We start from the raw sequence: 72,089 nt of genomic DNA, 5'->3' as shown, positions 1-72,089 counted from the left end.
GACACCATGCAGCTAACTTGCAATCTCTGGCAACTCTGGATAAGCTGAAGACCCTCACTCTGCTGCTCGGGCACTTGGATCTGCATACAACGTGCATGGAGTAACGTGAGTACACCAACTCAGTAAGTAACTAAAGTAAATAAGGTTTGAAAGCAGTGACGAGCAGTTAAACTCATATAAAGGAATAAAAAACAGAATAACATATCAAACTCCACAGTTTAAAACCAGTTTTGTCATAAAATCTCCAGGTTCAGTTGGAATACTTGAAATCATATACTTAGCAATTTTTCAACAGAGGCTTATTTTAAAAGAAGAGTGAAATCAGTGAAAATATCATGAATGGGCCCTTCGGGCAAGGTATCACTCAGAATATGGCCTCTCGGACAGCCTCTCAGTCACTCGTGACTCAACTCTTGTCACTCAGTACTCACTCTCAGCACTCAGGCTCATTAATATCTCATAATAATAACAATCATAGTAACCGTTGTGGTGTGCATCCCAGTCCATAATTTATAGTCGACTATGCTCACTGGGGGTGTATAGACTCCGGAGGGGCTCCTACAGCCCAAGCGTCATATCGTTGCGGCGTGCAGCCCCATCCAATGCACACATCGATGCGGCGTACAGTCAGATCTATATAAGTATTGTAAGCACGTGATTTTTGCTTCACGGACAATCGCTCCAAAAGAAAATAAAAATAGTGGCAAAAGGCTTCGCTGTACAATTTTTTGGTCTTTCCGTGACATGTTTTGTTAGTCGTTTGTGAGTCTGTCCATTTTGCATCTAGTCATTATCAAACAAAAATACAAAAAATATATGTGGCGTTAAAAGAAAATTCAAAAATATAAATATATGTGCATCGTCCGTTTTAGGTTGTGATTTAACTTACTTGGTATGATAATTATGTTGAAATGCCATATTGTTATTTGTTTTAATTTCATTTGGTTTTATTAGTTATTTTTATTTTTATTTTTTATTTTTCTTTAAATTGGAAAACAAAAGAAAGTTGAAATCAATTTGGGCCAAAAAATAAGACAAAAAACAAGCCCAAACCAACGATCTGACCCAGTCCAGACCAGGCCTGCCCAGGCACTTCCTGAAACGACGTCGTTTCAGGCAAATCAATCTGAGCCGTCCGTCCCAGCCGATCCAACGGTTCAGGACCTCTTTCAGCGACCCATGTTCAAACCCGACCCAAATAACCAGCCTGACCCAACCCCTCACTTAAACCAAACGACCCCGTTTAACTGCCAAACGACCCCGTCTCATTTCTCAGCATCAGATCCAAGCCGTTGAGATCATCTGATCTAACGGCTCAGATCCAATCCCATAGACCATATATAAACCTTCCCTTATACCCACGCCCCCTATACCAACACCCCACCCCTTCGTCCCCAAGTCGAACCCGGACCTCCCATTAGAAACCCTAGCCGCCCTCGTCTCCCTCGCCATTAAAGCCGGCGGCACGAACGCCGGTGACCACCTCCTGAACACCCTAAGACCCCCTCACTCTCCTGAACATGGATCTGTTACCCTCTTGCCTCGAATCACCTTCCCTCGTCTCGAATCTTCGTTTGAAGATTTGAGTCGAACCCGGACCTATGCCAAAACCACCCCATCTTCATACCAGACACTCCCCTGACTTTCCTCGTGACCAAACCAAGCTTGGTTTGGTCCGAATCTACCCACAACTCCCTAAAAATCAGATCTGGAAATCCAGACTTTAGAACACATGCACCTGGGGAATCCGGCCGGTTTGGACATGGGTTTGAGGTCTAATAGACCTTAATCAAGGTGTTCTCATGTGAGAACACCCTGATTAAAGTTTGTTCGGCCTCAAAAGTTCGAAGATGAATCAGATTTGGGTCTATTTGATTTAAACATTTTCGGTAAGTTTTCCTTTCTTTTGTGTTAGTTTTGATTAAGTGGTCAGCATGCTTCATTGTGTTTGTTTGTTGTTTTTTTTTTTTTTTTCATTCGGATTTCTTTTATCTCTGTAAAGACCTTTTATTTGGTCGATTGTGTTCTGTGTATGATTCTGAATGTACTCTGTGATAAACATGATAACTCATATAGGCCCCAGTAATTGAACAAAAATTGTTTGATGCCCTTTAGATCCCTAAATGTATTGTTTATGTGAGCGACTGATTATTACCTGTTATAATTAGTATAGTCGACTCGATAAATGTCGTCGATTAGTTTGCTATAACTAATGAATCGAATGAGCTAGTATTTTCACGTAACTAATTGAACTCGGACACTGACTGAATGTCCCAGTAATGTTTGAAATGGTTTGTTGGCATTATAAAAATGACTAAAAGGGTTCAGTCTAGGCAGTCCTGAATTTGAACTCTCATCAGTTCAAAAATGCCCTGATGCTGCAAAAAGGTCAAGACAGTGATAACCAGGGTTTAACAGGGGTATTCTGGGGTGTCAAAAAGAACAGAAGTAATTAGTTTAAGTGAGCTGACAAATGGGGTACGAAATTAGGATTAAACTAATGCTAATGGGGGGACAAGACACAAGAGTATGGGTTTAAAATGAATAAAATAAAACGAGCCCATAACTCTTGATTAAACAAAGACCAGGCGTGGGGAGCAAAGGGGCTGGCACCAAAGATGCTTAGGCATGGGCTTAAAGGGTATGGGCATTCTGCCAATTGGCAGGGCAGGCAGCTCAGCTGTACTGGTTCATTTGGCCTATAAATAGGCCATTTGATAACTTAAACGGTGGTGGACTTTTGGTCTTCAGAAAAAAAGGAGAAAACAAAAGGGGAAATTTTCGGAACACTTTAACCAATCACTGCCCAAAACTGCAGGAGAAGCTAAATTGGTTGGGCTATTCTAGCCAAGCCAGTTATTCTAATAAGGATCGTTACTGTTCCATTAAGAGAAAGGCTGTGTATTTCTGCTGCGATTGTTACTATACTGAGTTTTCTGTGTGCTGTGGTTCGAGTCTTAGTCTTCCTGATTGCTGAAACTGTATCGGGTATTAGCTGAGCTTTGTGGTTATTGGGTTTTTTCGGTTGCTGTCACATTTGGTATCTTGGATTTTCTACTGGTTCATTACTCTTTTTCTGGGATTGTTTGTTTGGGCCTCGACCATCTGTGGTTTCTGTTGTTCTGGAAACTGTTGCTATTTGTCTGTTGGACTGTGGAGAGCATTTGTGGCTGTTGGTTTGTTGTTGAGTTGTTACTGTTTGGTTGTTGTTGCTGTGTTTGTTGCATACCACTCAGCTGATCATTTTCTCCCTCCTGTTGTCCTCTATACCAGGTACACAAATATATTACCAATGTAACTTGAAAAGTTTGAGCATGAATGGAGAAGATCTGCAGATGTCTATATATACATAGAATATTATGTTAGACCTCATATAATGTATAATAGTTTACCTTCTTGTTTTGGATACTAAAGTTAGCTTACAGTCCTAGTAAACTGTCAATGAATGGTAGTTGAATGTTAGATTGTGTATATAGGATGGTGATAAGAGTATGCCCAAGGCAGTGGGTTGTATCTCAGATTTAATGCAATAGTGTAGTATAAACAAGTAATGTATGCGAAGCATGAAAATCGTACACTATAAATTAATTTCTTTCCTTTCCAATACATGTGCCGTATATAACTGCTAAAACTTTTTTTAGATAAAGAACACGGTTTACAATCTCAACCCCACGAGAAGTCGAGCCCGGGTCAAAACAGACCCGGCAGGCTCGCATCGAACAAGCAGTGGCCCGGGTCTGGCCAATCATGCTTGGGCTGGATTTGGGCCCGTGGTTACTGGATCGGCTGACTGTGTATGCAGCCCCGTTTCGGATTTTTTTAAGCCTTTCTGAATGTTGTTACAACATCTTCAAACATGTAATTAATTAGGACTTTCTACTATTTTCAATTGATAGAGACAAACACGACAAGAAACGTAGTTGCTATAAGATATCCCTTTAAAATAAGAACGAGATGAGCCTCGATGAAAATAAACAAAACGCGCAGACGCGGGGCCCTTGTTTAAATGTGCATTATCAAAGCATCTAGGTTCCAGGACGGGTTGTTTAGCAAATCTCACAACTCTCCTAAAAATAACAATACGTTAGACTCTTTAGGACGCGCCTTAATAAATCTTACCTTCTTAAACTCGGGTGCGCATTTATGTGACCCAAATCCAATTCTCAACGGAGTCGAAATGTGTTTCTAATCACGGGTACATTGATTGTGACGTGGTTCGAGATATGTTTTCACGACGTTGCAAGTCCTATAAAAATAACAGTGAATGATAAAAGCGGTTAAAAGATAAAATTGGCACATAAGTTCATACTTGTATAAAATCAGATAATCAAGCCGAATATAACAATTGAGCGACCGTGCTAGAACCACGGAACTCGGGAATGCCTAACACCTTCTCCCGGGTTAACAGAATTCCTTATCCGGATTTCTGGTACGCAGACTGTAATATAGAGTCATTATTTTCCTCGATTCGGGATTAAAATTGGTGACTTGGGACACCCTAAACCTCCCAAGTGGCGACTCTGAAATAAACAAATAAATCCCCTTTCGATTGTCCTTTAATTGGAAAAAACTCCCTTGTCCCCTCGCGGGTACGGAAAAAGGAGGTGTGACAGCTCTGGCGACTCTGCTGGGGAGTTGACCCAGAACCACTGGTTCAGGGTTAAGAATTCGAGCTTAAAATAATTGTTATTATTTGGCTTTATTTATTATCTGATTTTTACATGTTTGAGCCTAATGTGCTAAATGCTGCTGTTACCGCTTTGATATTATTTGGACTGTATATAAACTGTGCCGAAACCCTTCTCTTCTTACCTACGGGGAGAAGCTCGCTGGTCGAGACTCCCTATTCTGTTAGTGTCAATACCCGAAATAAGAAAGAGGACGGATAAGTTACGAAGCCGGACGGCCTTTTGGTTCCCGGTAAGTTGCCCCTCCTCGGCTCGAGTTGTCCGCTCGGGTACACTGTCTAGAACACTGACCCAGGTTTTGAACATAGAATAACGTGACTTCATGCCGGATCCCTAGTAGGAACGCTTATTTGCATCATGTTGCATATGACTTAGGGGACTCAACACAGGGGTTGGGTCCGTCTAGGACTAGCGACCTGATATGAAAAGACCATTCTGATGCATCCTATTGTTTTTCGTGCATTTATTTGTCTCATGCCCGCATGCTGACCGGTGTTTGAATATTTGGAAAATTATGAAAAAAAAGGGAAGGAATAGCAGTTAAGGAGTTAATTGTTTATTTTTGAAAAAAGGCCAATGCCAAAATACCGTCAAAACTCTGCCGAAATTTTGAGAAAATGAAAAGAAAATGTCTTATTAGTTTTGTTTTATTGAATGCAAAGGGGAAATAGAAAAGAAGAGAAAAAAAGGGGTCGTCGTTCTGCTTTTATATACTTTTTATATATATAAAAAAAAAAAAAAAAAGGGGTTTTCATAAGGTTTTATAAAAAGTATACGTCTAAATAAAGTTTTATTTTTTTTCACTTGGCATAATCACCCTAATAAATGTGCAGGATGAGCACGGTACAAAACGAACCTTTTTCAGTAATGACCAAGATCCCGTTTGAGTTGCGGTTATGGTGGAACGACTTAGGCAAAGAAGGGCAAGACAAAGTAAGGAAATATCTGAAAGGTCTCCCGGACCTACTAAACGTTCAGCCTCGGGGTGATATCATCAGATCATTGGTCACTTGTTGGGATTCCGCACACAACGTGTTCCATTTTTCGGACTTCGAGCTCACCCCGACGTTGGAAGAAATAGCAGGGTACATCGGGATTGATGAAGCCCCTTTTAGGTTCAAATACTTGATTGCACCTAGAGCTATCACGGTACACAGGTTTTTGGATTTCCTAAAAATACCTCGGACGTTCCACCATCCAGATCTTGCCAAAGGATTCTGCAGTCTCCACCTCATATATGCTAGATACGGCCACGTGGGCGGGTTCAATAAGCCGGATTTCAAACTATGCAGTAGAGGCAACCGACAAAAGTGGGACGAACACAGGCTAGTGGCTTTTATGACAGCCTTTCTGGGTCTTATAGTGTTCCCTAGGAAAGATGGAAACATTGATCTAAGGATAACCGGGGTCGTCAATACTTTGCTTACCCAAGATAAAAGTACTCTGGCGCCTATGATTATGGCTGACATTTTCCGGGCTCTCACTGCTTGTCGAGCCAGGGGCGACTTTTTCGAAGGATGTAACCTACTGTTGCAAATGTGGATGACCGATCATTTATGCCATCGCTCCTCACTTTTGGGTTATGGTTCGCCAGAGAAAACTTGTATTGGAGAATTCTACACGAGAATCAAAGGGCTCAATTTACCTGAGGGAGTCACATCATGGACCTCATTTCTCCGAACTCTCACTGACAGCCAAATCCAATGGACACTCGGATGGTCACCTATCGAGGAAATCATATACATGCCGGCAACCCGGCCTCACTTTCTGTTGATGGGACTGAAAAGTATCCAACCCTATGCACCGTATCGGGTTTTGAGGCAACTTGGGAGGTACCAAGTGGTACCGAAAGATGAAGATTTGAGTACCCAAGTGATTGAAATCAGTCCGAACGGTCGTTTCCCTGAAGAAGAAGTTCGCCAAATCTGGAGTGAATGCCAACATCTGACAGCAGACACTTGTGTGATTGATACGGCAAAAGGGGAAGTCGCCCCGGGATATCACGCTTGGTTTAGAGGTAGCCTGTCCTACGAAAGACCGGCTAAGAGGCCGCATCTCAAAGATTTCGTAGAATCATCCCAAGGACAATGGAACTGGTTAGCAAAAGAGAAGGGTTATCGGGCAGAGATTGGCGATTTGAAGCTACAAATGGACAGTCTGAAATTCGATAACGGCGTACAAATCGCGGCAGATCGAAGCGAAAAGAATAGATTGATCCAAGAGAATGAAGAGCTTAAGGCCCAAGTCCAAAAATTGAGATTGTCTCTTGATGAGCATCCCAGAAGTCGATCAGACCAGCGGTTGATAAAGGGTTTGAAAAGAGAGATCACGGAATGGCGAGACAGGTTAGAAGAATCCGAAAAGGTCATGACAGAGTTCAAGGCACGGTGGGGAACAAGAGTAGATAAGCATCGCCGATGTTTGAACCAATTGAAACGTGACCACGAGAAGACTGTGGCCAAAATAAAGAGGGAGATGGCTACACTTGAGTTTAAAGCAGTAAAGCAGGCCGGGGATTTCCAATCGGAGAGTAGATACTGTTACGACTTGTTGGCCCAAATGAAGGAAGAAGTGCGGCAGCTAAGGGATCAGCATATACAGGACTCACAGGTATTCAAGACGTGCAGTGATCAGATAAGACACCTACTCATAGAGAGGAAACAAACCAGAGACAAGATCAGGGCCATTGCCCATGCCATCATCATAAGGTGTCGGCGGTGTGAAAACATGACATGCGTTACCGTTCTCCCAGCAGTGATGGGTTATGTCAAACAGACCATGCACGAGTTGGAGCAGCTCGAAAGGGATCTCGCACCTAGAACCGCGAAAAGGCCGAACGACGCCTCGCGGGTCCCTAAGTTGGAAAATTAACCTCTGGTCGAGTCTTGTTTTAGTTGAGCTTTGATGTTTTCCCATATGTTGTTTTCCACTTTGCCTTCAATCAAATAGGGTCAAAGAACCGTGGAGTCTGTACTGTTGCTATTTTGTTTGAAGCAATGTGTAATAGCAAATTTTGATAATGAAATTAAGTGACTCCGGAAGAATTTTTATGTGTCTTTACTTTAAGGCAGAACTACGCCTGGTCTGATTCACGCGGGGACGTGATACGTAGGCAATCCCCATAAGATTCGACCGCTTTTAATAAATAAAGAAAAGAAAATGTAAATAAAATAAAACGCGGGGTTTCGCAGAATACTCTAAAAAGAGACGAATGAACAAACCGGGATGACGCATGTGGTTTGAAGCAAAGCATGTAGAAACGGTTAACTGCCTAGGTGCATTGCATCCTCTATGTGTTATGATCAAATCTGTTAAGCTCTAACACTAACAAAGTTTGTTGTTGTCTGATACCAGACAGTTAGTTGTTAAAGAATTCTGGCAACACATTCATACCAAACCAGATCCAAAGGACCGGTAGCGACAAGCATGACTACTTCAGAGAATAGTAATGAGGAAGAAAGGCCGATGAGCCAGTTGCTAAAAGAGGCAATGGAAAAGATTGAAAGGATGGGACTAGAGATGCATGCAATGCAGCTAGCCCTGGCCAAAACACAAAAGAGCCCTGAGACACTGGGACACATGCCGGAATACCCTCACTCTGGCCCCTCCACAAGCCGCCCAAATCCCCTCTATCATCAAGAAAGAAGCCCTCATGATTCCCAAGCTCCACCACCCCATCAACCTCTCCCAACACCCAATATTCCCATTTTTGTGGGACCTGCATCAGCCCCTTTGCAGCGAACGACCAGTGAGCCATTGTTTCAGGCTCACGATACACAATACTATCCCCCTGAGCCTACATTCCATGCACCCGAACCACAGGCTTACAATCCCCATTTGGAAGTTCCGGCAGAGGTTGAGAAGCCGGTTAAGGCCCCTGAACAGGATGAAGTGTTGAGAAAGTTCAAAAGCCTGGAGCAATCCTTCAGGAACTTACACGGGCTGGGCAACCAAGTCAGCGTGGCATACAAAGATCTGTGCCCTTTCCCAGATGTCCAACTCCCGGCAGGGTTCAAGATGCCCAAGTTTGATTTATATGAAGGGCACGGTGATCCCATGGCACATTTGCGGGGATTCTGTAGCAAAATGAGAGGGGCAGGAGGCAAGGATGAGCTTTTGATAGCTTACTTCGGCCAAAGTCTGAGCGGATCTGCACTGGAATGGTATACCAGGCAGGATTTCAGCAGGTGGTACACGTGGGATGATCTGGCACAGGCTTTTGCAGGTCATTTCCAGTACAATCTAGAGATAGTCCCTGACCGTCTCACGTTATTGAGAACTGGGAAGAAACCCGGGGAAAGTTTTCGCGAGTTCGGATTCCGCTGGAGAGAACAAGCAGCTAGAGTCGATCCTCCCATGAGAGAGGGAGAAATGGTAGACTACTTTTTGCAGACATTGGATCCAACCTACTTTGGTCACTTGGTGACAACGGTTGGAAAATCTTTCAACGAGGTGGTCAAAATAGGGGTCATGATAGAAGAAGGTTTGAGGTCGGACAAGATCTTAAACTATTCGGCACTTAAGGCCACAACCCAGGCTATTCAAAGCGGCACGGGAGGTGCGCTAAGAAGAAAGAAAGAAGAGGTTGCCACGATCGAGGCAGGCAGTTGGTCCAGGGCTGGCAGGCCGCACTACAACCAACCCAGGCCTCACAGGTCAAACTACCCATACAACCCACCACAAAATTTCTATCCACCTCGAGAACCACATTGTTCCGTACACCAAGCCCAGGTATACACTCAGCCTCCGGTTCGCCCACAATGGCGCGCACCGGCTCCCCAGAACATATATGCACCACCACAAAACACTTACCCTCCACCAAGGGCATATAGAAATCCTTCGGGGGCAGGTTTCCGGGGAAATCCAGATGCCAGAAATGACAGGTTGCGGAAACAAAGAACCTTCACCGAACTGGGAGAAACCTACACCGCTGTGTTCCACAAGCTGCGGCAATTAGGTTTGGTTAGTCCTGTCCATACTCGGGAACCAAATCCCCCGCCTCAGAATTTGGATCGTTCAATCAGTTGTGAATACTGTTCAGGGATGCTCGGGCACGATACCGAGAAGTGTTGGAAGTTAAGGCATGCCATACAGGATCTTATTGACACCAATAAGATCGAGGTCCAGACACCGGAGGCCCCTAACATCAACCAAAACCCGCTGTCAGCGCACCACGAAGCTCACATGATTGAGTTGGTGTGTGAGGGAGGTGAATTAAGAAAACCCTCACAAACAGTGATGATGATCCAAGCTGCCCCAAAAGAAGTCTTAACCAGTGGAGGAACAAATGTACAGTCGCAGGGAGAAGGTGTCAAGCCGGTAGTATTATGGGGGAAGAACCCGTCCGTCATAGCAAGCAAACCCGAGCCAAGCAAGTTGGTAATACCAGGGATCCTGCCCACACCGGCGGTCGTGTTGAAAGGGGTATGTAGAGAACGGGTAACCATAAAGCCGGTGGTCCAACTGCCTATGCTTGACAGCAGGGCTGTGCCCTGGAAATATGAAAAAGCAGTGGTGACGTACCAAGGAAAACAGGTGGAAGAAGTCAGTTGTGAAGCGCAAGGGCTGACTCGATCAGGTCGATGTTTTGCTCCGGTGGAGTTAAGAAAAACCAACCCAGTGGCAACCAAGAAGCCAGTGTCAGAAGAAGAGGCTGAAGACTTCCTGAGGAAGATGAAAGTACAAGACTATTCTGTGGTTGAGCAGCTGAGAAAAACGCCTGCCCAGATCTCACTATTGTCATTACTCCTCCATTCCGAGGAACATCGCAGGGCCCTGTTAAAGATACTGAACGAGGCCCATGTACCCAGTGAGATTTCCGTAAACCACCTGGAAACCATTGCCAGCAAGATTTTCGAGGTGAACAGAGTGACATTCTCAGATGATGACCTGCCGGTGGAAGGAACGGAGCACAATAAAGCTCTATACCTAGCTGTCAAATGTGAAGACTCGGTGGTAACCCGAGTATTGGTGGATAACGGCTCAAGCGCCAATATTTGTCCATTATCCACCCTGGACCAGTTAAAGATTGACCGTGGAAGAATCCGGGAGAATAGCATCTGTGTCCGAGGGTTTGACGGAAACGGAACAGCCACTGTGGGGGATGTTGTACTTGAACTAACCATTGGCCCGGTCCTGTTTACCATGGAATTCCAGGTATTGGACGCCACAGTATCTTACAACTTGCTGTTAGGACGACCCTGGATTCACGCAGCTAAAGCGGTGCCTTCCACCCTACATCAGACAGTGAAGTTCGAGTGGGAAAGACAAGAGGTCGTGTTGCACGACGAGGATACAACATGCACCATGGGCGGAACCATTGTGCCTTTCATAGAGACCACTGATGACAAGGGTCCCTGGGCCTACCAGATTCTCGATACAGGGTCGGCCAACAAAATTTCTGAAGGAGAAATCATCCCGCACCCTAGGGTAGCTGCCGCAACAGTCATGATGATATCAGAAATGCTGGGTAATGGGTTTGTGCCGGGCAAAGGCCTGGGAGTTGAACTTCAAGGGATAGTCCAACCTGTCTCCCTTCCTAAGAATCTGGAAACTTTCGGGTTGGGGTTCAAACCAACCGCAGCAGACAGGAAGCAAGCGCGAAAAATGAAGAAGAGAGTTTGGTTTCTGCCTAAACCAGTGCCACGCCTCTCAAGGTCTTTTGTTAAAGCTAGTGCCAAGGGGTCAGCGATCCCAAAGATTCGAGGACCTTTGATCGGCATAAGTGAAGACCTGAATCAAAGTTTTGAGAGACTATTCGCGGATGTCAGTATGGTGGAAGCTGGAGAGGGTTCCAGCAGAGCAGAGATACAATTCGTGGGGCCTGAGGCCAAGACCAACAATTGGACGGTTACTCCTCTTCCTGTCCGAGGGGAGTCTTGGTAGTAGGCTTTGATTAATGTTTTGTTTGTTTATTTGTTTGATCGGATTATTCAAGGGTGTAATCCAAATTTTACTCCCGTTTTGTAAAAGTGTGAACCCTTTTTATCCTGCAAATTTAATAAAGTTCTTTTCTTTTGTCCCATTTTAATTTCTTGTTTTGTTCTTTTTCTTTCTGAACAGTTCTCTTTTTACTGGTCCTAATGACATGGCATGCACAGCGGATCTTCGACCTAGTCTAAATAATCAATCTAAATCTGACTCAATGATGCAAGAGGTCGTTTGTGATAATGAATCCGAAGGTGACGAAGGGGAAGCCTTCGAAGAAATAAACCGAGAACTGTGCCAATTTGAAGAGAAACCCAAGCCTAACCTAAATGACACTGAGGCTGTGAACCTAGGAGACGCTGATAACATCCAAGAGACCAAAATTAGCATCCACATTGAGCCGAATGTCAAAGCAGAATTGATCGAAACTCTCAGGGAATTCAAAGATGTTTTTGCATGGTCATATGATGATATGCCTGGATTGAGCACCGATTTAGTGGTTCACAAATTGCCCACTGACCCGGCATACCCTCCGGTCAAGCAAAAACTAAGGAAATTTAAAACAGAAATGAGTGTAAAGATCAAAGAAGAAGTGATTAAGCAGTTGCAATCGAAGGTCATTCGGGTCACTCGATATCCCGAGTGGTTGGCCAATGTGGTACCAGTCCCAAAGAAGGATGGAAAAATCAGGGTGTGCGTCGACTACCGCAACCTCAACAAAGCAAGTCCCAAGGACAATTTCCCGTTACCCAACATTCATATCCTGATCGATAATTGCGCTGGGCGCGAGATCGGATCCTTTGTGGATTGCTATGCGGGTTATCATCAGATCCTAATGGACGAAGAGGATGCTGAGAAGACAGCGTTTATTACGCCATGGGGAACCTACTGCTATCGGGTAATGCCGTTCGGGTTAAAGAACGCCGGGGCAACGTACATGCGAGCAATGACTGCGGTGTTTCATGACATGATACACAAGGAAATTGAGGTGTACGTCGATGATGTGATCATCAAATCTTGGCGTCAGGAGGACCATGTAGCAGACCTAAGGAGATTTTTCCAAAGACTCCGGAGGTATGATATCAAGCTTAACCCGGCCAAATGCGCATTCGGGGTTCCATCAGGAAAGTTGCTAGGCTTCATCGTCAGTCGACGGGGGATTGAGTTAGACCCATCCAAAATTGAATCCATCCGAGACTTGCCACCGCCAAGGAACAAAACAGAGGTAATGAGTTTGCTGGGTAGACTCAATTACATCAGCAGGTTCATCGCTCAACTCACAGCAACTTGTGAGCCCATATTTCGGCTACTGAGAAAGGATGCTGCAGAAGGTTGGACGACAGAGTGTCAAGAGGCTTTCGACCAAATCAAAGGGTATCTGTCTAATCCACCCGTGTTGGTCCCGCCTAAGCCCGGGAAACCCCTAATCCTTTACCTGACAGTCTTGGAAAATTCATTTGGTTGTGTACTGGGGCAACATGATGACACAGGAAGGAAGGAGCAGGCCATCTACTATCTTAGCAAGAAATTCACAGTGCATGAGGTCAAGTACACTCAACTCGAGAAAACATGCTGCGCCCTAACTTGGGTAGCTCAGAAGTTGAAGCACTACCTGTCTTCATATACTACTTATCTCATATCCCGCTTGGACCCATTGAAGTATATCTTTCAGAAACCTATGCCCACGGGAAGGTTGGCAAAGTGGCAAATTCTGCTCACAGAGTTTGATATCATCTACGTAACGAGGACGGCCATGAAAGCCCAGGCACTGGCAGACCATTTGGCAGAGAATCCCGTTGACGAAAAATACGAGCCCTTAAGAACGTATTTTCCTGACGAAGAGGTGATGCACACGACTGATTTGGAATTACCTGAGGAACCGGGTTGGAAGCTTTTCTTCGATGGAGCTGCAAACGCAAAAGGGGTTGGAATAGGAGCAGTACTCATTTCTGAAACAGGACGGCATTATCCTGTTACGGCTCAACTGCGCTTCTATTGCACCAACAATATGGCCGAATATGAGGCTTGCATTCTGGGTCTGCGCCTGGCTGCCGACATGGATGTCCAAGACGTCTTGGTCTTGGGAGACTCGGACCTCTTGATACATCAAATTCAGGGAGAATGGGAAACACGAGATCTAAAACTCGTACCATACCGACAATGCTTGCATGATCTGAGCAAGCAATTTCGATCGGTAAAGTTCAAACACATCCCGAGAGTTCACAATGAGGTTGCGGATGCCTTAGCCACCTTAGCATCAATGCTGCACCACCCTGACAAAATGTATGTTGATCCTCTACACATCCAGGTCCGTGATCAGCACGCCTACTGCAATGCCATAGAAGAAGAAGCGGATGGCGAACCCTGGTTTCATGATATCAAAGAATACCTCAGGATGGGGATATATCCAGAACATGCCTCTGGAGACCAAAAAAGAGCCCTTCGGCGGTTGTCGAATGGTTTCTTCCTCAGTGGAGGGGTATTGTACAAAAGAACCCCGGATTTGGGATTGTTGAGATGCATAGATGCCGGGCAGGCAACGACGGTTATGGCAGAAGTACATGCTGGAGTTTGTGGGCCCCACATGAGTGGATATGTATTGGCAAGAAAAATCCTTCGAACAGGGTGTTATTGGCTCACCATGGAACACGACTGTATCACTTTCGTGAGGAAATGCCATCAGTGCCAAATACATGGAGACTTGATTCACTCTCCGCCAACAGAGTTGCATACGATGTCAGCACCCTGGCCGTTTGTAGCATGGGGCATGGATGTCATTGGGCCCATCGAGCCAGCAGCGTCCAACGGTCATAGGTTCATTCTAGTGACCATCGATTACTTCACCAAATGGGTTGAGGCTAAAACCTTCAAATCAGTAACTAAGAAGGCAGTGGTGGACTTTGTTCACTCCCATATCATCTGTAGATTTGGGATCCCAAAAGTGATCATCACGGATAACGGTGCGAATCTTAATAGCAGCTTGATGAGAGAGGTATGCCAACAATTTAAGATTACACACCGCAATTCCACCCCATATCGTCCCAAGGCGAATGGAGCAGTCGAAGCAGCCAATAAGAATATCAAGAAGATACTGCGAAAAATGGTGGAAGGGTCCAGACAGTGGCACGAGAAATTACCCTTTGCTTTGTTGGGTTACCGCACTACCGTCCGGACTTCCATAGGCACAACTCCTTATTTGTTGGTGTATGGAACTGAGGCCGTGATACCAGCGGAGGTCGAAATTCCGTCCCTCCGAATTGTCGCTGAAGCCGGAATTGATGATGATGAATGGATCAAAGCTCGCTTGGAACAGTTGAGCCTGATAGATGAGAAAAGATTGGCAGCAGTGTGCCATGGTCAGCTGTACCAGAAGAGAATGGCAAGAGCGTATAATAAAAAGGTGCGCCCCAGGAAGTTTGAAGTAGGGCAGTTGGTATTAAAGAAGATCCTCCCACATCAGGTCGAGGCAAAAGGCAAATTCGCCCCAAATTGGCAAGGGCCTTATATCGTGACCCGAATATTGTCCAACGGTGCTTTGTGTTTGACAGATGTCGAAGGTAGATGTGTCGACATGGCTATCAATTCAGATGCAGTCAAGAGATATTATGCGTAATTTCTTTAATTATGGCAATTTTTGGTTTATTTGTTTGTATTTGGCATTTATTGAATAATGAGATGACGGAGGCAATTCTTTCTTCTATCCAAACACTTTTAACCCTCGCTTCCCCCTTTGAGCCTTAAGCAAATTCTTTCAATACCCCTCTTTTGGAATCACTAATGGGAAAGATACGAAAAAAAAGAGAAAAGAAAAGAAAGGAAAAGAAAAGAAAAAGAAAAAGAAAAGGAAAAGAAAATGAAAAGAAAGAAAAGAAAAATCAAGGAATATAAAACCGTGGGAACTACGTTTGACCTGATTCCTCAAAGAGGATACGTAGGCGCCTCACGGCTCGGTCATAGTATGCATCATAGCAAATATAGGATGCATAATGTACATAGTGTGCATAATAGGCACAATGTGCGTAACGCACATAGCTCAACATAAGCAAATATAGGATGCATAATGTACATAGTGTGCACAATGTAGCACAATGTGCGTAACGCACATAACTCAACATAAGCGTAAAAAATAAATCCCCCAAGCAAGAAAACTGGGGCAGAGGTTATGTTTTAAGTTCCAACAAAGGTTTGATTCCAAAAGTTGTAGCACATCACCCTTCAAGTTGTTTTCATTTTATAGCCTTTCTTCAAACCCACACCAAAACCAACATCGACATCCAAAAGACCTCCCGATCAATGTTCGAGAGATGCCAAATCCGGCAAATAAGGCCGAGAATAATACACTGATCCCCAGCAAAGAAAAGGATTGTAAGACTGGGAATGAGTTGATAGTCAAAAGAATCCCCGGAAGAGAGGGTCGTATCTACAAACACACTGGATTCTCGAAAGAAATAAAATGAGAGAGTCTTATCGGTGAAAACCTTCACAGGCACCGAAAGGCGATGTAAGATGAGGGATATGAAATGAGAGAGTCTTATTGGTGAAAACCTTCGCGGGCACCATAAGGCGCCGGGAGATGAGAGAAAAGAGAGAGTCTCATTAGTGAAAACCCCTCGAAGGGCACTATGAGGCGACAAGACGAATCAACAAAAGCTACCACATTTGCAACAGCATGGACGGTCACTTATCATCCCCAGCAAGTCAGACCATTCGGCAAATCGATTGATACAAATAGACTGGGTAGGGAATCTATGGTGCACGTCATGATCATGAGGACCAGTTGTGTCCTCCAGATAAGTTCTTTGGATTGTCTCCTCCTACAAAATATTGGTTCAGAAAGATTTTCTCTTTTCCATATCTTTATTTCTTTTCCTAAAAAATGTGTCTTTGAAGGATTTGTCAGAGCTTACTACCAGAAACCGAAGGGGAATTCATCCAATGCAGGATAATACAAACAGTCTTAAAGGCTGGCCCCAGGCAATGCAGGGATTGTGCTCGGAAATGTTGGAAGAAGTAAGCTCCAAAAGGGATTGGTTTCGGGAGTTAGAAGCAGACTCCCACATCATGTGTTTTAAAAGAAAGCAGAAAAGGGGATAAATTGAAAACCAATCCCCAGCAGGCTAGAGACCCCCAACAGGCAACTTTGCCCGCCAACCAATTATGGGGACAAAGAGCAAGAAAAGGGGAAGAGAGAAAAATTGCTCGCCAGAAAGGCACCCTCTACCACCACGATTAAAACTGATTAAATCCTTTTGTCTGCTGCAGGAAAACAAAGGATTGATGATGGAAGCAAGATGCACCGCCATGGAATTCACCAAAAACCGGGGCAGAAAATTTTCTGCCGATTGTCGAAAATTTTCTCGGAAGAACGGGGAAACAATTTCAATACATTTTAAGTTCTAGGTCGCCCACCAGTATAATGCGGGAATACTTTTAAGTTCTAGGTCGCCCACCAGTATAATGCGGGAATACTTTTAAGTTCTAGGTCACCCACCAGTATAATGCGGGAATACTTTTAAGTTCTAGGTCGCCCACCAGTATAATGCGGGAATACTTTTAAGTTCTAGGTCGCCCACCAGTATAATGCGGGAATACTTTTAAGTTCTAGGTCGCCCACCAGTATAATGCGGGAATACATTTAGGTTCTAGGTCGCCCACCAGTATAATGCGGGAATACTTTTAAGTTCTAGGTCACCCACCAGTATAATGCGGGAATACTTTTAAGTTCTAGGTCGCCCACCAGTATAATGCGGGAATATTTTTAAGTTCTAGGTCGCCCACCAGTATAATGCGGGAATACTTTTAAGTTCTAGGTCGCCCACCAGTATAATGCGGGAATACATTTAAGTTCTAGGTCGCCCACCAGTATAATACGGGAATACTTTTAAGTTCTAGGTCGCCCACCAGTATAATGCGGGAATACTTTTAAGTTCTAGGTCGCCCACCAGTATAATGCGGGAATACTTTTAAGTTCTAGGTCGCCCACCAGTATAATGCGGGAATACATTTAAGTTCTAGGTCGCCCACCAGTATAATGCGGGAATACTTTTAAGTTCTAGGTCGCCCACCAGTATAATGCGGGAATACATTTAAGTTCTAGGTCGCCCACCAGTATAATGCGGGAATACATTTAGGTTCTAGGTCGCCCACCAGTATAATGCGGGAATACATTTAAGTTCTAGGTCGCCCACCAGTATAATGCGGGAATACTTTTAAGTTCTAGGTCGCCCACCAGTATAATGCGGGAATACATTTAAGTTCTAGGTCGCCCACCAGTATAATGCGGGAGTACTTTTAAGTTCTAGGTCGCCCACCAGTATAATGCGGGAATACTTTTAAGTTCTAGGTCGCCCACCAGTATAATGCGGGAATACATTTAAGTTCTAGGTCGCCCACCAGTATAATGCGGGAATACTTTTAAGTTCTAGGTCGCCCACCAGTATAATGCGGGAATACATTTAAGTTCTAGGTCACCCACCAGTATAATGCGGGAATACTTTTAAGTTCTAGGTCGCCCACCAGTATAATGCGGGAATACATTTAAGTTCTAGGTCGCCCACCAGTATAATGCGGGAATACATTTAAGTTCTAGGTCGCCCACCAGTATAATGCGGGAATACTTTTAAGTTCTAGGTCGCCCACCAGTATAATGAGGGAATACTTTTAAGTTCTAGGTCGCCCACCAGTATAATGCGGGAATACATTCAGCTCTAGATTTTGGAATCAGTCGCCCCACCTGAAGACGGAAGGGTACAACAGAGATCCCCAAACGGGAAACAATGAAATCCCCAGCACCAAGAAGCAGACAACTGCAGAGGCAAGCGCGCAATTCAAAAGGAAAAAGGGACGCGTCTCAAAGGAAGTAGTTTGGGAACGGTGTAGCATGCCCAGTATAACAATTCCGATGAAAAGCCATACCACTGAAGAAACCATTGGAAGATTTAAAGAAGAAAGCCGTGTCCCCAGCAAATCAAGCAAAGTGATGAGAACTGACATTCAAAAAGGTGAAGGACCAGCATCATCTCCAAGTTCACAAAATAAAGGCGTCAGAGGAAAGCGTTAGCCGACAAGAAAGCAAGGCAGCAAGAACAAGTTGAAGATGGATGAGATTTCAGGATCCTCAGTTTAGCTTAGCTTCTTGTTTTCCTTTTAGAGCAATGTAATAGGGAGATCGGTTGAGCAGTAGCATCCTACAGCAGCATACAACAGCGCACAACAACAGCAAACACTACAGTCACACGGTAGTCCCAGCTACCAAAATTTCCCGAACTACATTGACCTGATTCCTGTTTCAGCCCAGGATATGTAGGAAACCTCTGAAGCAAAGGTTCGGTCAAATCTTTTTCAAAAATGCTTCACACGGAGTATTCGGACGGGCAAAAATCGCTCGCTTTATCTTTGCGCGAAAACCCTTCGTGTCTTCGTGCAAAGAGGGGCAGCTGTAAGCACGTGATTTTTGCTTCACGGACAATCGCTCCAAAAGAAAATAAAAATAGTGGCAAAAGGCTTCGCTGTACAATTTTTCGGTCTTTCCGTGACATGTTTTGTTAGTCGTTTGTGAGTCTGTCCATTTTGCATCTAGTCATTATCAAACAAAAATACAAAAAATATATGTGGCGTTAAAAGAAAATTCAAAAATATAAATATATGTGCATCGTCCGTTTTAGGTTGTGATTTAACTTACTTGGTATGATAATTATGTTGAAATGCCATATTGTTATTTGTTTTAATTTCATTTGGTTTTATTAGTTATTTTTATTTTTATTTTTTATTTTTCTTTAAATTGGAAAACAAAAGAAAGTTGAAATCAATTTGGGCCAAAAAATAAGACAAAAAACAAGCCCAAACCAACGATCTGACCCGGTCCAGACCAGGCCTGCCCAGGCACTTCCTGAAACGACGTCGTTTCAGGCAAATCAATCTGAGCCGTCCGTCCCAGCCGATCCAACGGTTCAGGACCTCTTTCAGCGACCCATGTTCAAACCCGACCCAAATAACCAGCCTGACCCAACCCCTCACTTAAACCAAACGACCCCGTTTAACTGCCAAACGACCCCGTCTCATTTCTCAGCATCAGATCCAAGCCGTTGAGATCATCTGATCTAACGGCTCAGATCCAATCCCATAGACCATATATAAACCTTCCCTTATACCCACGCCCCCTATACCAACACCCCACCCCTTCGTCCCCAAGTCGAACCCGGACCTCCCATTAGAAACCCTAGCCGCCCTCGTCTCCCTCGCCATTAAAGCCGGCGGCACGAACGCCGGTGACCACCTCCTGAACACCCTAAGACCCCCTCACTCTCCTGAACATGGATCTGTTACCCTCTTGCCTCGAATCACCTTCCCTCGTCTCGAATCTTCGTTTGAAGATTTGAGTCGAACCCGGACCTATGCCAAAACCACCCCATCTTCATACCAGACACTCCCCTGACTTTCCTCGTGACCAAACCAAGCTTGGTTTGGTCCGAATCTACCCACAACTCCCTAAAAATCAGATCTGGAAATCCAGACTTTAGAACACATGCACCTGGGGAATCCGGCCGGTTTGGACATGGGTTTGAGGTCTAATAGACCTTAATCAAGGTGTTCTCATGTGAGAACACCCTGATTAAAGTTTGTTCGGCCTCAAAAGTTCGAAGATGAATCAGATTTGGGTCTGTTTGATTTAAACATTTTCGGTAAGTTTTCCTTTCTTTTGTGTTAGTTTTGATTAAGTGGTCAGCATGCTTCATTGTGTTTGTTTGTTGTTTTTTGTTTTTTTTTTTTTTCATTCGGATTTCTTTCATCTCTGTAAAGACCTTTTATTTGGTCGATTGTGTTCTGTGTATGATTCTGAATGTACTCTGTGATAAACATGATAACTCATATAGGCCCCAGTAATTGAACAAAAATTGTCTGATGCCCTTTAGATCCCTAAATGTATTGTTTATGTGAGCGACTGATTATTACCTGTTATAATTAGTATAGTCGACTCGATAAATGTCGTCGATTAGTTTGCTATAACTAATGAATCGAATGAGCTAGTATTTTCACGTAACTAATTGAACTCGGACACTGACTGAATGTCCCAGTAATGTTTGAAATGGTTTGTTGGCATTATAAAAATGACTAAAAGGGTTCAGTCTAGGCAGTCCTGAATTTGAACTCTCATCAGTTCAAAAATGCCCTGATGCTGCAAAAAGGTCAAGACAGTGATAACCAGGGTTTAACAGGGGTATTCTGGGGTGTCAAAAAGAACAGAAGTAATTAGTTTAAGTGAGCTGACAAATGGGGTACGAAATTAGGATTAAACTAATGCTAATGGGGGGACAAGACACAAGAGTATGGGTTTAAAATGAATAAAATAAAACGAGCCCATAACTCTTGATTAAACAAAGACCAGGCGTGGGGAGCAAAGGGGCTGGCACCAAAGATGCTTAGGCATGGGCTTAAAGGGTATGGGCATTCTGCCAATTGGCAGGGCAGGCAGCTCAGCTGTACTGGTTCATTTGGCCTATAAATAGGCCATTTGATAACTTAAACGGTGGTGGACTTTTGGTCTTCAGAAAAAAAGGAGAAAACAAAAGGGGAAATTTTCGGAACACTTTAACCAATCACTGCCCAAAACTGCAGGAGAAGCTAAATTGGTTGGGCTATTCTAGCCAAGCCAGTTATTCTAATAAGGATCGTTACTGTTCCATTAAGAGAAAGGCTGTGTATTTCTGCTGCGATTGTTACTATACTGAGTTTTCTGTGTGCTGTGGTTCGAGTCTTAGTCTTCCTGATTGCTGAAACTGTATCGGGTATTAGCTGAGCTTTGTGGTTATTGGGTTTTTTCGGTTGCTGTCACATTTGGTATCTTGGATTTTCTACTGGTTCATTACTCTTTTTCTGGGATTGTTTGTTTGGGCCTCGACCATCTGTGGTTTCTGTTGTTCTGGAAACTGTTGCTATTTGTCTGTTGGACTGTGGAGAGCATTTGTGGCTGTTGGTTTGTTGTTGAGTTGTTACTGTTTGGTTGTTGTTGCTGTGTTTGTTGCATACCACTCAGCTGATCATTTTCTCCCTCCTGTTGTCCTCTATACCAGGTACACAAATATATTACCAATGTAACTTGAAAAGTTTGAGCATGAATGGAGAAGATCTGCAGATGTCTATATATACATAGAATATTATGTTAGACCTCATATAATGTATAATAGTTTACCTTCTTGTTTTGGATACTAAAGTTAGCTTACAGTCCTAGTAAACTGTCAATGAATGGTAGTTGAATGTTAGATTGTGTATATAGGATGGTGATAAGAGTATGCCCAAGGCAGTGGGTTGTATCTCAGATTTAATGCAATAGTGTAGTATAAACAAGTAATGTATGCGAAGCATGAAAATCGTACACTATAAATTAATTTCTTTCCTTTCCAATACATGTGCCGTATATAACTGCTAAAACTTTTTTTAGATAAAGAACACGGTTTACAATCTCAACCCCACGAGAAGTCGAGCCCGGGTCAAAACAGACCCGGCAGGCTCGCATCGAACAAGCAGTGGCCCGGGTCTGGCCAATCATGCTTGGGCTGGATTTGGGCCCGTGGTTACTGGATCGGCTGACTGTGTATGCAGCCCCGTTTCGGATTTTTTTAAGCCTTTCTGAATGTTGTTACAACATCTTCAAACATGTAATTAATTAGGACTTTCTACTGTTTTCAATTGATAGAGACAAACACGACAAGAAACGTAGTTGCTATAAGATATCCCTTTAAAATAAGAACGAGATGAGCCTCGATGAAAATAAACAAAACGCGCAGACGCGGGGCCCTTGTTTAAATGTGCATTATCAAAGCATCTAGGTTCCAGGACGGGTTGTTTAGCAAATCTCACAACTCTCCTAAAAATAACAATACGTTAGACTCTTTAGGACGCGCCTTAATAAATCTTACCTTCTTAAACTCGGGTGCGCATTTATGTGACCCAAATCCAATTCTCAACGGAGTCGAAATGTGTTTCTAATCACGGGTACATTGATTGTGACGTGGTTCGAGATATGTTTTCACGACGTTGCAAGTCCTATAAAAATAACAGTGAATGATAAAAGCGGTTAAAAGATAAAATTGGCACATAAGTTCATACTTGTATAAAATCAGATAATCAAGCCGAATATAACAATTGAGCGACCGTGCTAGAACCACGGAACTCGGGAATGCCTAACACCTTCTCCCGGGTTAACAGAATTCCTTATCCGGATTTCTGGTACGCAGACTGTAATATAGAGTCATTATTTTCCTCGATTCGGGATTAAAATTGGTGACTTGGGACACCCTAAACCTCCCAAGTGGCGACTCTGAAATAAACAAATAAATCCCCTTTCGATTGTCCTTTAATTGGAAAAAACTCCCATGCACCCCGCGGGTGCGGAAAAAGGAGGTGTGACAAGTATCACTGCGGTGTGCAGCCCGATCCATAATTCATACATATAAATATCCTCACCATTAGGTTCTCGACCTCTCTCAGTCATTAACCCCACAGTCTCTTGGGCACAATAGTAGAAATTAGGAAACTCAGTCCAAATAGTCCTCACATTTAAGAAGTAGAGTGGTAAAACCAGTTTTAAACAATAAAAGGGTAAAATATGACTGAGGATATGCTTGCAAACAAGTAGGGTGAGGAAAAATAGTAAGAATGCCCATAAGCGTCTCAACAGGTAGGCACAAGGCCTCAAACATGGCATACAGCCCATAATACAATATAATGACTAAAGTACGGAATATCATAAGGTTTCCAAATCAAAATACGAGGCTTAATAGTCACTACGGGACGGACCAGGTGACAATCCCTACTGCTGCATGCCCACACACTTGTCACCTAGCATGTGCGTCACCGTATTTATCAAAACAATTCACATACCAGGGTTTTGTACCCTCAGTTCCATATTTACAATGGTTACTTACCTCAAACTGGTGAAAATACTACTCTGCGACTCCTTTGCCTCTCGCCTCGATCTCAACCCGCGCTGAATCTACCCTAAATCAGAATCATAACATTAGAATAGGCTAAAGGGATGAAGCCATGCGAAATTAATTAAATTATAGCACAATTACCGAAATTGACCAAAACCAGATCTCCGGGCCCACATCTCATAACTCGATAAAAATCACATCAACGGAATCCTTATCCTTTCACGAGTCCATTCATACCAAGAACACTGAAATCGGAGTCCGAATGACCCCTCAAATTCCCCTTTTAATGTCTTTTAATCTCCAGCCCTAGTCCCCAATTTTTCTTCCCTAATCTCCACTAATACCATGATTAATTAATGGAAAAATTATCTTAAACCCAAATAATGAAGCTTAGGGAACTTACCCAACTGATATCCCTTGATTTCTCTTGAAATCCACTGCCTTAGCCCTTTTCTCGTCTTCAAAAATGAAGAACTTAGCAAAAATTCGCGAAGGAAACAATATATACCTTCTGACCTAGGGATTCCGCACCTACGGTCCATCAACCACATCTGCGGTCCAAGACACCGCACCTGCGGTTTCCACTTAAGTGACCAAAGTCGTATCTGCGACCAAATAGCCGCACCTGCGCCATCGCATGTGTGTTCAGCCAATCGCATCTGCGACTCCCGCCCTTCTCCTCCTTGACCTCTTCTGCGGTAATTTCCTCGCATCTGCAGCATCGTACTTGCGGTCCCCAATCCGCAGGTGCGGAAATACCAAAAGCAGAAAATCTGCAGCTTCACCAAAAATCTCAAACTCTCCATCAACTATCCGAAATCCCCCCGAGGCACCCGGGACCTCAACCAAAAGCACCAACATATCCCAAATCCTTATTCAAACTTAGACAAATCTTCAAAACACCTCAAACAACACCGAATCAACCAAAACACAATGGATTCAAGCCTAAGTTTCCAAAATCTTCTAAATTACGCTTTTGATCAAAAACCTTATCAAACCACGTCTGAATGACCTGAAAGTTTACACACACATCCCAAATGACACAACGGAACTACTTCAACTCTCAGAATTCCATTCCGACCCCTATATCAAAATCTCACCTAGTAATCGGAAATCGCCAAAAATCCAATTTCGCCAATTCAAGCCTAAACTACTCCAGACCTCCAAAACTCATTCCGATCACGCTCCTAAGTCCCAAATCACCTCCCGAAGCTAACCGAACCATCGGAACTCACATCCGAGCCCTATAACACATAAGTCAACATCCAATTGACTTTTCCAACTTGAGCTTCCTCAAAAGAAACTAAGTATTTCAAACCTTACCAAATCCTTTCCGAACCCGAACCAATCAACCTGATCACATATAGAACCATTAGACAAAGCAATAAGAAGCAGAAATGGAAGAAATGGAGCGGTAACTCATGAGACGACTGGCCGGGTCATCACACTAATGAAAATCAGTATATTATCATCAATATACGCTAAAGGAACAAAGCCCAAGCAAAAATAATCAAATTAACTCAAAAATCCCGAAGTTGGCTCAAACCCAGCCCTGGGCCCACGTCTCAGAATTCGATACAAATCACAAAACTTGGAAACCCATTCGCTCAAGATTCTACCCATATCAAATTCACCACAATCCGACATCAAATGGCCATCCAAATCCCCAAAATCAACTCTCCAAACCTTCCTCCATTTTTCCCAATTTTCACCCCAAATTTCCAAATTAAATGATAAGAATCAAGGCATAATCATGAGATTTGACCAAATTTGAGTGAAGAACACTTACCCCAATCAATCCTCTAAAAATCCCTTCAAAAATCGCCTCAATTCGAGCTCCACAGCTCCAAAAATGCAAAAATAGCCGAAATCCTCAAAATAGAGTGCTTTATAATCTGCTTAGGCATTTACCCTATGCTATCGTGTACAAACTAATACGATAGCGAAGCACAAAATTTTTCAGCCCTTCTTTTACCATATGCGATCGCGGCTATTCCCCCGCGATCGCGTAGAACAAATTTTTCCAACAGCCTTCTCCAACTCTTCTGGACAGCCTCTAGTATAATGGTCATACCTTTTTGTACAAAACTCTAAATTATAATTGGTTCAACTTTCTGAAAACTAGACATCAAATGCTACAACTTTTATTTTTGAATCATCTTCAAATTCCTTATAGATTGTGAGATATAAGTTTCCAAAGTCGGGTTAGTGCAGCAGAGATTTTACTCTATGCGATCGCGGAAAGACTTACGCGATCGCATAGCACAACTCCATTTTTCCAAATTTTTTCTATGCTAATGTGGTCAGATCTATGCTAACGCACTGCACACCCCTGAAGCCAAAAACCAGCAACTAGAAATGGTCCGAAATCACCCCGAAACTCACCCGAGGCCCTCGGTACCTCAACCAAACATGCCAACACATCCCATAACATCATTAAAACTTGTTCCAACCTTCGGAATGCTCAAAACAATATCAAAACATCGAATCACCCTCGGATTCAAGCCTAAGAATTCTAACACTTTCGAATTCTGAATTCGGTCAAAAAGTCTATCAAACCTCGACCGAATGACCTGAAATTTTGCACACACGTCACAAATGAAACAACGGACCTACTCCAATTTTCGGAATTCCATTCTGACCCCGATATCAAAATTTTCGCGACCAACCGGAAAATGCCAAAATTCCAATCTTACCAATTCAAGCTTAAATCTACCACGGACCTCCAAAATACATTCCGGACACGCTCCCAAGTCCAAAATCACCTAATAGAGCTAATCAAATCATAAAAATCCAAATCCAAGATCGAATACTAAAAAGTCAGAACTTGGTCAAACCTTTCAAATTTTAAGCTTCAAACTAAGAACTGTTCTTCCAAATCCATTCTGATTACTCTGAAAACTAAAACTGACGATTTACATAAGTCATAATACATCTCGGGGCTAGTCATGCCCGAGAACTGGCGAGCGAAGTGCAAAAGCTCAAAACGACCGGTCGGGTCGTACATCTTTTGCTTTGCATTTACTTTCTCATTTTCGTGATGTTCTTTTTCCTATGGTTTCTATTGGTGATATTAATATTGTCTCTTTTCGTTTGCTTGAGTCGAGGGTCTTTCGAAAATAGCCTCTCTACTCCCTCGAGATAGGGGTAAGGTCTGCGTACACACTACCCTCCCCAGACCCCACTAGTGGGATTTTACTAGGTCGTTGTTATTATTGTTGTTGTTATGTTCTTTTCAAAAAGTTGGGGGGTACACACATATCGTACATACTTATAGATTGGTTTCATTAAGAGCCCGTTTGGACATAAGAAAATTTTCCTATTTTTTCCAAAAAAAAAATATTTTTTTTCGAAATCAACATTTGTTCATAAAATTTCCATTTTTCACTTGAACATGCATTTGGAAAATTTTCGAAAATTTTAAAAACTCCAAAAATGTTATGATACAATAAAATAAAAGAAGAGTATTGTAGAGAAAAGTATAAAGAGATAATTCTTATTGATTTGGGATGATTTACAATGGAATAGAACCCCTCTATTTATAGGGAAAAGTGACTTAGCCACCAAGTAAAAAACCCTAAGATCTCTCTAAAATATAAACATTCACCTTAAATAGAATTCTATTTATAACACTACCCCTTGAGTGTCTACTCAACAGATAATGTACCTCGTTAAAACCTTAACAAAAATAAAACCTAGTGGAAAAATATTCTAGTAAAAGGAAAAAGAGTACACATGTTTAATAATACGCCTTTTGGTTGTCTCGTTAAAACTCTTGCAAGAAAAACCCAGCAGGACAAAACCTTGTAAGGAAAAGAGAGTACAACACGTATTAACTCCCCATGATGAGAGCATCAATTCACATCTTTGAGCCTTCACATTCCAATCTTGTGCACTAGCTTCTCCAATAAATATGTTGCATCTTGAAAATCCTCGCTATCACATTATCATGCTTATACTTATAGCAAGATACATATGTGCGCAAATAGCACTTAGGATATGGTACTCCAGGACCAAGAATTGTATATGCTTTAAGCGATTTAAATCCTTCAGAGATTGTCATATAATCAAAGTTATATAATCTAAACAAATCGACTTTAGATGCATATCAATTTTTCATATCATGCTAAACAAATAAGATATCGAAAACTGATTGCACATATCATTGACCTTATACTTTCAATTGTTTGAACTGCAGGTCCAAAACAACATGTCTTTCATATGAAACTAATTCTATTTGAATTGTTTCTCTAGACTTAAGATCCTTATAATATATATATATATATATATATATATATATATATATATATATATATATATATATATATATATAGCGCTATCATATATGTAATCAATGAACATTTTATATCGGTTCCAACCTCCTTATTTTTCATAAAGACATAACATAGAGATCTCTTCATTCATATACTCAGGTACCCGAACCTCTCCTGAGATTTTGTGAAGTGTTATGTCATGTGATCTTCTAGATCACTTGCCTCCTTATTATGAACATTTGCTCATCTTCTTTATGAAGAATTTTATTTGAAACCGATTTGTCTATATGTTTTAAGCGTACCATAGACTTTGTCTCTAATAAGAGCATTTTCAGTGAGAATATAGTTACTTTCTTTTGAGTCAGCAAATACGTCTGCCATACTTTGCAATATATTGAAATGAATTATCCTTTTATGAACTTCAAGTTCATATTATTTTATTCGAGGATCTAGATGTACCCATGATAATTCATTCCACGTAACTTTTTCTCAACTGTTTATCATGTCTCCCCCTCATGTTAGAAAAACTAACTTGCTTCCTCAACTTTGGAAACCCACCTTTGTGTGTTATGGTGTTAATCAAAATATACACCGCATATTAATAATAACAAGATGGAATTATTTGGTTCCTGACCCTAAACCACTTGTTAGGGAAGAATGTAATATACTTACGTATATAACCTATATCAAACTGATATAGATAACTTTGTTCTCGTCGGCAACAATTTAGTTATTAAGTGGAGGCACTCAATAAATTAATTTACTAAATCAGCTGTAATGTAAACCAACTTATCAAGATGAACTGTCTTGAATATAAATCTAGAAATTATGCTCTAAATTAAATTTTTGAGGAAGTTACATATGCAGTATACATGACAGGTGAATGAGCCCGTGTTCACCTTTGATATTTCCAGCATTCATAGGATTCAATCTTAATTTTAGTTGGTCTATTAATTAATGAGAACAAGCAACATAAGAGAATTCATAAAGAACTTTCTAGTTCTTAGTATTTACCCATGTGAATTCTCTTTTATTTTTGCACATCATACTTAAATTAACATGGCTAAACCAATTATGTCAACTGGATAAATTATCAATATTGATAAACTTTAGGTTTACACCATGACATGTGCAATTATCAACAAACTCCAAATTTATTATGATATGGGTTTTTATATCAATAAACTTCCACTTTACTGTGCCATTTTTTTATGTAGTACAAACTGGAGAATAAAGCGAGTAACTTTTCACATACATATTACCCCGCTACAAATTGTAGTAATAGAAGATATTAAATCTTTCTTTTATTTATAGTTTCAATATAATCAACCGCTTTCGCGTATACTTTGGAAACTGAATAAGTTTCTTTGAGACTTACTACGACACAACAAATTGACATGATAATCAATTGAATTTCTCCAAAATAGTAATAATTGGCTCTTCTAGAGCTCTCAATTAATTTGATACTACCACATATTCACCAACATCCATATGGTTAGTATCTCTTTTAAAGAGAAAATTATACTATTATGGTTATGGTCAAAATTATATGCAAGATATGTTTCTTGCATTACCGTTGTCTTTTAATAATCACATTGCCAAAATATTTTGGCGTATAATAAGTACGTGACCAATGACCATTTATGCCATAATAATGATTTTTTTTTATTATCTCTCAAACCTCCTTCTATATGTGAGTGTGGTATATACCACTGGCACGCTCATATACTTCCAAGAATGAATATTTATTCATAAATCACATGTTGTCACATTCACATCATGAATGGACCATAATCATTTATATGTGCTTTACAAAATCTCATGTCAAATCGATGACAAATATTACTTTCACAAAGTGAAAGATTATTTTGAGAATCTTTATTGTTCTCATTACCACAATAATGACGATTATAATTTCGTCTATTGCCACATCCACATCCATTGATATATTCATAGTAATAATTTTGTCTTCTTTCAGACTTATCACATACTGCTATCACATTCTCTTAAGGGAATGAGAATGAAGCAAATTCAATAGGACGGGTTAGAATTTGATCATGGCAAGGCATAGAAACTTTATCACTTTGGGCGGTTATAATTTTTTTCAAACTCCATTAAAGTTACAATCAAAATTTATCGTTTTGCTTGTATTTAAAATCAAATTATAGAATGTCAAGAATTTAAAAGAGAAAAATAAAGTAAAATACCTACCTTAAATCCAGAATTTAACCATGAAGGAAGTTCATGGAACAATTGACAATTATTATGCTCAATCCCAAAGCTTCTACTCAATTAGTTAGAGTCTCGTGCTGATAACGTGTTATAAAACAATAAAAGAAAAGAAGAGTATTGCAGAGAAAAGTATAAAGAGAGAATTCTTATTGATTTGGGATGATTTACAATGGAATAGAATTCCTCTATTTATAGGAAAAAAGTGACTTAGTTACCAAGTAACAAACCATAAGATCTCTCTAAAATATAGACATTCATCTTAAATAGAATTCTATTTATAACAAAAAAGCTGTTTTTCAAAATTTTCACTCAAATTCCTCACAAAACTTCAAAAACAACCCAAATTATATATATGTCCAAACACAGCTCTAAATTTCAAATACCATTTTTACTTGAAAAAAATAATCACCTTGTTTTGGAATTTTACAATTCTTATGTCCAAACACCCGCTAAATATGCCAAGTCGGGCCAATAATGTTGTTCAATGCCGACGAGGTATATTCAAATTTTGTCATATACACTGTATTGTTTGATCCAACAGCTGAGTCGTACGTATTTATGAAGCCATCAAACGAAAGAAAAGGTGCAAATCCAAATTAAAAATAAAAAAATTGGACCAAAATCGACCTTATTTTGGTTCTGGATTAAATGTTGTGTCTTCAATATCGGGAAAAAAAAAAATGAATGGTATTTCCTTCTTTCAAATAAATGTAAAATAAAAGACTGGTTAGAGAGTAGAATATGATATTCGATTCGTCTAATACTGGAAATTGATTCGTCAAATCTTTTTAGGAAAATAACTTTAGTCCCTCTCAACGAAGTGGCAACATGGAAATAGTGGTAAATAAATTGTAAAAAGAAAACTAAAAAAGGAAGACGAAAAAAAAAAGATAATGAAATTCAATGTATATTAGGCTTTTTTCTTTTTTGAGTTAAAATTATATTTCTATTGATACTCAAAAATTCTGTACAATTTGAGTCCTAGTAGCAGCTTTGACAGGCTACTACCACTTACATCACAATTTGCTATTTAACACTTTGTGTCTATCTTCTATATTACTTCTCAGACACTATTCTAATCAACTCCTATTATGTTCCTACTCTTAGTTCTATCTTGGAATCCAATTCAGCTGTTGTAATGTGCCCTTCCATTTGCTGATGTTCTTCCCTCTTATATGTATGTGCAGCACTATCTTTCTGCATATTTGAAGTTCATCATACTTGGCTTTATCAAACCTGATTCTGTTTCTCTCCCTCCAAATCATTGCAACAGTTATAGCAAAAACACAGCTGGTTATAGCATTTATTTCTTTCGTGCTTTTAGCTTTCTTGCATACCCATTTCAGTTCAGCTTCCCATCCTCCATTATTCCTCTTATACCCAGCCATAAGCATAGTCTAGACCACAATTTCTTTGTGTTTGAGCATTCAAAGAACAAGTGGTTAAATGATTCTAGATTATGCCCACATAATGCACAAGCTGCAGGAACTTGAATACCAATTTTCAATAGTCTGTCAACTGTTGCTAGTCTCTGTTGTACTGCAAGCCAAAGAGTGAATCTATATCTAGGATGTATATTTATATACAGCATTAAACTTTTCCATTCAATTCTGAGGTAATCTGGTATCAACTTCAATTACATCTGCTTGATCTGAAATTTTCCATTCTTGCACATTGCCTGTAATCCGGTGTGAATGCTTCCTTAGAATTGCTGATGCTCCATGATCAAACTTCTATTGTCTAGTATCTTCCTCACCACCCAAGATGTTGTCTTAGCAGTAGCCATTGTTTTCAAGTCCCTGTTCTTTATATATAAACTGGGTACGCACTTTATCCATAAACAGTCCTTCTTCCTTGTTTTGTCCCATAGATGTTTGATAATTGTAGCTTTGTTCCAAACCTTTATGTCCAGTACATTGAGTCCTCCAGCAATTATTGGTCTGCACACATTTTCCCAAGCTACTAGTGCCTTCTTTGAAATATAGCAACACCAGTCCATAAGAAAGTTCTGCATATTGCTTCAATTATTTTCATCACCTTCTTTGGAAGAATAAAAATCTGTGCCGAATATGTTTGAATAGCAAAAATAACAGCCTTTATCAGTTGACACCTACCAGCATAAGATAGAAGTTTTGTTGACCAGCATGTGATTTTTGTTGCTATCTTCTCAATAAGAGGCAAATGTTGATAGATTGCTAGCTTCTTAGAATCTAAAGGAATTCCCAAATATTTGAAAGGGAGCTTTCCTTTAGTGAACCCCAATGTTTCAAGTATTTCTTCTCTTTCAGCTTGAGAAATCCCAGCCATGTATATTGTACTTTTACTAACATTTGCCTGTAATCCGGATACAGCTGAGAATCTGTGGAAGGCAGCATTTAGGATAATTATGGATTCAAAATCAGCTCTACAATACATTAGAAGGTCATCAGCAAAGCATATATGTGTGTTGTTTAGTTTCCTGCACTTAGGATGGAAATTGAAGTTTCCATTTTGATGCAATTGTCCCAGTTCTCTACTCAAATATTCCATAGCAATAACAAACAAGCATGGAGACATTAGGTCTCCTTGCCTAATCCCTCTCTTTCCTTTGAAAGGCTTTGTCAGACCATCATTTAGGACCAAGGAATATGATACAGTGGTGACACATATCATTATCCACTGTACAAATTTGAATGGAAACCCAAGATCAATAAGCATTTGTCTAAGAAAAATCCATTCCAGAGTATCATAGGCTTTCCTTAAATCCACCTTCATCGCACATCTAGGAGAGACATTTTCTGGAATACCCTTTAAACAATTCATGGCTAAGCAGAATATTATCAATTATACTTCTCCCTTCAACAAATGTTGATTGAGACTGACCAATCAACCCATCAAGAATATTTTTTATCCTCCGTGTAATGACTTTGGATATGATATTATAAAGTGCAGTACAGCATGCAATAAGTCTATAGTCCTTTACTGTTGCAGGTGATAACACTTTAGGCACTAGTGTAATAGTTGTTGTATTAATCATTCCAGGCAATCTGCTAGTAGAAAAGAAGTCATTTACAATTGCAACTATATCCTCTTTCACTATCTCCCAATTCCTGGTAAAGAATTTCACAGGAAACCCATCAACCCCTGGTGATTTGTCTTTAGGCATCTCCTTTATTGTAGTTGTGATCTCATCCATTGTAACATTCTAAATTAAACTTCTTTGTTGTGATATAGTTAAGCATGGTCCTTCCTTAATTATAGCTGTGTTTTGCACATGGAAACTCAGTAGTACAATCTCCCATAAAAGACTGAAATACACTGATAAATTCCGGCTCAACTAATTTGGGCTTTGTTAGTTTTATTCCTATATTAGTATATATGGAAGTTATACTATTCTGACTGGATCTAATCTTCCACTGAGCATGAAAATACTTTGTATTCGTATCTCCACATTCAATCCAGCAAGCATTGGACTTCTGCCTCATCACGTGTTCCTCCACATTGCTCCATTTCTCAATTTCAGCTAGAGTGTCTTTCTCTTCATAAAAAAGGCCATGTGCCAGAGGATACTGTTGAATTTGACTCTGAATAATATCCAATTTTTTCTTGCCTGCTCCAGTTTCTGTTTGTATGAAGTCATATAGGCATTTATATCCTTCAGTTCTTCTGTCATAGTCTTTAGTTTGCACCAGATCTGTTGCACAGGTGCTCCATCATAGTCCTGATTCCATACTTGCTGAATAATACTCTGAAATTGTGTTATCTCCATGATATTTGTGTATAGCCTAAATGACTTAGGATGCAATAACTTCTGACTACCACATTTGATTAAGATAGGGGAATGATCAGAAACTGATGGATTCAAAAAATCAGCTTCTGTATGACTATACTGCTGAATCCACTAATAGTTCCCCAAATGCCCAGTCTATCTTACTATAGACTCTTAAACCAGTACCTTACTTATTTGTCCAAGTGTAATGCCAACCTTTAGCTCTAAATGGGGTAAGCTGTAGAGTATCTATCACATCCTTAAATCCCTGTATTTCAACAGCAATTACAGGGGATCCTATTCTATCCTCAGAAGAAAGAACATTATTGAAATCTCCACTAAGCAGCCATATTTCGTGGGCCGGAATATTTATCTGTCTAAGATCCCTCCATAGATTTTCCCTTTGGTGGCCATCATTCTGAGCATAAATGACACTCAGATGTGTTTTAAATTGAGTGCTAGTATCTTCTATTAAGCAATGGATGAATTGATCTGTAATAAGGATAATCTGTACTTGTATATGAGCTTTCCAAAGTATCCAAATTCTCTCATTCACAACAAATGAAGAATTGCAGCAAGCATTCCATCCCTGGGCAATCTTTTTTTGTATTTTCTTAGCCTGGTGCTCCTTAACTCTGGTTTCTATACATCCCATTACATCTACTTTATTTGTAGCTAGAAAAGTCTTGACCACTTTCTACTTATGGGCTTGATTTAGCCCCCTAATGTTCTAAGTGACAATAATCATAGAAAATTGGAAATTAGGGGGCAAGATGGACCTGGATCTTCCTGTTGTCCTCTTCGCCCAGCATCCTATATCTCAGCAATTGCCTTTCCTTTGTCAATATCTCCTTCTACCACAGTATTGCTGCAGATAATCTCCTGTGTGTTGGTCCCATCTCTTGCCTGACATGGCAGAGAAGCAGTCTGTTGTGTAGTCTCTATACTTCCACTAACCTTCTCCAAGCAATCATTTTCTTGAGTAGGTTTCTCTTGTAGGACTATTCCTTTCTGAGGATCTAACTCTGCATTCACTTGAGGATTTTTTACAAGCCAAGCTTGTTTAACAGTTTTGCTTGTTTCTTTGCTCTTCTTCTCTGTCTCCTTGGTCTTTCCCCTTCCTTAGTATCCTGCTCTTCATCACACTTTGTGTTATGCCAACAATCAATAGAGTCATGCCCAAATTTCAGACAGTCATTACAAAAAATAGGTGTCCAATCATATTCAATAGTCTGTACCATTAGCCCAAAAGGTGACTTTATCTCTATCTGATCTGGCAGAGACAACATCTACCTCTACAAGGACTCTAGCATAGGATATTTTCTCATAATGAGCAGTAAATTTGTCAGCGTACAGGGGCTTTCCCACCACACTAGCCATTTTGCTTAGGGCTTCAGTAGACCAATACCCCACTGGTGGCCCAGGAAATCTCACCCAAACTGGAATTATGCTTAAGATGTCTCTATTGAATGAAAAGTCAATTTCCCATAGCCTTAGCACCCTAGGTTTGTTCCTGTATGTGTATGGTCCTGATTGAAGAACTTGATCTCTATCAGCTATGGTGTGAAATTTAAAAATGCAATAGCCCTTAGAATGAATCAGAATCTGAGGCTTAGTAATAAAATTCCACACATTCATTACAAAATTATCCATAGCTTTTCATAAGGATTTTCCCCTATTATGTATCCAATTAGTGAGGTTTTCCAATAATCCGCGTGAGATTGCAGATCATCCTCACTCAATTTAACAATTTTCCTACCATCTCTATCAATTGGAGGAACAAATGATAATGTTATACCCATTTGCGAGATGCGATTCCCTCGTACAATATCAGTTGCCGTAGGAGTTGGCTTCTCCGATCCACTTGCTTCTGAAAACTGTAAGCGTCTCACTGCTGGATTCATTGTTCCTTCTGCTTTAATAGGTTGAAGTTGTACATCTCCTTCAGAACTGCTTGTTTCATGAGCTTCCTCGGTCGACTGGTATTTCTGTGGAAGGAAACTTCCAAATGTGAGTGGAGGTAATTCCGTTTGAGCATCGTTTGCTGGAGTAATAAGCTTCCCCGACTGCGTAGTAGTATCATGCACAGTTTTCCGGCGACGAGCCATTGATTCCGGTCACAATTGCAATCCTTGCTACCATGCGCCGAGAGCAACGGTTAACGTGCGCCTCATAACCCGTATATTTGGCTTATTTTCTGCTGGTGTGTCTTGTAGCTTTCTTGAAGATGCTATTTTACAGTGTTGGATGGATTACTTTATAAAATTAAGCCAGTGAAATGGAAATGTTCTTCTTGCTTCTCTTTTGCTCCTGATTTAATTTCCTTATCTGAGTCTGTGCTGAATATGGAACTAAAGGTTTCATTAATTCGGAGTTTGTTTTGTTCTTAATTAAGGTAAATGGAATGTGGAAAATTTAATTTAATGGTTAATGTCCTATTTTAGAACTTTTATATGTAACGTTATTTGCACTTGTGATTACTCTTTAGCTTGTTTTTCTAGTTCCCTATTTAAAGAGGTCTCATGAAAAGGTTCTTTATCCCATCCTCAACTTAATATTAAAAGGGAGATATCATTGGAAAGAATACGTATGGGGAGAGAAAATATATGTACTGAGTAACTAGTAGTCCATTTTGATCGTTATGCTGTTTTCTCCCTTCTTTTTGGCACAGGTTGTCGTAATGGGAAATGAAAATTTGTATGCTTGATGATGAGCTTCTTCTGTAACGAGCTTCAGAATTTAGTAACGAGAATACTTGCGCCGAAAAATCTGTATATTGTGTACTATCTTATCTTTAAAATGATATGCAGTAGTTTTACGAATCTTTACATTATAAATTACGCTAAAAGTATTGGAAAACTAATTCAAAGTTGTAACATCAAAGGTTGTTATACTATTTTGGGAAAAAAATCAAGTAGCTTACGCTGCTGACGGGCGATGCTAACTAATGTATGTCGCCTGAATTGGCCATAAATTATGTTGGCAAAATGATAGATAGTTATTAAAAAATTAGATTATTCGAGAAAAAAAAGTAGATTCCTCATATCATAATGAACTGCCATATAACTTTTTCCGTTAATTGTGCTGTAATTGAGTCGTTAAATATTCATTGTCCATGGATAATCAATTATTAGCTTTATACTACTTATTATTCTTATTCTTATTATTATTATTATTATTATTATTATTATTATTATTATTATTATTATTATTATATTTGAGCTTTTTTAGTCCCCATTAAGTGTGTTGACTAACCATGTTTCCTTGTCCTTGAGATTGATGATTTTCCTTGATGAGGAAGACAACAAAATGGAGACTGATTTGAAAGCTAAGCTATGGAATACTCCTATAAAGATAAAAAGACAGGAAAAGCAAAAAGCCTAAAAACAATCATATAAGGGAATGCTGGAATACTAAGCATCCTATGCATTATGGATATAATTAATAGGAAAAAAATTGAAAGAGCAAGATTTAAAAAGCAAGAAAAATGATTGGGCAACAGTTCATTAGTTCCCTACATTTCAGCCAGGTATTTAGAAAAATACAAAACTCAAGAGCTTTTCCCTATAAATTGTCACAATGAAAGAATTTTATTTCTTCTGAATGCCCAAAACAAATGACACGTTCTTTACACTGTAAATTCTCATATCCACCATTATTTCACATGTTCATTCCTGTTCTTAATTAAAAATAATCTCAAACCAAAAAATGAGAAAGAGAAGGAACTCTCTCATGTGAGGAGGTAAAAACTCATCCACGCTATATACTTTCTTGAATTAAGTGATTTAATACGGTAAAATATATATATATATATATATATATATGCAATAACTAATTGTGGTTAAGTGAAGAAGTGTATATATAACATATATCATGTATCTATTAGTCTGGTGCAAATCGGATAAACTTTCGCCTGAGGCATAGGGGCAACGGTTACGAGTAGTACTAACAAGCAACAATTGCTCGTCATATTTTGAGTGCATGACATTTAGGACACAGTGTTTCACGTAGTGTCTCTCCTTCTTTTTCTTTGTTAAAAAGACGTGCTTATCAATGGAGACAATGGTCATCATCATACATCATTGCTTTGTAGTACTACTCATTCCCATGTGCCATAACCCTTTTATTTTCTTCCTCTCTGATCTTCGTATGATTATCATTTTGCCCGTTAACGCAGCTTCAACGGCTGTCAATATCACATCTTCTCTTTTACTCAACTCTGTCAATAAAGCAACATAAAAGGAAAGTTGAAAAGGACTTGTTGTCTCTTCTCTCTTTTCTTGCTACTGCTTTTCTTTCTTCTTCATTCCTAAGCTGCGACTGATTACATGTCCTCAACATTCCCTTTTGCTTTCACCTCTGTCCCTTCAATTCAGACCCTTCAGTTCCAAATTTAACTTTTCATACATTCTTTGATATTAAAGGAAGGCACTTATCTCTACTATTTTGCTCTTCTTCAATGGAGCTGCATCGGTGTTACTATTCTTGGTTTCTTCTATCTGCTCTCTTCATCACTGTTGCTTTCTGCGATCCAGATGGTACACAATTAGTCTTTAATTGTCTTTTTCTTTTCTTTTACCCTTATGCAAAGCTTTAGAAAATATTCAATAGTCGTTACACAATAGAAATTTAAGTATGATTCTAAGAACCTAAATGTTAGAGTCCCACATTTGTTGAGTATGTATCAGTTGTCCTTTACATGATTTTGGGTAATTCTCACATAATGAGTTAACATTAACATGAGTTAGGCTCAACGTCTATCTTTTAACGTGGTATCAGAGCCAAATCATCCATATTTTTTGTTTACTCAATGTCGGACTTCCATCTTATGTTGTTCCATATGTTCATCTTTGGGCATGTGGGGGCTGTTAGAGTCTCACATTGACTGAAAGTATGTGTTTATTTTCTTATATATTCTTAGACAATCACTCCCTTATGAACTAGCTTTTGGGTTTGAATTAGGCCGGTCCATTTTCTTAACTATTACAATCATTCCCTTATGTTGCAGTAGGATGCTGTTAGTTTAGAACTTTTTACTATTACAATCTTTCTCCACAAATAAATAAATGTTTTGAGATGAACTCTTGCTTATGTTGTGAAAATATGCAGGATTTTTGAGCTTGTCTTGTGGTGAAAATACTACCTATGTTGATTCCTCCAACATTACATGGACACCAGATGGTGCCTATATCTCAGCTGGCGACGTCGCCACTGTCCATTTTCAAGAGGGATCCTCTCCATCTACTCTCCCAGTTAGGTTCTTTCCTGATTCTCTGCTTAGAAAATGTTACAAGCTACCAGTGAAAAATGTATCATCCTTGGTTCTTGTGAGGACTCAGTTTGTGTATAAGAATTATGATGGACTTAATAAACCCCCTGCATTCTCTGTTTCTCTTGGGAGGGCTATCACAACCACAGTCAATCTTAGTAACACCGATCCGTGGATCGAAGAGTTCATATGGACAGTTGATAAAGACATTGTGTCTTTATGTTTTCACTCTCTTACAAATAGTGGATTTCCAGTTATTTCATCCCTTGAACTTAGGCCACTTCCTCAAGGAGCTTACATCGATGCCTTGGGAGATTTTCCGAACAAGATGTTGAGGAAATGTTATCGTGTCAATTGTGGTTATAATTGGTCCTTAAGGTCAAAACTCTCACTTGTCTATTATGTTAATGTATTATCGATTGTTTAGTCCTTACTTTCTGTCTAAATGTGATGTTTTTCGTGCTATGTAAAAGGTACCCGATTGATCTGTATGATAGAATTTGGGATGCTGATGAAGATTTCAGTCCATTTCATGTGTCTTCTGGTTTTGATATTCAAGCCAATTTCAATATGTCAGTTCTGAAAGAGAGCCCTCCTGCAGCTGTTCTTCAAACTGGAAGAGTTTTGGCACGTCGGAACGACATGACATATAACTTTCCTATTGATCATCAAGGAGATTACCACATTGTTCTTTACTTTGCTGGGATTTTGCCTGTCTCCCCTTCATTCGATATACTCATTAATGGTTATATTGTTCAATCAAACTACACAGTGAATCGATGGGAAGTCAGTAGTCTGTTCTTTACCATGAAAGGAATTGATAGCTTGAACATCACATTGAAGACTGTTCACTACTATCCCATAATCAATGCTCTTGAGGTCTATGAGATCCTGGAAATTCCCTTAGAAACTTCCACAACCACAGGTTCTATTATTGTTTTATTGTCTCTTCGATATCTATGATCTTCAAAGTAGTCTGTTAGAACCAATTGCACCAAATTTTGACATTGTTTAATTTTTGCAGTTTCAGCCCTACAAGTTATTCAGCAGTCAACTGGTCTACATCTTGATTGGGAAGATGATCCATGCTCTCCTAAATCATGGGAACACATAGAATGTGAAGGAAATTTGGTAACTTCATTGTATGTCCAAGCTTTCCTAGGAACTATATTTTCCTTTCCTTATCTCTTGGTCTCACTTCTGTTAAGAACAAAACATATTAAAGTTAGACTTTGTACAGGGAGCTTTCTGATGTAGACTTGAGGTCAATCAGCCCAACGTTTGGTGATTTACTGGATCTGAAATCCCTGTAAGAGTCATTAATCTTAACAACTTATCACTTAATAACCCATTGTTTAGCTACGTTGCGTTTTACTTATTTGAGGTTCTGCTTGTTGCAGGGATTTGCATAACACTTCACTTGCTGGAGAGATACAAAATATCGGCAGCCTGCAACATCTTAAGAAGCTGTAATACTTGTGATGAGGAATTACCATGTTATGTTAATGTATTTTAGAGAGCATTGACTAAAATAGTTTTGTGCTCAATGATGCAGGAACTTGAGCTTCAATCAACTTACAGCTTTTGGTTCTGAGTTAGAAGACTTGATAAACCTTCAAGTTTTGTAAGTCTCACTGCTTATTTGTTGCTACTATTGTTCAACGGTGGGAAAGACAGTATTTAAAACTGATGTGTTTTCTATTGAAGGGACTTGCATAACAATAGTTTGCAGGGAACAGTACCCGATAGCGTTGGAGAACTGAAGGACCTCCACTTACTGTGAGTGAGGATAATATATACTGGCATTTAGAACTTGTTAAAGTACTTCACCTGATGAAGTATACTGATTACCTCTCTGCAACATTCAGGAACCTAGAGAACAATAAGCTGCAAGGCCCGCTGCCACAAGCTTTGAACAGAGAGAGTTTACAAGTCCTGTACGAAATTGAAAACGTCGTGTTTCTTTGCTTCTCATGTCAGTTTCTCGATTTATGTTTTTTCCCCCCTATTTTGCAGATCATCAGGAAATCTATGTCTGTCCTTCACTATGTCTTTATGCAATGACTTCTCAAAAAACCCTACAATTGAGACACCACAAGTCACTGTATTTACCCCCACAAAACGCAAGAGCCATAAACGATTAGCAATTATACTTGGTGCAGTTGGAGTAGCTATAGTTGCTCTATTCCTAATCTTTATATCAGTATTCTTGTACATGAGGAGAAGAAAAAGTGGAGATACATATGCATCAAGTATGAAAAAGTCGAAACTTTTCTTTATCAGCAGAATTGTGATAAATCTACTTCTAAGCAGGAACTATTTTCTAATTTTAGGAACTGCAGCAGAAATGAAAAACTGGAATGCTGCAAAAGTCTTTTCATACAAAGAAATCAAAGCTGCTACAAACAACTTCAAAGAGGTTATTGGTCGCGGTAGTTTCGGGTCTGTTTATCTTGGGAAACTTCCTGATGGTAAACAAGTTGCTGTTAAAGTTCGATTCGATAAAACTCAACTAGGTGCTGATTCTTTTATCAATGAGGTTTGTCACTAAACTTGTGCTAGTTCAGTTTCAGTCTATAAAGAAAAAAGAGACTCAACAGCTTCTTTATTATCTCTCTAGGTGTCCCTTCTATCACATATAAGTCATTCAAATCTTGTGTCACTAGAAGGATTTTGCCATGAATCTAAACAGCAAATTCTAGTTTATGAGTATTTACCTGGAGGATCACTGGCTGATAACCTCTACGGTATGTCACACATGATCTCACCCGTATACACATGCTAAATCCACCACGTTCTTCTGTCTCGTATTGTTAACTAACACTTCATAACTGTTTCAGGAGCAATGAGCAAGAAATTGACACTAAGCTGGGTGCGCAGATTGAAAATAGCAGTTGATGCTGCAAAAGGTATGTGTAAAAGTGAGACGTGATAATAACGAACTTGTCTTCCATTGGAGAACTACCATCAACAACAAATTTCTTCTGTACAGAAGTAAACATTGGTTTGCATCATACATAGTGAGAAAACAAATACTTGAAGTAGTTCTGCGAGTTCATCTCAGTTGTGTGGCAAAATGCTTGGTTTTCTACAACCAAAAGATCCATATATAGCCCAGAGGAATAAGTTGCTTTGTAGATTTTGCTCCCTCTGCAGATACTTATAGCTTTATGATGTAGAATAAGTTTTACATAGTTTATAATAGTTGATTATAACTTTCAAAGGTTTGGATTACTTGCACAATGGAACTGAGCCAAGAATTATACACCGTGATGTGAAGAGCAGCAACATACTTCTGGATGCAGACATGAATGCTAAGGTATCTGACTTTGGCCTTTCTAAGCAAGTAACTCAATCAGATGCAACTCATGTTAGCACTGTTGTCAAAGGCACTGCTGGCTATCTTGATCCCGAGTAAGCTTCAAGATACTGTTCTCAATGTTTCAATTTTGCTACTTCAAAATCCTAAACCTTTATCGTTACTTGTCCACAGATACTATTCCACTCGACAACTCACTGAAAAGAGTGACATCTACAGTTTTGGAGTCGTTCTTCTTGAACTTATCTGTGGTCGAGAACCACTTAGTCACTCGGGCTCTCCAGATTCCTTTAACTTGGTTCTATGGGTAAATAAAAGTCTTATATTGTGTTACACAGCAAATATAATACAAAGCATTTCATTGAAGTCCAACAATACTCATCTGTTGTATATCAATTGTGAATTTCAGGCAAAGCCATACTTGCAGGCAGGTGCATTTGAGATAGTAGATGAGAGCATAAAAGGAACTTTTGATACGGAGAGCATGAGAAGAGCGGCTTTAATCGCCTCTAGGTCAGTGGAGAGGGATGCATTGAGGAGGCCAAGTATTGCAGAAGTATTGGCTGAGCTCAAAGATGCATACAGCATTCAACTTTCCTATTTAGCATCTGAAGGACTTGCCAATTGATAATTTATGCCTTCACTAATGCAGCTCGGAATTTGAAAATATATGAGCTCGTCTCAGTAACTTATGCGTGAAGTTTTAAATGGGAGCTTGAAAATGTTTTAAGTTATTGATATGTATCTCACATTTAAGGATCTCCCTTCCCCAAAAACTTACCTTAATTACATACTTGTCTATTTAAAATGCCTTGTTTCCAAATTCTTATCACAATATCTGCAAAAGAAGTTCCCAAAATCTTGCCTGTATCACAAAATCTTCAAAAAAAAATTAAATATTAACAGTGCATCTAGACCAATTTGTAGGCATATGGAAAATAATCACCTAGTGTTTTTTGTCTCCACTGGAATGTGAACCTGATCTCCAAGGGAACCCATTTCATTGACCACCGGGCCATACTCTTTGGTTCCATTGAATCTTCAATTCTTATTGAATTTACAGACAATCTTGAAGCTAATTTTGCAGCCTTTACCCATTCTTTTTCTTTTTCCCCCTCCTTTTGAAAAAGATTTCTCATCTTAAAGAGTTAAACATCCTCGTTGAGAATAAAGAATAGTGTCCATGGGCATATCATTAATCAATTATACATTAGTTTATCATTCTAGAATATCTCCGATGATTTTCAATCAGTTTGATTTGGAAGATACTAGAAATGTGGGTGATTATCAACAAATAGTGGCATCATCCATCCAGGCTTGCACCAGCGCGAGCAGTCATGTGCTTGCCTCCAGTCCACGTTGTTTAAGACTTGTGAAACCAATCGGAAAAGTAATGAGTTGGCCTAACCGGAAAACTGGTGCCGTAGATATAGGAATAATGCTGTACAAGCAGCCACTGCATAGGGGAATACTGTCCAGATTCCCTGCACAATTAGTAGGAACCGGAATTGGATTCTTTAACTCTGTGGTAATAAATGCAAAATTGGGCAGAGCAAAATTTATGCTTTACCAGTACAGTAGCAACAGTTGCAACTGCAAATACAGGACGCTCTCTTAGCAAAAATCCAATTGTCAACTGCATTTTGGAGAAAAAGAAAAGAGATAAGAGCATGAACAGCACGCACATTTAAAAACTGTAAATCTCTTGTTTCTCAAGCACAAGACTTACCTGAATTGGAAGAGTTATCAAGCCACCGCAACAGACACCGGCAAAGAAATACTCTGGTGATATATCCTGCAATAGATATGAGCAGATGAATGATTGTAACAGTATAACTATCTGTTTAACGTGGGAGAATTCATTGAGTTGTTCACCATTTGTTCATGGGGTAATAGCTACCACATAACCATCATAAGAATCTTGAGATGGACCATTAATAGTCATACCATTTTGTAGGAGAAAGGTAAATGAATATCTAAGGATAACACTATTAGAAACAAAATGCTATTACTAATACAATGAACCTAAAATGGTTAGAAATGGTCAGGAAGGAAGAACAGACTGAGGACACCAAATTGATAGATGCTGCTGTATCATTCTTTCCCTAATTGCTAAGATTAGGCAAATTTTAAGTTGCCAATGCATGAAGTGCAGGCAAAGCTCCAGATTTGAGTGGAAAAACCTTTTGGTGAGAGAAGATGCCCCACCAAGGTTCCACTTTATCTCTCTTATGTTATAATCAACTTTATTGGGACGAACATGCAAAATACGGCACTTGATAGGCTAATTCAAGAATACGGAAACCAAGGACCACTTATTTTCAGTTCTACAAAATCAGTTAGCCCCTCCGTGAGCTGGAGTACACGGACCCAGTGGTGGATTGCAGCGGGTGCTTTCCCTTTTTGGTAGCCATTTTATGTAGGAGTAGGACAAAAGAAATCAAAAATTATACAAAAATGTATTAGAGCTTCTGAGCTGGTCATGCAGGAATCGTATTCTCAGTTATTGAATTTCTAGTCAGACTAGGTTTAGAAATAGCATACAAACTTCATAACTGAGGGTCACTGGGTTTATCCTTCTTGTGTTTTCAAAGCATGACTTTTTCACTAAATATGTCAATCGTTTCAAGCAATGGAATGAGATTATCAAAACTTCTAGGCATTGAAGGCAATGTTTTTGACATTATCAATGAAATATGTGATAACACATTCCTTGCTTAACTAAGACCTCTTTGTTTTATGGGTAAGCATATCGTACCACCAAACTTGTAGTACCCAAAAGAGGGAACAAAAGAGTAGAAAAGGGTGTTAAGCTATATAATACTCAGCATGTTAAGAAGGAAAACAGAAAAAGATCACTCACCAGAGCCCCTGCAAGGAAAGCGGTGGGATTTCTCACTCCAAGAGAAAACCGTTCCACTGCATCAGCATTGGAAAATCCACCAATAAGCAATTAAGGATGTCGGAAATATGAGATCATAAGAAGAAGGATCAGCTGTTTTAGATTGATGTGAAGAAGTTAAGAGATTTATACATATAGATATGAGGGTTAAGATGGACCAGAAGTACAACCTCTTAAGACATAGCATAAATTTTAAGGTAGACCACTTATTTTGATCTAATATTTCCAAAAATAGAGAGACCTTAACAAAGAATTAAATCATACTCCTTCAGACATCACATAGAGATTATGATCAAAGTTATAAATGTGCAAGTATCAAAGGAAACAAAGGTTTCATAATTAAAAGTTCAGCACAAGGCAAGAGATAACTGGAGTAAATCAGCATATCTTTTTGAACTCACCAAAACCAATGAGATTTCCATATTTTTGTACAGCGTTTGTAATATCTCTTGCCTTCTGATCACCGATCCCTAACTACAACCAAATTGAATCTGAATTCCCAAAAATAAAGTTTATATGTTTTTAAATAATACAAGGAGACTGAATATCTTAACATGCGTGAAATGCTAGTAGCCAAAACAAACCTTTGAGCAAACATCATTGGACGCACCAGATTGCTTAAAAAGCTTCCCAAGGTAAAAAGGTATCATATCGCTTATACAGACACCCCTGAATATTCAGAATCCACAATAATGTTAACATTGTGGGAATAACTGTTTCTACAAAAACAATATATAGTAGCACCGAAGGTGCATAATATCTTTGTAAATTGTAGTAGCAAAGGAAGGTTGTGCGATCGGCAGAATCTTGAGAGGTTGACATGCACATGTATTCATGAAAATTAACTCAAAAGGACAGTTTCTACTAACCAGTACACCCAGAGAATAGTGGATGCTATATATGGAGCATTTCTGGAAAAGGAGTTCACCAGCGATTGCCACGTTCCATCTAGAACAAGCATTCGTGCTATAGAGGCTCCAACCTACACGATTCATCAGAGAATTTGACCTTAATAATGAATGTCATGAAGAAGGATAACAAGCCAACTTAGTGCTTATTAAAGATACTATATGACAGCATATTTCTAGCTTTCAACTTTTTAAAGATAAGGTTCTAGCTTTTAACTTTATAAAGCTTAAAGCTTCTTTAACTCATTTTCCAACTTGGCCTGTCACTTTTTCCTCACATCACAAGAACAACTTAAATCGTTAATGTCGAAAGAAATGTCAAATCAAAAGAAGAAATATAATCGTAGGAAAACTACAGTATCTGCAACACAGAAAATTTGTTAGCAGGGAAGTTCATGAACAGAAGTACCAGCAGAGGAGACAGACCCATATATTCAAAGCCTCCTCACTAATAAAAATTCCACAACCAGCTGCCATCAGAAGCCAAAAGTAGATCCATCTGAAGTATGAGAAGTACAGGGGCTTAATATCATATCCCAAATAAAGCTAATAGATAAGATATCCAGGATATCAATTTCTTTAGCATCTACCACAGTGGTAGCTAAAGTATATTAAGCATAAGGTTCGTCTCTTTTTCTGCTTAGGTCATGATGAAACTGCAGATGCATGAAAACTGTTGCTTACCCTGGAGCATATTCTGGAAGCATGACTCTATAGCCAAAAGTTTTGAAAGAAAAACCAGAAGCAGGTGTAGTAATTGTGGAAGATGATGATCCATCAACCAGATATTGAATCCCAAAATTTGATCCTTGATTAGGCTGTTTAAGGCCTATGGATAGGAATGTAATTGTAGCAGCTATACCCAGCGCTATTGCCAGTTTTGCCAGAAACGAACTTCCTGTGCGGACAGTTTTACCTTCCGGACTACCAGGTAAATTATTGGAAGACTTATGCATTGTCTCCTCAGCGTCCTCTGACTGTCCTGCTTCATAACTTTTAGCTCTCACAAGCTGAAATGTTTTGATCCTACACTCGAATGGATAACTATCTGTCACATATATAAGGTCCGTTACCAAAATACATTGATAATTTCAGTTAACTAAACCCGTTGATTAGACTTAAATTCCAGTTTTGGAGTTATACAGGAGTCCTCTTGGAATATTCTAGTTGATGCATAAAAAGATACAATAAAATTACAAATTACATTAACTAAAATGTCTCCTTGAAAATTCAACTCAAACAACGTACAGGTGTCTATGAAATTCTATATGGTCGCACTAAATTGGACACTAACGTAATTAGGTTGTGCTAGACAGCAAAAGGAAGAAAATTAAGGTATTTTAGAGATATCCATGCATCCACCTACTCCACTTTCCCTCCTCTCCCATGGATGTAGTGACAGTAAAAATCAAATAGCCGTCCCTCAATTCCAAATTAGGTAGGATTTTATCGAAACCCCAAACTAATTAGGATCGACTGAATGAATCCTGTTTATTTATTCCGCTCTATTCAGGCAGTATGCAATATTCATCATAATTGAACTATATTTACACCTACAGCAACCATTCACCTCTGTCCGAAATTAGGACCTGAGTATACTTTTGAAGCTCACATGTATAGGCAGCGTCGGTAGAGACAGTAAAAGGAAGCAAAAAGTCAATTAAAAAGAATGCAACACTCAAAATGTCAAACTTCTGCTCACCTTGAGAAGTAGAAAACAAAAACCAAAATACACAGCCATCGCAAAAGAAGCCCACAAAATGAAATCAAGCACATATTTAAGGGAGTTGTTGCAATTGAGCTCAACCACTATCTATATAGTTAAAAAAAATAGAGTAGAACATATATGTATTTATACTAATTTCGCGATGAATAGCTGTAGGAGGTTTTACCTAGAGGGTGAGGAGTTGAATGGCTGCGATGAACTCCATAGTTTCCACCTCCTTGAATGAGCTCTCCGACGGATGTAAGAATTAACTTCGAGCTGATTATATTCTCGCGGAGTTGCAGATTGAGAGGAAGACAGTGGAAGAGACAACAATATTTGGTTATTAGTTAGAGCCACCATTGTTGTGAAGCGGTGAATCTTCTGTGGTGGCGCTGCCGTAGCTTGTGGTGGTATACAGCGGGAATATGGTATATGCTATTGGATACTATAAACTCGGAGTCCTGTCGAATTGCAGAGTGGGCAACGTGGCAGATCTGACTAGATCTTTGTGGGCCCATTGAATTGATTGTCCCATGGCTGTATTCCTTGCGTTTGAGATACTCCAATCTCCCCTCTTTCGGGAAACGAATTAGGGGGGAAAGTTCCAGACAAGAAATTAAGGGGGAAAAAAAGGAAAGCTTCACATAAGTTTATTTGTTTAAATAAAATATCATACCTTTTCTATTGGACAAAAATGTTTCTCTTCCCCTAACAACTTAAATTATATTTTAAAATGTCATTTCAATTTTCATATACATGTGCCAAGTAACAAAATGACAAAGGGCTTCTTAGAACTTGGGCTTGAGTAAAGGCAACATTTTCCTTGAAAGCGAATATTTTAATTTCTTTCAACTGAATGCAAAATTTCCTTCAAAAATATCTTTTTGGTGTATTTATACCATGTAGGAACAGATCCGGACAAAACTACTCTTTTCAAGCCGAAGCAGAAAAAATACTTTGAGAATTTTGTACATGCGCACCGCCCCATGCGAGGCTCGGAGAGTCGTTTCTCACAGACAGCAGCACAAAGCACTGTCGCACTGCCTGCTTCTTCGATTTTTGATACTGACGCGATCCTGGTTTAATCATTGAGCTTTTACTCAAACTTCGAAGCTCCAACTTATTCGATTAAGCTCCCGATTATCTTTTTAACTCGGAATCACTTCCTGCAAGGCATAACACACATAATAAGTGCAATTCACTATCATTCAAGCTCAAATACAAGTAAAATGCAGTAATTAGAGTGTAAATTACGACTAAAATACGGGTTTCTAGCCTACCATCAACACCTCACGCTTAAACCATTGCTCGTCCCCGTGTAATCAAATTGCACTTCACATAAAGACGACTTTCTTATCATACATCTTCCTTAACTCATCATACCAAGAATATTTAAAGCAGACTAAGCACCATATTATAACATCATAGCCTCAAGACTCGACTCACACGCGCCACATATTTCAAAACTTACTCACTTACTCCAACTCAGAGGCCAAAGATATTACCTTTTCGTCGCAAATCATGTGACCTCACACCAAAGATAGAGAGCAGTTCCACACACAATAAAATTTAAGAACACATAGGAACTCAAGATAGAAATAATTTACTCATTCTCAGAATTAAAATTCATGTGCCACATAAGACGCATCATATGCTTGTCCATAGTGTCTCTACTAATTAAGCTCATTCAGTCAAGGATCAAGTAGGACTTTAATTGATTGTAATGTAGGCTGCGGGACGGGTAAGATATAATTTGGATAATATTGACTACACCTCCCTAAGCACTTTAGTACATATAATTTCACAATTTAAACCACACACTTGTGTTGAACCACATCCTAACCTTCACATCATATTAACACCAAGCTCACAATTTCTTTAAACACAAACAAAGCAAGATTTACCACTAGCAAGGAATAATTTTCTTTGTACTATATACAAACACCAACATTTTTTATTTCTCTTTTTTTTATTCTCTACAAGTGGCTCTCACAATTTTTTCAAACAGTGCACCTTTGTTCTTTTTCAATAGTTCCACTAAAAAATTCGACCATACCTCAACTCAACTTTTACAAGGTCATAAAAAATTCAATTGCTCAAGAGAGGTAGAAGATTCAAACAGATAGTCAATTTAAATCAAAATGGATCAGGCTTGTAGTATGGTTGCCAATGAAGTAGGATTATAGGATCAAAGGGGCTACTAGGATACATAACAGTTAGGCGGGTCATAAACATATAATTAGCTCAATAAAGAAATGCCTATATCACTTCGTAGACTGAACAAGACTACTATTTCGCTTTGCAAACACATGGCAAGTACTAGACATCAACTAGCATGCACAGAATATCAACAATAACCTCACACACATATTGGCACATAACTCACTCAGTATCGGATATATCTCGACTCTCTAATCAAAGCAGATAAGCAACATCAAAATCAAACATTTTACGATATTTATACATGAGTCAAGAACTGAGCCTAGGCGTCACAACTAAAGCACTCACTACTCTCAAGGCACAATAACGTTAGGAAAAGCCATCTACATTTAATATTGTAGCACAAGACTTCACTATTCCTAATAAAAGAAAAACTAATTACACTCGATTCAAGCAAAATCTTGGAAAAGAACCGCAATACAAAGAAAAAACAAGGGGGAATTGTTACACTACCTAAGAAAATAAAATATTTTTTCTTCTACTTTGATCCCTCAAGAAGACAATCGAGGAAATCCATCATCGGAAAAAGTAAAAAAAAAATCAAATCAAAAGAAATGAAAACAAACACACATGTACATATTTACATCCCCCACCCCATGGTTTAAATTGTGGCATGTCCCCATGACACACAAATAAAATGCAAGAGGTAAAAAATACTTTTCTAATTCATCTAATCGGGATCTGAATCGAAGTCGGGATCTCCTTTGCACGCCCGACCTAGTGCACACATCCATGCTGAGAGCTTCTTTTCTGCCTTCTTTCGGTACACCCCACGCTTATCAATTTTACTCCCTCTAATTTGCTCCTTTAAGTCTCTTTCACTCTTTCCATCTTGAAGATTACCCTTTCCTTCCCACTCTACACATGAGTTGCCTTTCCTGAATGTCTATAATTACTCTGCCAGTAGCCAAGAAGGGTCTTCCTAAAATTAGAGGGACCTCATTATTCTCCCCCCGAACTAGCACACCTTCCACTATTCTTTCAAGTATGATTGTGTTATGTTCCTCCGGTTGGAAGGACACATGTACCGACCTGATTTCTCCAATCTTTCCATTTAATTTCCTAAAAATAGACAAAGACATAAGATTAATATAAGAACTTGAATCACACAAAGATTTTTCAAATTTAGTACTTCCTAAAGCAAGATATAGTAAAATTCCCTAGATCTTCACACTTTTAAGAGAGCTTATTTTGCAAAATGGCACTACACTGCTCTGTGGGCTTGACAACCGATGTCTCTTCCACTTTTCACTTTTTGGACAATATCTCCTTCAAAAATTTAGCATAAGCTGGCTTCTGTGAGAGCACTTCTATGAAAGGTATATTCACATGCATCTGCTTGAGCACTTCCAGAAAGTGGTCTGAATTGTTTGTCCAGCTTATCTCTTCTCTACTTCTGTGGGAAAGGTAGAGCATGCATATATTTACTTTCTTCATTCTCCTCATTTATCATATTATCATCTTTCTTCTTCTTCTTCTTCTTCTCAGCTCTAGTCTTCCCCTTTTTCTTCAGACCATCATCTACCATCTCTGCACTTTCTAGAATGTTGTCATTTTTCTGCTCCTCCACAATATCCACCCGTCTTTCAATCAGCTCATCCTGTTGTTTTGCCCTGGGATCCTCCAAAACGTGCCCAATCCACAAAGACACTGCATTTATTGTCTCTTTTGGATTTCTTTTAATATCATTAGGGAGAGTTCTTGGAATCCTTTAAGACAATAGATTAGCAAGTTGCTCCACCTGCCTTTCCAAGTTTCGAATTGTCGTGCCCTGTTCTCTGATAGTTGTGACATGGGTTTCAAGCCTCTCATATGTCTTAATAATAAGAGTCTTCATTAGATCATCCATGCTAGACTGATTAGACTATGGAGGATGAAATTGCTGCCTCTGCTGATTTTGAAAACCCGGAGCTCTATGTCCCTGGGGTCTGGAGTTATTTTGCTGCCATGCGTTTGCACTACCACCTAGTGAACTCCAAGAGAAACCTGGGTGCCTATGTCCCATGGAGTTAAAAATGTTGTCACTTTGGTAGTTGCCTCTATCAAAGCTCCCTACAACATCTACTTCAACTGAAGCTTGACACTCATGTGTAGGGTGTCCCATTATACAAAAGTCACATGATGCTTGCAACTCACTCTGTACCTTGGCCAATGTTAACTTTCTTATCTCTCTGGCCATGGTGTCTAGCTGGGCTTGCACTGATGTGTTAGGGTCTACCTGGTGAACCTCAGCTAATTTTCTTCTATCATTACTCTTAGCAGGCCATTGGTTAGCATCTTCAGAAAGCTCATCAAGAATTGTAACAATTTTCTCAGGAGTCTTTTTCATTAACGTACCTCCAACTGCAGTACTCAGATTTCGTCGTGAGGAGGGTGTCAGTCTATCCCAAAAGTCCTAGAGTTGCATCTACAATTCAATCCTATTATGCTGACACTTTCTCACTATCTCCTTAAATCTTTCCCAAGCCTTGAAAACTATTTCATGTCCTTCTAGAAGAAGTTGTGAATTTCCTTTCTAAATTTCACTATTTTTGCAGTTGAGAAGTATTTGTCAAGGAACTTTTTAGTTTCATATATTCACATGTCCTGATAGACCTAGTTAGGAAGCTACGAATCCATTGCTTTGTGTCATCCTTCAGTGAAAAGGGGAATGCCCTTAAGCAGACTTCATCTTTTGACACTCCGTTGTACTAGAAGGTATTGCTAAGGATAGAGGTTTGACACTGGACAGTCCCTGATTGTAGACTGGTCTAGCATAATCACCCAATGCTCTACCAAGCCTAGGTATCATACTTTCAAGCTAGTCTTCAACCAATGGTTAGTTTAGATTGAATCTTCGACCCCTACCATCTCCAATAGTGTCCTCATTAGCTCTGAGGGCTACCTCAGCTGCTATCCCTAAAACTTCTTGTTGTGTTACCTCTCTTGCAGCCAAATCTACCCCATCATCAATGTTCTTAGCCACGTGTTCTTGGGTTGAACATTGCCCTAAAAATTTTCTAGTGAATTATATCTCTTTCCTCAACTGTCGCAGACACTTTTCCACCTCTTGATTGTATGAAATCAATTCTTTTGACGAAGATCAAGTCATACATCAGAGAAGTCAACATGTTTCCTGCACATGAAGAGAAAATCCGTGAAGAATAAAATAAAATAGACTTCTGAATTAGCACCAAAAACTATTTTGAACACTATTGATTGTCGATCCCCGACAACGGTGCCAAAATTTGACGAGCGCAAAACACAATACGAATTGATGCTTGCTAGCCAAATATAGTATAATTAAATTATCGTCTCCACATGGATTGAATTTAAACAATGCTCTAGTAATTTCTAGTTTAACTATTACTTAGGATGATCAAAACTTGATTTGGATTGATTACAAACTATGATTAACTACTAAAGTAAAGTAATTGACAATTAACTGTACAGAACTAGAGATTAGCAGGATTGGTTTCTGATCAATGTGAGGAATAAGGGTCATGACAGGATATGTGTAAGATAACTATTTGGGATTCAACTCTAGTTTAATTTGCTCTAATGTCATAATGATTCTCACAAATTCACTCGATGATTAGTTCAAACGTATAGTCAAGACTCCCTTCTCGATTATATCTTAACACTACGAGGTGAACTAATATAAGCACTGTGAAAATATGCAAGCATGCGTTAATCGATTAGTCTTCAGAAAAATGTCTCTCGAATATTCTCCTAACTTGATTTAGTCAACAATTCAACAAGCTCTTTCGATTACTTAAGAGAATTACTGAATTAAACCAAACAAAATAATGCAAAGATAATCACCAAAATATTCGTCTTTCGATTAAATAAACGCGGTGAATAAAGTTGCAACAATTCAAAGCTCCATAAATGTATTCAAGCAAAGAACTAGAGTTAAAATCCACAAATATTTATCAACACATTATATCTGTCAAATCCTAAGGGAAACTACTCCATAATCATAGAGGAAGTCATCACAAATATAATTAAAGAGTAAAAAAACACCAATCTAATGTTACAATCCAAACCCCTGTATTGAATAGATGAAAAAAATGATGAAATCTCGTGTCTTGTAGCCTCCAATGCTCTCCAAAAGCTTCCAAGGTCAAAAGTCCCTTCAAAAATGTCTTTTTGGTGTATTTATACCATGTAGAAATGTGCCCGGACGAAACTCCCCTTTCCAAGCCGAAATAGAAAAAATACTTTGAGAATTTTGTACATGTGCGCTACCCGATACGGGGCTCTAGTGGGGAAATTCGGAGAGTCGTTTCTAACAGACAATAGCACAAAGCACTGCCATGCGCCGCAGCTGTGCATTTTTTACAGAGTAAAATTGCTTCTTTGATTTTTGATATCTAGGCTTGGTCCTCGACCCTCGAACGCTATCCCGGTTTAATCTCTTGAGCTTTTACTCATACTTCAATGTTCCAACTTGTTCGATTAAGCTCCCTATTATATTTTTAACTAGGAATCACTTCCTGCAAGGTATAACACGCATAATAAGTGCACTTCACTATCATTCAAGCTCAAACACAAATGAAATACATTAATTAGAGTGCAAACTATGACTAAAATACGGGTTTCTAGCCTACCATCAATTACAATCCATAAATTACTAATTCTTACGCAACTAATTCCTTCATAATTAAATCATGCGTAACTAAACCTTGTATAACTCTAACAAGCAATCAAACGACCCCTGAGGCTATTGGCCCAACTTCTTCTTCTTCAAATTAGTCATAGCAATGGAGAAAAAAGAAGTTAGTCAAAGCAAAACTAACCCCCCAAAATTAGGGGATTTCACAATATCTAAAGAAGGGAAAAACAAACTAAGTAACCCATCCACGTAGGAAATGAATTTGCAAGATTTTGGAACTTTTTGCTCTTTGAAAGTTTCCTTCTTTTTTTCATATTTTCCGGAAAAGCATGCATGGATATTTAATTGCATTCCGATTTTGGCAGCTTACTATATAAGTATATATGCAAGAACCCAGGCAGTTCTCATTATACTGCAATAACAAAAATACCTAATAAATAAATGGGCAAATGAATAGTATGCAGTCTTAGTAACGTTCCCGTATTGGTTAATGCATCTACAGTTTCATATGGCGTGGTGCATGTTTTACCTTACATATATAAAACATGAAAATAAAATAAATTAATTAGCAGAATGTTCGGTTGACTATATTTAGTGGCAGAAGAAGAGGAAGAAAATAGGGCATGCCCGACAATATTGCCTCTAAAATGTTTTTTTATTTTTTTAATTGTTGCACCGCTATTTTGTCATATGTACTAGAAATTTGACTTTAGGATCAAAGTGACTCCAACATATTTGAAGGATCTTTGTAATGTGATTGGCATTTTTCCAGTCAAAGAATAAAAGAAAATTTTGATTGCTTATCGGCTTTTCAATTATTTTACACGCTTTGTTGATGATTGATGAATGCTCATAATTTAAAGATTAATTGGCTACCCAAAAGCTAATGATGCTAATTAATGCCACCTTCATGACCGAAATTAGATGTTTCAACTCTTCTATTTTAAATCTCATTATTATTCTATTATTATGAATGAAATACTACATGTAGTTGATTGTAAATTAGGACCGTTAATATGAGCTTGGCTCGTTGGGCCGACCTAGCCCAGTCCGTGATTTAGCAAGGCTGAGCTAGAATTTTTGGAGCCCGTTTAAAAATGAGGCATTTAAGCCCGACCCGAGTAAGCTCGTGGCCCGTAAGACTTGACTGAGGCTGGACTGGGGCGACCCGTGGGCCTAATAAAATATTTATTTAAAATATAAAAATAAAATAAAAAATATACTGGTTTTAGAGATGGAAATTCAGAATTGGATCTTTACTAAGAGGAACCAAAACTTGATCTTGAGAAGTTTCAAGAGATGATGTTGTCATGTATTGGAAGGACCATTCTAGAAAATATCCCGATCTTTTAATGATGGTGCATGATGTACTTAGCATTCTTATTACCACTATACCATCGGAATCAACATTTAACCTTGGTGGCGTGTTCTAAAAAGTACAGAAGTTGAATTTATTATGAAAATGTCCAAACACTTGTTACTACTTGAAATTGGCTGCACAGGTTTTTCCGAACTCAAACTGGTAATATTTTTTTATGTAAATTTAAATATTATTAATTTTTAAAATTTAATTATTTTTAATATTTAACTAATTAATATTGCATATGAATTGTAGATGAAAGTGAAGATGTTAAGACAACCTTGTCACAAGCGGATTCAAATGTGTTTGATGAAGATGATGTGTTGGATATCTCATAAGCATCATGAACGTTCTATTGAATAGTTTGTTTTATGTTTTGACTTTTAGTGAATGAAATATAGCCTTGTCTTTTACTTTTTTTAGTATTTATTGTGATAAATTGGAACAATATAAAAAGTTACTAAGTTTTGCGAATTTTTTCCAATAAGATATTTTTTAACTTTTAAATAATTATCTTTTTTTTAGGTCAGAAATTAAAGAAAAAATATAAAATTTTATTATTAAAAATGATGGGCCGGCCCGTGGGGCCCCGGCCCATATAGGAGTGGGGTAGGCTGACCATTATAAGGCCCATCAAAATAGTGGGCTAACTCAGCCCAGCCCGTCAATTGCTAAAGTCCACATCCCGTCCCGGCCCATATTGACAGCTCTATTATAAATACATGGTGGAAAACAAAATATTAATACAACTATTGATTAAAGGTTTTTGAGCGGCTGAGCCTTGGAGAAGGTCGAGGGCGGAGGGGACCAAATCCAGGATATTCGAGTACCCATTTCGTATTGCACGAGTCAAGAAAAAGCAACTATAATTACAATCGTCACAATCATGTGTGATCATATTCCATTTTTTTCAAAAAAAAAAATACATTCATTGGAAAAAAATTATTGGGAAAAAACATATTTGTATTGGTCAAAATCTGACCGTCGCGGCCGAACTGACCAACGTCCCGCCTAAGTGATCGGGCAATGAAAGATAACATAGCCCACTCTATATCCCTTTCCCGACACCCGTCGAGTCGGAAAGAGCAATGCCTTAAAGGACGACCAAGACATACTGGAGGCGAGAGAGCGTCGGACCAAGTAAATGGCAAGGGTGTCTTGACTATATATAGTAGGGGAAAACCTTCGAGTAGAGAAGGCTCCTCCCCCCCCCCTTCTCTCTCCTAAGCTTTATTCTTGTAATCTTGATAGTAAAGAAGAAATCTACAGAAGAACATGTAAATCTATCTCCCCCATCGATCGATGGGAATCACAATATTGAATTTCAATAAGATCGTTTATATCTTTTTCGTCCTATAATAATCTATTCTATTAGCTCTTTGATTTGGATTTTTTATGTCTTACTAAGATTTACCCCTTTATTTTCTTTGATTGATTTGTCCAAAAAGGTTCCGCTATCTTTTGAGTCAAACAATTTGGCGTCGTCTGTAGGGATTTCTTAGTGAAATTTCATAGTCTCTCCCAGATCAAAGACAAGAAATACGATCACCAACCGAAAAGAGTGCGAAGGAAAAACCCAACCCACGCGAGACAAAAGCACAACACAGGAGGGGGAGGAGAGCTGAGTAGAATCACCAAATTTAGAAATCTTCGCCCCATCAACCATCGAAATGCCAAACAAGAAGAACAACGTTACCAACCTGTTCTCCCCTATTGGACCACCGGATAGGGGCAAGGAAAGTACTCCCTCCGGTTCACAATAAGTGACCAGTTTACTTTTTTATTTTGGTTCAAAATAAGTGTCCAGTTAGGTAATCAAGAAAAAGCTCAATTTGTTTTTACTCTTTTATCCTTATGTGCATATACCTAAAAAGTTTTCTCACTCCTCACTATAACTATGTGACCAATATTTAATAAGGATAGTTTAGTCATAATAGGTATTTTTGTATAGGATTTAGCATTTTCTTAATGGGCGTGCTAAAAGAAAACTGGTCACTTATTGTGAACCGGAGGGAATATCATTTTAACTCACCTTCTGCTCTTTACTCAAGAATGAACATAAAGGCCGCGCGGACGAGCAAGTAAAGAAACATCTCAATTAAAGAACGAAAAACTACTGCAAAACAACTGAAACACCGCCCGTCGGTGACACCTCCAAGCCGGAAAGCAGAAGTCAGACAAGGAAACTACAATGTGTGCACAGAACGAACCCAAGAGAAATAGCAACGTTTCGTATTCTCTAACGTTGCAGCCCCTAATGCAAGTAATGTCAAACGAACTGGGACTCTCCCAGAAAAGACCTAACTCTCCAAAAACTGGGACTGACGATGGATTACTATTTTGACAAGCTGGAAATAATACCATTTAAGGCCAAGGGCATTCACCAATAAAGAAGAACGACGGCGGGTTACTACTTTGAAAAGTTCGAAATAACACCCTTTAAGGCCAAGGGCCTTTGTCAAAAAGAAGAAGTTCGACCTCGATCGAACGACGACGGGTTACTATTTCGACAAGTTCGAAATGACACTCTTTAAGGTCAAGGGCCTTCGCCAATAAAGAAAAACGACAACGGGTTACTATTTTGATAAGTTCGAAATAACACCTTTTAAGGCCAAGGGCCATCGCCAAAAAAAAAGAGTTCGACCTCGATCGAATAACGATGGGTTACTATTTTGACAAGTTCGAAATAACACCCTTTAAGGCCAAGGGCCTTCGCCAAAAGGAAGAAGTTCGACCTCGATCGAACGATGACGGGTTACTATTTTGACAAGCTTAATATAACACCCTTTAAGGCCAAGGGCCTTCGCCAATAAAGAAGAACGACAAGGGTTTACTATTTTGACAAGTTCGAAATAACACCCTTTAAGACCAAAGACCTTAGCCAAAAAGAAGAAGTTCAACCTCGATCGAACGACGACGGGTTACTATTTTGACAAGTTCGAAATAACACCCTTTAAGGCCAAGAGCCTTTGCCAATAAAGAAGAACGATGACGGTTTACTATTTCGACAAGTTCGAAATGAAACCCTTTAAAGCCAAGAGCCTTCACCAATAAAGAAGAACGACGACGGGTCACTATTTCGACAAGTTCGAAATAACACCCATTAAGGCCAAGGGCCTTCGCCAAAAAGAAGAAGTTCGACCTCGATCGAACGACAATGGGTTACTATTTCGATAAGTTCGAAATAACACCTTTTAAGACCAAGGGCCTTCGCCAAAAAATAAGAGTTCGACCTCGACCGAATGACGATGGGTTACTATTTCGATAAGTTCGAAATAACACCCTTTAAGGCCAAGGGCCTTTGCCAAAAAGAAGAGTTTGACCTCGATCGAACGACGAAGAGTTACTAATTCGATAAGTTCGAAATAACACCCTTTAAGGCCAAGGGCCTTCACCCAAGAGGAGAGTTTGACCTCGGTCGAATGAAGACGGGTTACTATTTCGGCAAACATCCTTTAAGGCTATAAGCCATCGCCAGTGAGAAAGTGCAAAATATTCCAACGGCCAAGGATCATCAAAAAGTACAAAAGACCGGGACTCACCGTGCGGGAGTCTATCTCAGACCGAAATCACGCGAAACAAAAACAAGAATAGAATACAAGACAAATAACATCAAAAAATTCTCCTTTATACAAAGACTCCGCGCAAATAGTTGCGGATTACATAAAAAAACAAGTCAACAATCTAAAAAAACAACAAAGGGAAAAAGAAGAAAGGAACAACGACAATCGACTACAAACAAAAAATTGGAAAGAAAACAACGGAAAACGGATCAATATCACTATCCCTCTACTCTGCATCATCATCGCCACCCTCTCCACTGCCATCTTTGGGAAGTTCTCCTTCGGCGTCCGTGCCCCCATTGGCTTCTGGTGTCACCGCATCATACCCGCAATTGACGCGAGCCTCTCGTGCTTTCACTCGCGCCTCTTCATATGCAGCGTCAGTCACAGTACCCCCTCCCACAAACTCTTGTATATATCCCACTAGGCTTCGGCGTAAACCTAAAGCTCATGCATGTGGCAGGGAATGGCGGTAGAGGGAGATTCAATCTGACCCAACAATCGCCCATTTTCTGCCTCCAATGATGCGACCCGATCTCCCAGAACCGATGCCTCTTGGTCAATCTCGCTAATGCGCTCCTCAAGCCTTGCCTCCATAAGGGTAGTCGTCGCTCTCTCTGACTCCTGCTCAGATTGGAGGATGTGGATGGTGTTATCCAGGATCGCCGCCCTCGTCGAAGCCGCGGACCAAGCACTCTCGATGCTCTCCAACCCAGCAACCTTGTTCTCTAGCTCAATCAATTTCCCCATCTATTCCGCGCTCAGTGCCTCGACCTTGATCAAGTTCCGATCCATCTCTGACTGCATTGACCTCAATTTCTCCTGCAGATGCTCGCACTCTATGGCAACTCCCTTGCCCAACTCGAGCTCCTCGTTCTTTATTTGAAGTTGCTCCTCAAGCACACTCTTGCTGCGGATAGCCTGCATTAATTCCTGGTCACGTTTCTCTGACTCCGTACCAAGAGCCCGACTACCGGGGTTTGCCTTCAGCCGCTCATGCATCTCGCAACACTTGTTGCGGTAACGACAATATTTATCCAACATCTTCAAGAAAATCTTGGCCCTGCGAATGCTCTCCACTTCCACCATATACGTCTGAAAAATGAAAAGACGGGTTAGAATTGTCATACCTCCTTTTTACACACCCGAAGGCATATGGGAGTTTTTCCAATTTAAGTGACATTATTCGAAATGAGACTAATTTATTCAATTTATCAAAGTCGCCACTTGGAATAGTTTATTTAGGTGTCCCAAGTCACCAGTTTATTTTAAATCCCAAATCGAGGAAAATTCGACTTTCCTTTTGAAGTCTGCGAACTAGAAATTCTGAATAAGGAATTCTGTTAACCCGATGGAAGGTGTTAGGCACCTCCGGATTCCGTGGTTCTAGCACGGTCGCTTAAACTATCACAATTGGCCTATTATCTAATTTTAATACATGCTTTAGCCTATGGTATAATTTTAAACTATTAACCGCTTTTAATTGATTTTAGGAAGATTCAACGTTATCTAAAATATGTCTTTGGACCATGCCACATGAAATGCACCCACGATCCGCGACACATTTTATTTAACGTTGTTGAGATTTGAATTTGGGTCACATGAAATGCACACTCGAGTTTAAGAAAATTAATTTAAATTATGCACCTAAAGCAACTACGCACTTTCACATTTACGAGGGCCATGAAAAATTCAACTAAATGGCACGACTCGATTTCTAAGGATTAAAATTAATTAAATGAGGGCCATGCGTTTTGAGATTTTATTTAGCATGGCGCACATCAATTCCAATTTTAAAAAGAATTCAAACTAAACTTTTGAGGTCCATAACTATATCTTACTTAATACGGTTCGCCTCAAATCTACTTTTAAGAGCTCAATTAATTAACTAAGAAAAGGCTTAATGTAATTCTAATTATTATTTTTTTTACTAAGGGTTCGAACCTACTGATGGGCCTTGTGTTGAATGACCAATTATTTAAAGAGAGGTTGCTTCAACAACAACAACTAAACAAAGGACTGGGTTCGACAAAACAGACCCAAATGGTGTAAAGTATATGGTCCCCTTTGCTAGCCTCTTCAGGCTTGGGCCCAACATGAGCCCAAGATTTATGAAATGATAGACACCAAGTGACATGGAGACATGCAATTGAATCAAGAAATTAAACATTCATCAGTTAGGCCAGCATTATGTCCAACGCTTAGAGCCAAACAATTTGCAGAATCAAATAAACGCCAACCAACTAATGCTATACGAAACACAAAATTGAATTACCCTTTTTAACTTCTGAATTTGAACTAATCTAGCACACATCAACTAACTGAGCTTCTAACTTTATCTTTTATGCATTTTTGGATCAAATTTTCTGTGAGGAAAATCCAGTAGCAAACAAACGAGCTACTGGGATCAAGAAACAAGCCCGAGTAGCTATGGCATACCGCCCTCTCTTGCTAATGACCTCAAGGCCCAGGCTCAAGAAATCCAAACCTTTCCAAAGTCAAAGCTGAGGATCAGGACTCAATATCGAGTCCCTACCAGCAATAAAACACCAATTGCTACTTGGGCTTGTTTCTTGAGCCCTAATGTCTAAAAATCTCAACTCAGGGATTGGAGCCCTAATGTTGGCAAAAGGAGACTAGGGAATGGAGACCCTATGTCTAAAAATCTCAACTCAGGGATTGGAGCCATAATGTTGGCAAAAGGCGACTAGGGAAAGGAGGCCCTATGTCTAAAATCTCAACTCAGGGATTGAAGCTCCAATGTTGGCAAAAGGCGACTAGGGAATGGAGGCTCTATGTCTAAAATCTCAACTTAGGGATTGAAGCCCTAATGTTGGCAAAGAAAAGGCGACTAGGGAATGGAGGCCCTATGTCTAAAAATCTCAACTCAGGGATTGGAGCCCTAATATTGGCAAAAGGCGGCTAGGGAATGGAGGCCCTATGTCTAAAATCTCAACTTAGGGATTGGAGCCCTAATGTTGGCAAAGAAAAGGCGACTTGGGAATGAAGGCCCTATGTCTAAAAATCTCAACTCAGGGATTGGAGCCCTAATGTTGGCAAAAGGCGACTAGGGATTGGAGGCCCTATGTCTAAAATCTCAACTTAGGGATTGGAGCCCTAATGTTGGTAAAGAAAAGGCGACTAGGGAATGAAGGCCCTATGTCTAAAAATCTCAACTCAGGGATTGGAGCTCTAATGTTGGCAAAAATGAGACTAGGGAATGGAGACCCTATGTCTAAAAATCTCAACTCAGGGATTGGAGTCCTAATGCTGTCAAAAGGCGACTAGGGAATGGAGGCCCTATGTCTAAAATCTCAACTCGGGGATTGGATCCCTAATGTTGGCAAAAGGCAACTAGGGAATGGAGGCCCTATGGCTAAAATCTCAACTTAGGGATTAGAGACCTAATGTTGGCAAAGAAAAGGCGACTAGGGAATGGAGGCCCTGTGTCTAAAATATCAACTTAGGTATTGGAGCCCTAATGTTGGCAAAGAAAAGGCGACTAGGGAATGAAGGCCCTATGCCTAAAAATCTCAACTCAGGGGTTGGAGCCCAAATGTTGGCAAAACACGACTAGGGAATGGAGGCCCTATGTCTAAAATCTAAACTCAGGGATTAGAGCCCTAATGTTGGCAAAAAGGCGACTAGGGATTGGAGGCCCTATGTCTAAAAATCTCAACTCAGGGATTGGAGCCCTAATGTTGGCAAAAAGCAACTAGGGAATGGAGGCCCTATGTCTAAAATCTCAACTCGGGGATTGGAGCCCTAATGTTGGCAAAAGGTGACTAGGGAATGGAGGCTCTATGTTTAAAATCTCAAATTTAGGGATTGGAGCCCTAATGTTGGCAAAAGCGTAAAAGATTGAGGTTGGGAATCCTAAGCTATCCTTTTTTTTGAATTTTCTTCTTATTTCTTTTTTTTTCAATTCATTTTTCATTTCACTTTTCAGTAAAAATGCAGGAAAGAATTTGGATGAGACTTGCCTTTTGGGTTGATTATTGTTGCAAAGCTGTTTCTAGCACTTGCACATTTCTTTTTCCTTTTTGCTTGCACCTGTTTCTTGTACAGTTGCTTTGGATTGCACCTGCTTCAATTTTTCAAACAAAGAACAATTGTTAGTTTGAAACGGAGGTTGGTTTTGTGGCTTTAATTGTTTTGATCACTTGATCGCTGCCCAACTCTTCTGGTGAGAACCTCTGCTGCTTGTTAACTTTTCTGAAGATTGATTTCCCTCCTAAAACCGAGGAACTCAATTTTTCCTGATTTCTCATGACGGCTCACCTGTATGGGGCTTTGGTCCTTTCACTTTATTCTGCCTCTAGGGGCTTTTGACTTTGGATTTCTTTTCATTTCCAATAACTTTGATTTCAGAGCATCGGCCATCATGGCCAGTCGGGATCGACTTGATGCACCCGCTGAGGCTGGGTACTTTTCTTTGGGCTTGGCTTTTATTAAGCAGAACCCTGTAAAACCAATCTTGCCACCTTTTCTTTGTATTAGTCTTGGAAACAGAGTTAGACCGAAAGGGATTCAAAGAAAAGTAAACAAAGGACAAGAAAATAAATTTAAAGAGAAGTGTCCCTTTCGGGGAGGAAAGAAGGACTTATCTGGGGTGCATGCAGACTTCAATAGACATGACATGCTTCTTAGACTGGATACCCGATTTGCACAACTATCCAACTTCTTATAAACCCATTGCGACCTGTGTTTTTAAAACTGAGAAACCTTGCTAGGACTCTTTCAAATACCAATGGTGGTGATGGGTTTCTTCTTTTCGATCAACGGCGCCCTTTGCGGGTTTTCGCCAATTGACCTCTCTCATTTCTCTTCTCATCATCTCCTTATAGTGCTCTTTACGAGTTTTCACTAACAAGACTCTCTCATTTTCAGTTTCTTTGCTCACCATCGACTTATGGTGCCCGTAGGTTTTTACCAATAAGACTCTCTCATTTTATTTCTCTCATCTTGATTGTATCGGATCCAAACAATTGCGTTCTCTGATTTTGAAAACCTTTCGCCGATTGATCGGAAGGACTTGAACAAGGTTTGGGTAAAAAGAATTTGGATCGAATTACAACTTTGGAACCATTCAGGCAGGATCATCGCCAAACCATTATAACATCTGCTCCAGTTTCATTTTGGGGGAAACTTGGATTTTTGTTTTGGTGTTACTGAACCCCAGAGAGAGGTTGCCTATGTATCCTTTCGGAATCAAGTCGAACGCAGTTCAGGAAAACATTTTGTTTTTGTTTTTGTTTTTTTGTTTTTTTGTTTTTTCTGTTTTGTTTCTGTTGTCTTTTCTTTTCATATCATTTTTCATTTTTTTGTTACAAACGTCTTCGAGTTCCAAAGAGGGTAATGAAAGAAAGACAATCAGCTCAAAGGGTTAGCAAAAGATTGGAGTGTTTGGGGTAGCAAGAATGAAAGCCTTCAACATCCCAATCGGATAATGCTATTGCTGCAAAAGGGTTAGACATAGTACATTTTGATTGCATCTGCATTCACAGTTGTTTCAGGGTCATTCCCTTCAATGTCTCCCAGATACAATGCCCCTTTTGGCAATAATTTTCTGATAATGTATGGGCCTTTCTAGTTAGGAGCAAATTTTCCTTTTGCTTCCTGATGATGGGGGAGAATACGCCTTAAGACGAGTTGCCCACTTCAAAGTTTCTAGGCAGCACTTTCTTGTTGTAGGCACGGGCCATCTCTGTTGATACAACTGCCCGTGGCAGACTGCGGCCATTTGCTTTTCATCAATCAGGGTTAACTGTTCCAAACGGGTTTTGACCCACTCACTGTCTTCAATTTCAGCTTTAACAATAATCCGGAGAGAAGGGTTTCAACTTCTGCGGGTATTACGGCTTCAGTGCCATAAACCAAAAGGTACGGGGTTGCTCCGACCGACGTGCACACAGTAGTACGATACCCCAAAAATGCAAAAGGCAACTTTTCATGCCACTGTCTGGAACTTTGAATTATCTTTCTTAAAATCTTTTTGATGTTCTTGTTCGCTGCTTCGACGACACCATTGGCTTTGGGACGATAAGGAGTAGAGTTCTGATGCGCTATCTTGAATTGTTCACATATCTTACTCATCAAATGACTATTCAAATTTGCAGCATTATTCGTAATGATAGTTGCAGGAATACCAAAACGACAGATAAGGTTAGAATGCACGAAGTCTACTACAGCTTTCTTGGTGACAGATTTGAGAGTAATTGCTTCGACCCACTTTGTGAAGTAGTCAATAGCGACTAATATGAATCTATGTCTATTTGAAGCTTTTGGTTCAATCGGTCCAATGACGTCCATGCCCCAGGCAACAAATGGCCAAGGTGCTGACATAGGATGTAGTTTTGTAGGCGGTGCATGAAACAAATCACCGTGCACCTGACATTGGTGACATTTCCAAACGAAACTGAAGCAGTCTTTTTCCATAGTCATCTAGTAATAACCTGCTCGGAGGATTTTCTTTGCCAAAACATACTCATTCATATGGGGTCCGCACACTCCTACGTGCACTTCATACATGATTCTTCCAGCCTCTTCGGCGTCAACACATCTTAACAAGTTGAGGTCCGGAGTTCTTTTGTACAAGATATCACCGCTCTGGAAGAAACCACTTGCGTGCCATCTAATGGTTCTCTTTTGGTCTCCACTGGCTTGCTCGGGGTATTCGTTAGTTTTCAGAAATCTTTTGATGTCATGGTACCATGGCTGAATATTTGGTTCTGCCTCAACCATATTACAGTAACCGTGCCTTTCCTAGATTTGGATTTCCAAGGGATCCATATGGGCATTCCCTGGGTATGGCAGCGTCGAGACTAAAGTAGCAAGTGCATCAGCTAGTTCATTGTGACAACGAGGGATGTACCTGAACTCTATTGACTTGAATCATTTGCTAAGATCTTCCACATGTTGCTTGTAGGGAATAAGTTTGACATCTTATGTCTCCCATTCTCTTTGAGCTTGTTGGATAATCAGATCCGAGTCTCCCATGATTAACAATTCTTTGACATCTTGGTCAATTTCCATATTCATACCCATAATGCAGGCTTCATACTCGGCAGTATTGTTTGTGCAGAAAAATCGAAGCCGGGCTGTGGCTGGATAATGCTGACCAGTGGGTGAGATCAAGATTGCCCCAATCCTAACACCTTTTGTATTTACCACTCCATCAAAGAACATTTTCCAAGCATTGGTATCTTTGGATATTACCTCAACTGAATTTACCTCTTCATCCAGGAAGTAGGTGCTCAAAGGTTGGTATTCATCATCAACCGGGTTTTCAGCTAGGTGATCTGCTAACGCCTGGGTTTTCATTGCTGTGCGAGTGACGTAGACTATGTCAAATTCAGTGAATAGGATCTGCCACTTTGCTAACCTCCTTGTGGGCATTGGCTTTTGGAATATGTACTTTAAAGGGCCCATCCTGGTAATGAAGTAAGTGGTGTAGGCCAACAGGTAATGCCTCAGCTTCTGAGCAACCCAAGTTAAAGCGCAGCAAGTTCTTTCCAACAGGGTATATTTGGCTTCATAAATTGTGAACTTTTTGCTCAAATAGTATATCGCCTGTTCTCTTTCCCGGTCACATCATGTTGTCCGAGGACACATCCAAAAGAATTCTCCAAGATTGTCAAATACAAGAACAGAGTCTTCCCGATTCAGGCGGGACCAAGACTGGTGGGTTCGATAGATATTCTTTGATTTTGTCAAAAGCTTCTTGGCACTTGTCTTTCCATTTAATTGCTGCATCTTTCTTTAATAGCTTGAAAATGGGTTCATATATAGACGTCAATTGAGTAATGAATCGGTTGATGCTTTTCAATCTTCCCAACAAGCTCATAACATCTTTCTTGGTTCTTGGAGAAGGCAAATCTTGAATGGACTTTATCTTTGTTGGGTCCAGCTCGATGCCTCTCCGACTGACTATGAATCACAAAAGTTTGCTAGATGGAACCCAAATGCACATATAGCTGGGTTTAGCTTCAAATCATATTTACCCAGTCGCTCAAAGAATTTTCTCAAATCCCGAACATGGTCATCCTGGGTCCTGGACTTGATGATCACGTCATCTACATACACCTATATCTCTTGGTGCATCATGTCATGAAAAATGGCAGTCATGGCTCTCATGTAAGTTGCCCCGGCATTCTTCAGACCAAAAGGCATGACTCTATAACAGTATGTGCCCCAGGGTGTGGTGAAAGCTATCTTTTCTGCATCCTCTCCATCCATCAACACCTGGTGATTTCCTGCATAACAATCCATGAAGGACTGTATCTCATGTTTGGTGCAGTTATCAACAAGGATGTGGATGTTCGGCAAAGGGAAATTATCCTTAGGACTTGCTTTGTTCAGATCTCTGTAGTCCACACACACTCAGGTTTTTCCGTCTTTCTTTGGCACTAGAACTACATTAGCTAACCATGTGGTGTATCGAACCACTCGGATCACCCCCACTTTCAACTGTTTTGTGACCTCTTCTTTAATCTTGTCACTGATATCAGTTTTAAACTTTCTTTGCTTTTGCTGGACAGGGGGATAATCGAGGTAAGTTGGCAACTTATGAACCACCAAATCAACACTCAATCCTGGCATGTCGTCGTATGACCAAGCAAACACATCTTTGAACTCAAATAAAAGTTGGATCAATGCATCCCAGTTTTTTTCATCTGTGTGAATGCTTATCTTGATTTCCCTGGTTTCTTCAAAACTACCCAAATTAACCGACTCAGTATCATTTAAGTTCGGCTTAGGTCTATTCTCAAATTGTTCTAATTCTCGATTTATTTCCCTAAAAGCCTCTTCTTCATCATATTCCGGTTCTTGGTTCATTATTTCACAGTTAGACAGCATGTTTGAATCTGGGCATGAAGTCCGCAAGCATGTCATGTTATTTAAAGCCACATTGTTAGAACTGAAAGAAGAAATAAAAGAGAAAAATAACAAAAATCAGAAAGAATAAAGAAAGATGAATGATGGAATATTGATTTCATTTCTTTGAATTTGAAGATAACAGGGTTTACATTGGGAATTAAAGACAGGAAAACTAAAGAAAACATCCAAGTTACACCCTGAAATAACTCGCGATGCAGAAAAAGTGGCAGGACTGGACTACCGGGATTCCCACCTGATTGGGAACGGAGTAGCCTTCCAATTTTGCAGTTTTGCACTGGGTCCCATGTATAACACTTTAGCGGTGCTTGAGCCTTCCCCTGGTTGGGCCATGTGGGTTTCATACAGCATCTGCCTCATAGCCCCACAGATTTCTTCAATTTCCTCGGCCGTAAAGGCCTCATTTTCCTCTTCCTCATTGTACTTAGGCTTGACAAATGTCCTATAAAGATGCGGAATTGGCTGAGACAAGACCCAACCATTATTCTTTCTTTCATCCGCCCATTTTCCATCAGACGATGTGGGTTGGAAACCTACCCTAAAGAACTTCTCACTAGCAGCCAGGGTGATAGGTTTGGCGATTTCTTGCAATGACTTCCCGAGCCCCTTCCCGGGTTTGTAACCATGTCTGATCATTTCTTTGGCAACCATAATTGATGCATTTGAGAGAAAGGGTTGAGGGCAAGGGTTTCCTTCCTCACATTGGTCAGCGACTACAACCTCAAAAGCTTGATAGACTATATGCTCACTTCTTTCTCTAGCTTCAAGACAAGGGACTGACGGGCCCCGATAAATCGATTGCTCATCTTCCTCGTGAACTACAATCTCCTGATCTTCATGTTTGAATTTCACCATCTGGTGGAGAGTAGAAGGCACAGCCCCTGCTGCGTGAATCAACGACCTTCCCAAGAGGAAATTATAGGAAATATCCAAGTCTAAGACCTGAAAGGTCACCTCGAAGTCCACCGGGCCGATAGTCTCGCCTATTGTATCTCTCTTTATGCCGTCAAAGGCATGCACACAGACGTTGTTGGGTCTGATTCTCTCAGTACCGATTTCCATACGTTGCAGAGTTGAGAGTGGGCAAATATCTACCCCAGAACCACCATCTAGCATGACCCTTTTCACATAATAACCTTCGTATTTAACTGTCAGGTGGAGGGCTTTGTTGTGTGCAGCCCCTTCCGGGGGCAAATCATTCTTGCTGAAAGAGATTTGATTGACTGCAAAAACCTCTCTGCCATCCTCTCCAACTATTCTACAGTGGTTTCAATGGGTATGTATGCTTCATTAAGAGTTTTGATCAACATCTTTTGATGTTCAGTTGAATTCATTAGCAGAGACAGTAGAGAGATTTGGGCAGGAGACTTTCGGAGCTGGTCGATTACCTCGTAGTCTGCCATTTTCATTTTCTGGAAGAATGCTTCTGCTTCTTCAGCACTCACTAGCTTCTTAGGTGGGAAACGCTTCTTTGTGGCATTATTCACTTCCTCCAGATTGAGGTACTTTTCAGCCGGGTTATTTTCCTTAACTTCTCCCGAGATCTTTTTGCCTTTGTAAGTTACTACTGCTTTGTTATAGTTCCATGGAACGACAATGGGATTTGTCATGGTCCTTTGCGGTGCGCGGCCAATAACCACGGGCTCATTCAGCCTTAGTGGAGTTATCGGCCCCCGTACCACGTAGGTCCCTCTAGGCACATACATTTTAGCTCTCTTGTTTAGCTCAAACCTTCTAGAAGGACTCAATGACATCTGTTCTTTCTTGGGGCCCCGAGGAACATAGAGAACGACATCTTTGGAGGGCGCTGCCCCAGTTTCAGCTTCCACTTTCTTTTCTGTATTCTGGGGGATAGATTTGCTCCTTTTCTCCCCCTTGTCTTGTTTCACGACAGCTTTTGGCTTCTTTTCCACATCGGGTATGGCAATGATGGCTTTTAGAGCTGGGTCAAACTCTCTGTCTTCACAGATCATTCCAATAATTGGCCCGTTGTTGTGAGCCGGTAATGGATTGTTGGTTACATTAGGAACGTCTTCGTCCTTTAGCACTATTCTCTTTTGTTCTATCAGATTTTCCACAGCCCTCTTCAGGGTCCAACAGTCATTTGTATCATGCCCTTCTGCACCTGAATGGTAGGCACATTGTGTACCAGCTCTATAAGAGGGCGGCGCTGGGTTCTGCCTGGTTTGGGGTATAGGCTGCAACAAACCCATCTGAACAAATTTGGGGAAAAGGATGGAATAAGACTCACCGATGGGTGTGAAGTTTGGTATCTTGAGTGGTTCCCGGGTGCGGAAGTTGTTCCGTGGAGGTTGGGGATTATAGTGAGCTTGATGAGGAGGTTGATTTCTGGGAAATGAAGCTCGGTCTTGATTAAACTATTATTACGGCCTAATGTAGGGTTGCGCATTCATCACTGCGTATGGCTGAGGAACCATAGCATAAGCCACATCTTGGTGGGGATAGTAATGTTGTGGGGTTCTTTCAGAGAAAAGAGGTCTGGGTGGACGAGGTTTTCTTGCACTTGAAGTTGTCATTGTTGCTTCTTCCTTCTTCTTTCGATTTTCTACTCCTCCAGACCTGCCTTGGATTGCTTGGGAGGTAGCCCTTATAGAGGGCTGACTCGAGATTCGCCCGGTTTTCAACCTATTTTCAACCATTTCACCGATTTTGATGGCTTCGGCAAATGACTTACCCATCGCAGACATCATATTTTAATAATAATCAGACTCTTAGGCTTGAAGGAAGACACTGACCATCTCCGTTTCGTCCATTAGAGGTTTGACTCTGGCCGCTTGTTCGTGTCATTTGACAGCATACTCTCGGAAGCTTTCCGAGGACTTCTTATTTAGATTTGATAATGAATTCTTGTCAGGGGCAATGTCGATGTTATATTGAAACTGCCTGACAAAGTTCCGAGCCAGGTCATCCCAGATATGCCAGCGAGATATATCCTAATCCATATACCACTCCGAAGCAATGCCGACCAAACTCTCTCCAAAGTAGGCCATGAGAAGTTCTTCTTCTCCGCCCGCTCCCCGCAGTTGGTTACAATACCTTTTGAGGTGGGCAATGGGATCCCCATGCCCGTCATATTTTTCAAACTTTGGGGTTTTGAAACCCAGGGGTAGATGTACGTGCGGGAACATGCATAAGTCAGCGTAAGATACGTTCTTTTGCCCACTCAGACCCTGTATTTTTTTGAGACTTTACTCCATGCTTCTCATCTTTCTGGTAATCTCCTCTTGCTCAGGGGTTTTTGCGGTTTTCTCCTGCCCTGCGGTAAACTTGTATCGAGGCAGCTGAGGGTAAACATTGGTAGTAAACTGGGTTGGTTCTATTAGGAAAGATGGTGCTTGAAATGTGAAGGAAGATGGATCGAAGCTAGGCCTAGGTAAAGCTGGTTGTGCCGTAGCTGAACAAGGTGGCGTGGTGAATATGTTTGAAGCCGCACCGGAAGTTAGCACCTGGGGGCGAGCCTCAGAAGGTATTCCAGCAAAGTGGGCTGAAATGGTAGGATATCCAAGTGGGGTATTTGGATAA

The 72,089-nt window shown here is 40.0% G+C and overlaps 4 protein-coding genes across 5 annotated transcripts; 1 reads left to right on the top strand and 3 right to left on the bottom strand.

The window, feature by feature from the left end:
• Nucleotides 1–33,284: 33,284 nt before the first annotated feature.
• On the bottom strand, nt 33,285–34,457 carry LOC138877627 (uncharacterized). The gene is made up of 2 exons (XM_070157252.1): nt 34,019–34,457; nt 33,285–33,727 (listed from the first exon to the last, which is right to left on the bottom strand). Exons 1-2 carry the CDS (start codon nt 34,455–34,457, stop codon nt 33,285–33,287), a joined length of 882 nt encoding a protein of 293 aa, XP_070013353.1.
• A 3,757-nt stretch (nt 34,458–38,214) lies between these two features.
• On the top strand, nt 38,215–43,213 carry LOC104238779 (probable LRR receptor-like serine/threonine-protein kinase At5g48740). Its single transcript, XM_009793254.2, has 16 exons — nt 38,215–38,340; nt 38,912–39,449; nt 39,545–39,996; nt 40,096–40,213; nt 40,312–40,380; nt 40,472–40,540; nt 40,627–40,695; nt 40,779–40,850; nt 40,940–41,008; nt 41,088–41,323; nt 41,405–41,610; nt 41,692–41,818; nt 41,912–41,980; nt 42,296–42,485; nt 42,565–42,697; nt 42,800–43,213. The coding sequence occupies exons 1-16, from the start codon at nt 38,262–38,264 to the stop codon at nt 43,016–43,018; spliced, it is 2,715 nt and encodes a 904-aa protein (XP_009791556.1). The 5' UTR covers nt 38,215–38,261; the 3' UTR covers nt 43,019–43,213.
• Nucleotides 43,214–43,551: 338 nt separating this feature from the next.
• Nucleotides 43,552–48,539, bottom strand: LOC104238778 (uncharacterized). 2 transcript variants are annotated; one of them, XM_009793253.2, is made up of 10 exons: nt 48,093–48,537; nt 46,885–47,226; nt 46,627–46,699; nt 46,162–46,274; nt 45,877–45,961; nt 45,694–45,766; nt 45,254–45,309; nt 44,120–44,185; nt 43,961–44,026; nt 43,552–43,874 (listed from the first exon to the last, which is right to left on the bottom strand). In XM_009793253.2, the coding sequence occupies exons 1-10, from the start codon at nt 48,266–48,268 to the stop codon at nt 43,794–43,796; spliced, it is 1,131 nt and encodes a 376-aa protein (XP_009791555.1). In that variant the 5' UTR covers nt 48,269–48,537; the 3' UTR covers nt 43,552–43,793. The 2 variants fall into 2 exon arrangements, with proteins under 2 accessions (XP_009791555.1, XP_070012080.1); XM_070155979.1 differs by lacking the exon at nt 46,885–47,226 and having other exon boundaries at nt 48,093–48,539.
• An 18,054-nt stretch (nt 48,540–66,593) lies between these two features.
• LOC138877626 (uncharacterized) lies at nt 66,594–67,079 on the bottom strand. Its single transcript, XM_070157251.1, has one exon. It carries the CDS (start codon nt 67,077–67,079, stop codon nt 66,594–66,596), a length of 486 nt encoding a protein of 161 aa, XP_070013352.1.
• Nucleotides 67,080–72,089: the final 5,010 nt, after the last annotated feature.

Source organism: Nicotiana sylvestris, chromosome 9, assembly GCF_000393655.2.
Source record: "Nicotiana sylvestris chromosome 9, ASM39365v2, whole genome shotgun sequence".
NCBI classification, from domain to species: Eukaryota; Viridiplantae; Streptophyta; class Magnoliopsida; order Solanales; family Solanaceae; genus Nicotiana; species Nicotiana sylvestris.
Note: the sequence above shows the minus strand (reverse complement) of the source record. Positions and strands in the feature narration are given on the sequence as shown.

Coding starts and splice junctions, on each gene's coding strand:
- LOC104238779 (XM_009793254.2), top strand. CDS start 38,262: ATGGAGCTGCATCGGTGTTACTATTCTTGGTTTCTTCTATCTGCTCTC. Junction 39,997..40,095: donor AGAAACTTCCACAACCACAG/GTTCTATTATTG, acceptor TAATTTTTGCAG/TTTCAGCCCTACAAGTTATT. Junction 41,009..41,087: donor AGAGAGAGTTTACAAGTCCT/GTACGAAATTGA, acceptor CCTATTTTGCAG/ATCATCAGGAAATCTATGTC.
- LOC104238778 (XM_009793253.2), bottom strand. CDS start 48,268: ATGGTGGCTCTAACTAATAACCAAATATTGTTGTCTCTTCCACTGTCT. Junction 46,275..46,626: donor AGGAGGCTTTGAATATATGG/GTCTGTCTCCTC, acceptor TGAATCGTGTAG/GTTGGAGCCTCTATAGCACG. Junction 45,962..46,161: donor ACTATTCTCTGGGTGTACTG/GTTAGTAGAAAC, acceptor CTGAATATTCAG/GGGTGTCTGTATAAGCGATA.
- LOC138877626 (XM_070157251.1), bottom strand. CDS start 67,079: ATGGGCCCTTTAAAGTACATATTCCAAAAGCCAATGCCCACAAGGAGG.
- LOC138877627 (XM_070157252.1), bottom strand. CDS start 34,457: ATGGGATGTATAGAAACCAGAGTTAAGGAGCACCAGGCTAAGAAAATA. Junction 33,728..34,018: donor TACCCCATTTAGAGCTAAAG/GTTGGCATTACA, acceptor CCTGTGCAACAG/ATCTGGTGCAAACTAAAGAC.